The following is a 72,089-nucleotide window of genomic DNA, read 5'->3' as shown; positions in this document are numbered from 1 at the left end:
TATGAAATGAAGTCTCGATATTTTAATTTAATTTGATTTTATACTTCTTGGTAAAGTTAATTTAGTGCATTGAACATCTGTTATGTGCCCATCACAGTTCGTACTTCCTGGGATACCTCAGTGAACAAATTAAAGAAGGATGCTTGCTCCAGTGAGGCTGATATCTGGTGGGTGAAGGGGAGACAAAGAATAGGATGTCAATAATATATAAGTAAATTAGTGAGTACATAAGACCTTTTTTTTTTTAAGATTTTATTTATTTATTCATGAGAGACACACAGAGAGAGGCAGAGACATAGGCAGAGGGAGAAGCAGGCTCCATGCAGGGAGCCTGACATGGGGACTCAATCCCAAGTCTCCAGGTTCAGGCCCTGGGCTGAAGGCGGCACTAAATGGCTGAGCCACCCAGGCTGCCCTACATAAGACCTTAGAAGTACATTATACCTTTATTATATTCACAAAATGTGAAATATACTAATCAAAAATTAGCAAATGAAAGACTTAATCAGATATACTACTTGTTATCTTCTACCTGGAATGATTGAATTTTCCCCACCTAATCAATTGCTTCCATATCAGGCAAAACCACTTACATAGATGTGAAAAAATATTATATCATAACTTCAGTTGATCTTGATACTTTGAGATTATAGTCTTAGGTTAACTGTGATGAGCATTGTTTTTACTAGTGAATATATAATTGTTCCAGCCACTTATTGTTGCATAACAAACCACTCCAAAAGGGTAACTTAAACATTAGCAACAATCTATTTTGCTCACTAATTTGGAGGTTGACTGGACTCAACTAAGCAGTTCTTATTTGTGGTTTCCCTGTATATTGTAATGAGATAGCAGTTGAGGCTGTAGACTCCTTGAGGGTCTCACATGCCTGGTTTCTGGGCTAGAGAGACTCAAACAGCTGGACGCTGGATGAGCTGGGGCTTCCTGGACTTTTCCATCTATACAAGGGCTTTCTACCATTTTTCCAGGTGTCAGTCTCAAAGTAGCCGGACATCTTACATGTTGGCTCTGGGTCCCCGAAAATCCCTTTTTAAACTAGCTACGGAAGTCACTCCATGCCATTTTTTGGGATTATCTGTTCACTGAAGCAGTATTTTTTAAAACAAAAACTTCATTTCCATTTTCATGAGAGAAGCAGAGGGAGAAGCAGGCTCCCTGTAGGTGCCCTGTAGGGAACCCGACGTGGGACTCGATCCTGGGTCTCCAGGGTCACGCTCTGGGCTGAAGGCGGCGCTAAAGCGCTGAGCCACCTGGGCTACCCCTGAAGCAGTCTTAGAGATCCGTCACTGTACTGTTGGTGGGAATGTGAACTGGTGCAGCCACTCTGGAAAACTGTGTGGAGGTTCCTCAAAGAGTTAATCTTTGATCTGCCCTACGACCCAGCAATTGCACTGCTGAGGATTTACCCCAGTGATTCAGATGCACTGAAACGCAGGGACATCTGAACCTTGATGTTTCTAGCAGCAATGGCCACAATAGCCAAACTGTGGAAGGAGCCTCGGTGTCCATCGAAAGATGAATGGATAAAGAAGCTGTGGTCTATGTATACAATGGAATATTCCTCAGCCATTAGAAACGACAAATACCCACCATTTGCTTCGACGTGGATGGAACTGGAGGGTATTATGCTGAGCGAAGTAAGTCAATCGGAGAAGGACAAACAGTGTATGGTCTCATTCATTTGGGGAATATAAAAAATAGTGAAAGGGAATAAAGGCAAAGGAGAGAAAATGAGTGGGAAATATCAGAAAGGGAGACAGAACATGAGACTCCTAACTCTGGGAAAGGAGCAAGGGGTGGTGGAAAGGGAGGTGGGGGGGGGAATGGGGTGACTGGGTGACGGGCACTGAGGTGGGCACTTGATGGGATGAGCACTGGGTGTTATGCTATATGTTGGCTAATTGAACTCCAATAAAAAAAATTTAAAAAAAGAAGAAAAAGATCCGTCCAGGCTCTTGGAGACAGAATGTAGATTCTTTCTTTTGACAGCAAGTGTGTCAAATAATTTGCAAAACATAACAAACAAAAAAAACCCCACTATAGTAACAAATCATGATCAGATGTCAAAACAAACATATTTCTACTTAAGCTACTCATTTTAGAAAACACCTTTAAAAAAAAAAAAAAGAAAACTCAATCTACCAGCTATATATACAATGAAGGCAAATAATTTTGTTGAAACTCTATTTCTAAGAATGTTCTTAACAAAGAGAATGTGTCCATCCTAACATAATCACTTATGAAGAGCAATTTTTCCCCTGCAGAATCATTTCACCATCAGAGCTTTATCTCAATAGGATAAAAAGGGAAGAAATAGACTAGTATTACACAGACAGCTACAGACTGCATGGACAGATGTCAATGGGCAAAAGCCCTTGAAAAAATGTGGTGGGAATAAAATAACTTCAGAAAAGAGAAGAAATGTATCAAAAAAGTGACAAATATTTTACTAAAAAGATACTTCTCTTCCAGAATATAGTATCTTCCTTTTTTTTTCTTTTCAGAATATAGTATCTTCTGCTTGAAAGTTTTTTTACTACACAAATCTCCTAGAGCAAATGATAGCAACTGGGAATATAAATCAAATTTACTGAATGTCTTTAATCTTTAAGGCATTGTGGTAGATGCTAAGTATACAAAACCAAAACAAAAAACAAAAAACAAAAAACAAAAAAAATAAAAAACATAAAAAAATAAAAAACAAAAACAGAAACAAACCCCAAAACTTTAGTACAGGATAGTTGTCCTCAAAATTGTACACATTTGTGAAGTGACAATACATACTTTAAAAAAAAAATGATAATGAGGCTCCTGGGTGACTCAGTCAGTTAAAGTGTCGTATTTAGGTGCAGGTCATGGTCTCAGGGTCCTGGGATTGAGCCCTGAATCTGGCTTTGTGCTCAGCAGGGAGCCTGCTTCTCCTTCTCCCACTGCCCCTCCCCATGCTCATGCTCTCTCTTTCTCTCCAAATAAATAAAATCTTTAAAAAATAATAAAGAAAATAAATTTTTAAAAAAGCAATGATAGTAATTAAATAGTGACAATTGGAGTTACAACTTCTGGGATGTTGACAGTATGCCAGACAAGTTCTGAATAAACTGACTATATCTCTTTATTCCTGATTAGATTTATGATATGTGTATTTTTATTACTGTCTCAGTTAAGAAAAATTAAGGATGAGAGTTGTTATCACAAACCAAATGAATACAGAATGCTTTTAGCCATTGTAATAAACTCACAATCACACTCACTACCAGTATGTATATTAAGGGTGGTGCACAATGATTGGCAAGGACCCTAAATACCATCTCAGTTCAGAGGTGGGAAGTATGACCTTGCACTTGTGGTAGATAATATTAGATATTATTAGTATATTTCAATAAATGAACTTTACCAATCATTTGCTATAGGATAGTGTTTGAATGGATCCTTCCAAGATGACCAGATATGATTCAGATAAGCACGAGGGTAAAAAAATAATGGCTTTTGCAATAGGAACAATAGAGAAAAACATTAGGGAAGTGATTTCCTAAATAATATATTATCTGGCTGAAAGATAATTGGAGAAAGAAGTAATAAAAACAATTTGTTTACTGTTGCATATGAAGAATGCTTTAGAAAAGAGTGATCCATTACATGTCATTCAAATAAGAATGTCTAGATTCTTTATGGATTCTTTATGGATTTTTGAGTTTATTCATTATGTATTGAATGGAGATTGATAGTTTATGTGAAACAAAAACTTGGACATGCAGGTAGGGAAACATCCAACCTGTAAGAATCAGTGTAACTCTGAACTATGGCTGTGGAGACAGAAAAGAAACTTGTTCCTCCTCCACTTGATCAGAACCTGGAAATGTGTTCCCTGAAGCCTACAGGCAGCCACCTGGGGACCTGGAGAGTCTGACAGTGACTCAGATTAAAATGTGGAGAATAGCACGATAGAGGGAGAGGAAAGATGGAGAGAAAATAGATTAGTGTTAGTCTCAGAATAGGCACATTTCAGGCAGGCTTATGACTGAACTTCTCCTTAGAGGAGTCTTTTTGTGAAAACAATTTGAGTATTTTTTTCTTGTTTATTTATAACTACAAGATTCTTAAGTGATATACCATTTTGCGATGTGTTATCAGGTAATATCTAGAGTCAAACTCTAAACATAATCAAATTAACCAATAATATCCATTTTTTCCATTCATCAGTTATTTGCCAAATAGTTAATTTTATTTTACCTTATAAATGTATCTAGCACCTAGCTGAATATAGAGATGAAAATATTATTCCCCTTGCTTCAAAGCGTTTATAATCTAGTAAGAGGAAGTTCTTTATGCAATGGTTATAATACAGTGTGATCAATGTTATAAAGAACAAAAATATTAAGACAAATGTTACTTATACTTATCACATCTAGATCTGTTTTAAAAAATGAAGAAAGCTTCAGATTAAGGAAGTTACTTAAAATGAAACTTAAAGGGCAGCCCAGGTGGCTTAGCAGTTTAGCACCGCCTTCAGCCCAGGGTGTAATCCTGGTGTCCTGGGACCAAGTCCCACGTTGGGCTCCCTGTATGGAGCCTGCTTCTCCCTCTGCCTGTGTCTCTGCCTCTCTCTCTCTCTCTCTCTTTCTCTCTCTTTCTGTATCTCTCATGAATAAATAAATAAAATCTTAAAAAAAAAGAAACTTAAAGATTACTATTACATAATCCTCACTCTCTACTTTGCAATATTTGCATCAGGGAGAATTAATTGTTGAGGAGACATATAGTTATACTTTTCTTTTTAATAAAACACCAAAACTCCAGGTATCAAGTTCAAGGTATTGACTTAACTGCAGGGAGCACAATTGTTGCTGAACATTTTCATAAGGCAGGACTGGGCTAGCTTCAGTGGAGGTCACCAGCTGGTGCTCTGTGGTCTTGGAATGAGATTCACTACGTTGACATTTAAATGGAAATTTCTTGGATAACATATTTATTTGTATCTCAAAGACAAGGGAAAGAGTAATGTGCCTGTTTCTTGGTCAGATTATCTCTGAGCTCAAGTGATATTTTGAGAGCAGGGTAGGTCTATGGAAAGTCATCCTCAGACTGTGGCATGACCAGGAGCCATTTAAATCCAGGCAATGAGAACTCTGTAACTCTACTACACACTTGTTCTTTTAACTTAGCTTCTAAAGAACTCAAAGTTTAGAAGTTCAACTAGAACAATAATCACACATCAGACTGAAAGACTGAAAATGTGCAGTCTTTGGTTCTTTTATTTCTTTTCTACTCATTTTATTTGTTCCAACATATTATGAAAATTCCTAAACATGCAGAAAAATGGAATTTTACAGTGAACACCTCTCCATTCTGCCTTTATAATTTTACTATATTGTTTTATCACATCTTTCAATGAACTTATATCTCCATCTATTAATCCTTTTTGATGTAAAAGTAAATTAAATAAATTTGCATGAGTACTCTTCTCTGTATATCATTAACTAGAGTACAGTTTTGCTCATAGTGTTACCCTCCTTTGAGGTGACATCTACAATGGTGAACTACATATATCATATTTCCTTTCCCTAAGTTTTGACAAAAGCATACATTGGAGTAACCAAACTTCTACTAATATACTAAATTTTCCACCACCTCAATACATTTCTCTGTGATCTCTCCAGTCATTTGCTACTACCACTACCTCAAGCAATCACAGCATTGATTGTTTTTTCCCCAATAGGTTAGATTTATGTATTTTAGGAATTCATATAAAGAGAATCCTATGGTGTGGCGTTTCATGTAAGGTTTCATTTACTCAGCATAGTATTTTGAGATTCACTCATGTTGTATAGACTCCTTTTCTTTTTATTGCTTAATAATACATATTTTTGTCTAAATATACAACTTATCTATTTCTGTAGATGAGGGTGTTTCCATATTTTGCTTCATCATGCATAAAATTTTATGAATGTGTTCTTTAAGTACTTCTGTGGATATGTATTTTCATTTCTCTTGGGTAAGTATGTGATATTAGAATTGCTGGGAAGGTGTGTTTTTAGTGCCATTTTATTATATTCATACCAACAGAGTAATAGAATTAGTGTTCCATATACCTGTTAACATTTGTTTTTATTCATCTTTAATTTTGTCCTCCTAGTGGGGGACAGTTGGTATTTCACTGTGTTTTCCATAGTTTTATCTTTATTGTTTCATAATTTTGAGCAATTTTCATGTACTTATGGGCCATTTTTATATCTTCCTTTATGAAATGTCTGTTAAAATATTTTGCTCATTTTTAATAGAATTAATTGACTTTTTATTATTGAAATGTGGAATTTCTTTATAAATCCTGAATACTAGTCATTTACCAAATATAGGTTTTCTTTAAAAAAATACATTCACTGTGTGTTTTATCCATTTATTTTCTTAATGAGTGAGAGTTTCTAGTTTGACAAAAGTTTAACTTTTTTCATTTTTTCCATTATTCTGCTTTTTATTATTAATAGATGCTTATGTTGTGCTTAGTCTTGAAAGTGCCTTAATCCCTTTTGAAGAACGGACAAATTAACAGAAGGAGTTACAGTGGTGGGAGTAGATATCTGCTATGATATTGATAATCTAGTTATTCACTTTTTTTTCAAAAGTGAAATTCCTTTACAGTTACTTTGCAGGAATATAGTGGCAAACGAAACAAGATCTCTACACTCCTAGAGAAGTGAGAAGGGGGCCAGTATAGCAAAGAAGGAGGTTAATGAGTGATGAGGAATGCTATTTTAGGTAATATGGTCAGGAAATACTTCTCTGATGAATTAATAAAGACTATAGTAATAACAAAAGTGCCACATAACATTATGGAATTTTTACTACGAACCAGATAGTTTTGCTTCACATGCTTTACCGATTTGTTCTTCATACTACTTTATAAAACAGTCACTGTCTTTGGAAGTGTGCAAATGTCATCCTCTTTATAATAAGAAAATGAAGAAAGAAGAAGGAGGAAGAAGAGGAGAGGAAAGAGGAGGAAGGGAAGTAAGCAAGACCAAGGTGAAATAAATTACACTTTGGTCTACCAAAGTCTAAGGTCTGAGCTCTAAATCACTATTTCATGGAAAAAATAATAAATAATAATAAATATATGTGTGTGCAAGCATGTGTATGCCTGAGTTTGTGTGTTGGTTAATTTTTTCTGGATCTCAATGCCCAAATATTTATTTGGTCAATACAAATGCTTCTGTGGCTATTTCTGTGAGGGACTTTCTTAAATGAGATTAACATTTAAAATTGATGGACTGAGTAAAGTACACTATCCTGTGTAATGGGGGGAGTTCTCATCCAATTATTTGAAAGCTTCAATAGAACAAAAACTGACCTCCCTGAGCACGAAAGTATTCTGATAGTAGGCAGCCTTGGGACTTGAACTACAATACTGGCCCTGGATCTCTAGTCTGCAGGCTCACCCTTCAGATTTGGACTTACCATCCTTCATAATTGCCTAAGTTAATTCCTTAAAATAAATCATTTTCTTTCTATAGAACACATATAGATAAAGATATGCACACATGGATTCTGACTAGCCATGATTAACACAACATGTATATGTATATGTGTGTGTGCTGAACTCTTTTATGTATATTAGGAAACTTGATCACATGCATGTCTGAAAATGGACAAATCAAATTTGCCTGGGTGACCCATTTAGATTATTAACTGTATCTTGAACTAAGTGGAGTTTAAAATAAATGCTCAAATATAAGCTGTGGCGTATGGATAAATATGGCTGATTGACCACACACATCTAACATATCCCTCTTGAAAACTCGTTCAATAGTAGTACAAGACTCTTTGTTGTTGATGATAATAAACCTACATAAATGAAAGAATCATAGATTAATACAGTGACAGTATATTGAGACCTGCAAAGCTCCAGCAACAAGGGGTTATTTACTTAGTCCTGAGGAAGCTCAGTTGTGAGATATGGGTGGATAAGTTTGTGGGTGAATGTGAGAGGTGTGGACAGAAGAGCAGTTTGATTTATATTGCAGTTTTTCCAACAGGCTGGTGTCCCTTGAAATAGATGTAATGGGTCAGGAGATTAATAAAATAGAAGATGACTGTTTAGAAGCTGTTGGGAATTAGTTAGATCCCCAGATCTTTTCGCCCACTTTGTTTCCCTAAGCTGATGTCCCTCACCCCTCAATTCCAGAACACTCAAAGTTTTTCACTGAGGAAGATAAAATAAAAAAATAATAAAATAAAATAAAATAAAATATAAAATAAAGTAAAATAAAAAATAAAATAAAATAAAACAAAACATCTCTACACCAGGGGTAGCCAAGGTATTTGAGGGCAGAGATGCTATGCTGGAACCACAGCCATTAAGTGAATGCATGCTTATTGTAAGAAAGAAACTTGAACTCCAACTGCACTCAGCTTCCAGAATGCTGACAGTCAAGCAAGCCTTTGTCCTCTCGTCTGGAGAATAGAAATGATTTCTTGGGGACTCTGAACACCCCAACCGAATAGATTAATCCAGTTGCCATCAGGACAGTCCATAGTACATATACCCTAAGTTTACAAAATGTTTTAATCCACCCACTCAAATAATAGACAGTTTAAAATCATTAGGTAACTCAAGAAAGCCTCTAGCATAAGAGATAGAGATCAGATACAAAAAAAAAAAGCACATTTTGAACAGCCTTTTCAAGAAGAGCAAGACTTCAAATAAATATCAGTAAATATCCTTAGAGAAATAAGAAAAGACTTTGCAATTAAGACAGAAAAGGAAATTAGAAGGAAAAGAAATATTCATGGGACAGAAAACATTTAGAGATTACTCATAAAAGAACTTCAATAGAACTTTGGAAGATATAATTGAATCACCTCCTTCCTTGCAGAAGGGAAGGCAGAATTAAAAATGAAATGGGTAAAATGAAATGAAGACCAAAAATAATAGAGAAAAATTCAGAATTTATAATGTGTGCTTAAGATGTATTTTGCAATAATTGCAAAATGCACCATCAGCAAAAAATTTTTTTTACACCATCAGCAAAATTATTGAAATATTCAGACATCCAAGATATAAGTGTCCAGAATAAGAGAGATCAATTAAACAGTATGCTATTAGCTCAAAGGATGAAAACAGATCCATGGAAAGGTGTATCATTAGAAAATATCTGAATAATGAGAACAAAGAACAATGAGAAAAAAAATCATAAAACACAGAGGTTACTTTAAAAAAAAAAAAAACTGGGAGTTAATCAGAATGATTTGCAACTTGTCTATACCAAAAGAGAAAAAGATCTTCAATTTTTAAGGAAACACATATTTTTTATTTACAATTCCTTTCCAAGCTAAATTACCAAATAGCAGCATATAGTGAAGATTTTTATAAGATATGATGTCTCCAAAAACGTATTTTACTATGTTCTGTTTTCATCTAGTAACTATCAGAGTATGTGCCACCCCAAAAGAGAGACTAGTCTGAGAAGCAAAAATCCAGGGCCTCACAATCAGGAGATCCAAAGGAAATCACCACTGTAGTGGTGAAAGAAGCCCGATGGCAGCTTTGTATCAGAAAAAGAGATATTCAGTCCAGGTTTAAACCAGCCAGAAGTTTCAGGAAAGATTTCTCTAAGAAGATGGCATAGATACAATACCTGATATGTTAACGTCCTAAGATATTTTGGAGTAAAATTAGTAATAAGTCTACTAAAAAGCTAACAAATAAAACAAAAACAACCATAGCATAATAATTTTGCATTCCAGAACAAGATGTGATGGAAAGTAAAAATAATCAGTTTAGTACATGGTGACCTGTGTGTAGCATTTCAATTGTTAGAACGATGTAGATACTGACTACTCACTAACCCTAATTATAGCACCGTTTTGTTGGAAAAGTGACAAGAGAGAAGAAAGAGATGTTGAAGGGAGGAAATGGTGTGAGTTGGAGGAGAGGATCATGAATCAATGATGAATTGCCCTAGAAAATCACAAACTAATCTTTAAAAGTGAAAACCAAAGGTAACAATTATAGCATGTTGTTTGGAGATATTGAGGTAAATAAGAGAAGTCCGATTAAGAAGTTTGGTGGGTTGACATAAGTGGAAGACAGAGGCTGAAGGAGAATGAAATACCACTTTCCAGGAAAAATAATATAAAGAACAACTTTAGTCCTTATTACATTCAAATATTGAGTAAAATTAAAATTTTAAATAAACAAATAAAGACAAAAATTAACCTGGTGCCAGTCTGCTTTTCTAAGCAATCTCTCAAAGTTTTTAACTCTTAATTTTAAGAACAGTCTCAAGTTCAGTTACTATAGTGTCAAGGTTTTCTAATCGCTGGTTTTTTAATATATCTACCAAAGGAACACTGGGATTTAAATATTTTTTTCTTAAAGTTTTTAAAATTTATTTTTAGTAATCTGTATGTCCAATGTAAGGCTCAAACTCACCACCCTGAGATCAACAGCTGCATGCTGCCCTAACTGAGCCAGCCAGATGTCCCCACTTTGTTCATTTTTTATATATATATATGTACATATATATATATATATATATGGAATATATAAGGAATATATATATTCCTTCTTTCACTTGCATTTTATTTCCTCATGTGTCCTTTTTATTTGGGGACTTCATAAAAGCACCCATTTGAGTACAGATGGGCATTGCAATTTCTTTTTTCCACCTGGCAGCTGCAGCTCTTATTGGTGTTCAGAAGAAAGAGATTGCTACAGAATATTGAACATAAAGAGAAACAAATGATCAAGCTCCAAGGGATTCTATACAGGAACCCAGCAAAGCATCCATTTTACTTCACTCCAGTTGAAAATATTTGGGCTTTATTTATTTATTTAGGATTTCTTTATTTGAAAGAGAGAGAGAGAGTAAGAGGAGGGATAGGGGTGTAGGGAGACAGAAAAAGAGAATCTCCAGCAAACTCTTACTTAGCCTGGAGGCAGAAGAGAGGCTCCATTCCATGACCTTGAGATTGTGACCTGAACCAAAAACCTAGAGTCCGAAACTGAACTGACTGAGCCACCCAGGCACCCTGGGCACTATTGAATGATCTAGTCTGAGATGCTGAAGGATAGATTTGACCTTGACACCTCTTTCCCAGAGTAGAGTGCATTAGAACCCTTTGTAGGAGGCCCTCTTTCACTTTCTAGTCACAGTCAGTATTTTCTGGTCCTATGGGGGAACACAACAGCATCCACATCTTGATTGGAATGTAGTAATAATCTCCTTAAAAGTTTCTTGTTTCCCCCAAGTCTTCCAATATTAAATCCAACTTCCACACTGCCATCAGAAAGTCTTCTGAAACATTAATATAATTATGTTCCTCCCTAGTGTTTAAATTCTTCCTTCAGTGTCTACCCATCACTCTCACAACAAACTCCAAAGTCTTTAACAAGTATATCCCACATTTTCTGATTTCTTGGTACATCTCAGCCTCACATCTTCTACCCCTCCCACACTTTCTATTCTCAAACCACACCTAATCACTTGCTTTCTCCAGGCTGCTGAGTTTCTATTCTTCTGTGTCATGGTATACAAGTTACACCTCTCAGAATTCCAGTGCATCTATGATCAAATGTTAATCAAGCATTTATTTGTGCACACCAAAAAGGAAATATTATGGGCAGGAATTACATTGTATATGCATGCATAGATCAGGAGACAAAAGCATCTGTTTAGGAGGTCTGGAAGTATTATGTCTGATCTGGATATGGCTTTTACTAGGTGCATAGGTTTATTTGTCCCTCCTTTTCAGGCCACATGGTCCTCTAGTGTCTGAAATAATAAAAAAGCAAAAATTAAGATGACTTTGAAGCAGGAACTTAGGTGAAGAAGATGATTTCTTCCTAGCCCCAGGAAAGATAGTGTAGAGTCCAAAAGTCCCCATTATTCTCATTAATGGCCCTACTTTTGAAGAAAAGTAGATGAAGGAATATCCGCTTTCTTTGGACTGCATTGAGAATGGGCCTGGTATGGAGAGTAGAAAGAAAAGCTAGAGTTAGCAGCAATGGAGGAAGTGAACACAAAGGCTGATTTTTCTTACTTAGGAGCATGGGCTCCAAACTGACTACAGAACAAGGAAACCACATGAGAGTCTTTCCAAGAAAATAAACACCCACCCTACTAGTAGAATAAATGTAGTACAGAGTCTGGTTTTTTCAACAAAGTTCTAAACACAACTACAGCTGAATTTTTGCTTTCTCTTTCTTCCATTATAACACAGTACATCAAGCACAATGTGTTCTCAACCATTTTTGAAAGGGGAACACAGACAAGTGTGAGATAAAGAAAAGGGAATTTAGAAAAATTCCCCTAGAATCTCTCAAAGTAAATAGAATCAGAACAAGGTTGCTCATAGTAAATTTGACTACAAAGAGAGGAAGAGAATCACAACACATGTTGACTAGACAAATACAGAAGACATTATAATAAAAAAAGAAAGGGAAATTATAGCATGTAAAAGCCAAAAGACTCCATTTATAACAAAATAAAATGCAAGAGATAGAATAAAATATTCATTTGTGTTTTATATCCAAAATAATTTATTACTATTACATTCACAACATTTAGCCTGAAGATCAATAAGGAAGATGAGGACTTCAACAATACTATTAAGAAACAAAATAAAACTCAACCTAACACACATAGAATACTCTACCCACTAACAGCAGAAAGCACATTCATCTTAAGTGCACATAAAACATTTCCCAGACCATATGTTAGACCACAAAAGCATTCTCAATTAATTTTTAAAACATTGACATTGGACTATAGCATATTTTCTCACCACAATGGAATGAAGTCTAGAAATCAAAACAGAAGAAAAACTGGAAAATTCACAAATATGTGAAAATTAAATAAAATGTTCTTAAACAACCAATGGTCAAAGAAGAAATCATAAGGAAAATGATTATAAATGAATGAAAACAAAACTACAATATTCTAGACTTATGACATGCAGTAATGGCAGGCTCAAGTGAAATTTATAGCTGTAACTGCTTACATTAAGAAGGAAGAGATATCTCAGATAAATAACCTAACTTTACATATTGAGAAACTGGAAAAATATGAGAAAACTAAGCCCATAGGAACAAGAAATAAATAGATTAGAGCAGAGCAGAGATAAATAAAATAGAGAATAGAAAACCAATAAAATCAATGAACCCTAAAGTTAATTTTTTAAAAAGATCAACAAAGTTGACATACTTCTAGCTAGATTTATAAATAAAAGTAGCCAGAAGACACAAATAACTGAAATTTTAAATAAAAGGACAGCTCTACTAACTTTACAAAATAAGGAAGATTATAAAAGAATACTATGAACAATTGCACACCAACAAATTAGACAGCTTATATATCCTTGAAAAAGGCAAATTGCCCAAATTGACTCAAAATGAAACAGAAATTCTCAACAGACCTATAATAACTAAAGAGATTGAATCAGTAATTAAAACTCCCTACTTAAAGAAAAGCTCAGGGCCAGATGGCTTCACTATAAAATTCTATCAAACATTAAAAAAAAAAAAAAAAGAATTAACATCCACTTTTGGTAAAGTCTTCCCAAAAATAAAGGAAGGAACAATACCTGATACATTCTATTAGGCCAGTACTACCCTGCTATCAAACCTAGATAAACACATTATAAGATAATTACAAATGAATATACCTTATGAATATAGATACAAAAATCCTCAACACAGTACTAGCAAACTAAATTCAACAGCATTTTAAAAGGATTATACACACACACACGTACAGAGGATATACACAATCTGTCACAATTCACACAAGAAGAAATCAATAATCTGAAAAGACCTACAACTACTAAAGAAGATGAGTCACTAATAATAACCTTTCAAGTCAGAAAACACGAGGCCCAAACACCTGTGTCACAACAGCAAGCTAGAGAAGAAAAATCACATGGTCACATCAACAGATGTGGAAAAATCATTTGACAAAATCTAACACCTACTTATGATAAAAACTCAGAGCAATCTGGGAATAGAAGGAAACTTTTTCAACTCAGTTAAGAGCATCAATGGGACACCTATTGGCAACACACATACTAATGAGGAAGTAGAAGTTTCCCCCCTAAGTTCAGGAACAAGACAAGGATATGCCCTCTTACTGTTCATTTAACATCATATTGAAAGTCTTCACTAATGCAACAAGATGAAAAAAGGAAATGATAGCTATACAGATCAGAAAGAAAAAAAATAAAACTGTCTATCCAGATGACACAATTGTCTATGTAGAAATTTAGAAAGAATCAACGCTACCAACAAAATATCCTGAAACTAATATGTGATTATAGCAAAGATGCAGAGCACAAGGTTTATATACAAAGGTCAATCTTTTCTACAGGCAAAACTGAACAATGGGAGTTATTTTTTTTAAAGGTAATAGTTAAATCCGCATTTCTCCAAAATTAAATACTTAGGTATAAATCTAACAAAACAGGTGAAGGATCTATATGAGGAAAACTTACAAACCTCTAATGAAATAAGTTTTTAAAAGTTAAATAAATGGGTAGATATTCCACATTCACAAACTGAAGGATGCAATATGGTCAAAATGTTGGTTGTTCCCAGTATGATCTCTAGATTCGATGCAATCCCAACCAAGATCTTAGCAAGTTATTTTATTGACAAATCAATTTTATTTTTTTATTGGAGTTCAATTTGCCAACATATAACATAACACCCAGTGCTCATCCCATCAAGTGCCCCCTCAGTGCCCATCACCCAGTCACCCCACCCCCTGCCCACCTCCCTTTCCACCACCCCTTGTTCGTTTCCCAGAGTTAGGAGTCTCTCATGCTCTGTCTCCCTTTCTGATATTTCCCACTCATTTTCTCTCCTTTCCCCTTTATTCCCTTTCACTATTTTTTATATTCCCCAAATGAACGAGACCATATAATGTTTGTCCTTCTCCAGACAAATCAATTTTAAAATTTATTTGGAGATGCAAAAAAAACCAAAACAGCCAACATGATATTGAAGGAGAAGAATGAAGTTGGAGGAGTGACGATTCCTGACCTCAAGATTATAAAGTTAGAGTGATGGAGACAGTGTGGTATTAGAGAAAGAGCAACCACCACAACAAAATAACAGGTCAATAGTATCCAGTAAAAAGCACAGAAGGACACAAATATAGCCAATTGATCTTTGAGAAACAAAGTCAATACAATGGAGAAAAGATAGTCTTTTCAGCAAATGGTGCTGGGAAAACTGAGTATTCACATGCAAAAAAAAAAAAAAACTGACTTTAGACACATACCTTATAGCCTTAAAAAATTAAATCAAAATGGGTCATACATGGGTCATAGATCTAAATGTAAAACATAAAGCTTAAGATTCCTAGAAGATAACATTGCAGAAAATCTAGATGACCTTTAGTTTGATGAGGACTTTTTGGATACAACATCAAAGGCATGATTTATGAAAAAAATATACTAGTAACTTGGACCTCATTTAAAATCAAAAACTTCTGCCCCACAAAAACCACTTTCGGGGAAAACTAACAAACAATAAACAAAACAACATCCCACTGGCTAGGAGAAAATGTTTTCAAAAGACATCCCTGAGGGATCCCTGGGTGGCGCAGCGGTTTGGCGCCTGCCTTTGGCCCAGGGCGCGATCCTAGAGACCCGGAATCGAATCCCACATCGGGCTCCTGGTGCATGGAGCCTGCTTCTCCCTCTGCCTGTCTCTGCCTCTCTCTCTCTCTCTCTCTCTATCATAAATAAATTTAAAAAAAAGACATCCCTGATAAATAACTTACATCCAAAATATTTTTTAAAAGGACTTTAAAACTCAACAATAAGAAAAGCAACAACTAGATTTTAAAAATAGGTTAAGGATCTGAACAGACATCTCACAAAAGAAGATAGATGGCAAATAAACATATGGAAAGATGCTTAGCATATGGCATTAGGGAATTAAAAAAAATAAAAATTAAAATAAGAAAGCTATCTGTACCACTACACACCTATTAGAATGACAAAAATCCCAAATATTGATAACACTTAATGCTGGTGAGTATGTGGAGCCATAGATAAGTTTCATTAATTGCCAGTGGAAATACACAAATGATAGATTTTGGATACTAGCCCTTTATCTGATAAGATATTTGCAAGTATCTTCTTCCATTCTGTTGATTGTCTTGGTTTTGTCGACTATTTCTTTTGCTGTGCAAAAAGCTTTTTATCTTGATGAAGTCCCAAGAGTTCATTTTTGCCTTTTCTCCTCTTGCCTTTGGAGATGCGTCTAGCAAGAACTTCCTGTGGTCAGCAGTAACATCCTCGATATTTACCCAAATGAGTTGAAAGTTTATGTCTCTACAAAAACCTATACCTGGTTAATTATAGTAGCTTTATTCTTAATTGGCTACACTTGGAAGCAACCAAGATAACCTTCCCTAGGGAACGGACAAATTAACTATGGTACATTCATACAATGAATATTCCAGTAACCATAGAAAGTGGAACATAAAATACCTGTCCTTTTTTTAAAAAAAAATAAAAGATTTTATTTATTTATTCGAGAGGGGGGGGGGGGGGCAGAGACACAGGCAGAGGGAGAGGCAGGCTCCATGCACCGGGAGCCCGACGTGGGATTCAATCCCTGGACTCCAGGATCATGCCCTGGGCCAAAGGCAGGCGCTGAACCGCCCAGGGATTCCCATACCTGTCCTTTTTTAATTGGCTTATTTCACTTAACATAATCTCCCCAAGGTTCATCCACGTTGTAGTCTATGACAAATTTCTTGCCTTTTAAACCTGTGTGCATTGTTGGTGGGAATGTCAATTGATGTAGCCACTATGGAAAACAGTATGGAGGTTCCTCAAAAAATTAAAACAAGAACTATCATAATATCCAGCAATGCCATTTTGCCATTTTTGGTTATTTACCCAAATAAAATGAAAACACTAATTTGAAAAGATATATGCACTCCCATGTTTATTGCAGCACTTTTACAATAACCAAAACATGGAAAGAACATGAATGTCCACCAACAGATGAATAAAGAAAACATAATATATACATGCTAGTGTATATAATATATATAATAGTATATATATTATTATAAAAACTTCTACTTTCTCATTAGTATGTGTGTTACCAATAGGTGCTCCATTGATGCTCTTATATTATATATATGTATAATATATATATTATTCAGTAATAAAAGTATATTAAATCTTGGCATTTATGATAAAACAAAGAAGCTTGACAGCATTATTCTATCTGAAATATGTCGGACAGAACAAGATAAATACCATATGACTTCATTAATATATGATATCTAAAATAATGACAACAAACACTACAATAAAAACTGAGCTCATGGGGGCACCTGGGTGGCTCAGTGGTTGAGCATCTGCCTTTGGCTCAGGGCGTGATCCCGGGGTCCTGGGATCCAGTCCTGCATTGGGGTCCCCATAGGGAGACTGCTTCTCCCTCTGCCTATATCTCTGCCTCTCTCTCTCTCTCTCTGTCTCTCATAAATAAATAAATAAAATCACTGAAAAAAAAATGAGCTCAGGGAAGTATAGAAGAGCCTGATGATTGCCTGAGGCAGAGGATGAGAGTGAATAAAATGGGTGAAAGGAGTGAAAGATACAAATTTCCAGTTATAAAATAGTCACAGAGATGAAATGTATAGCATGGTGACTACAGTTACTAATACTGTATTGCATGTCTAAAAGTAGCTGGGAAAGTGGATCCAGAAAGCTCTCATCATAAGAAAAACAATTTGTAACTATTTAAGATGATGGATGTTAACTAGACTTACTGTGATGATCATTTTGTAATATATACAAATATCCTTATGTTGTATACCTGAAACTAATATAATATTATGTCAATCATACCTCAATAAAATAAATATATTATTTATCCTTATAAGGCCTAATAATTTTCATTTTATGTATATGCCACATTTTGTTTATTCGTCAATGGACCCTTGAGTATCTTCCAACTTTTGACTATTGTGAATAATGCAGTTATGAACATGGTTGTACCAATAAATTTTTTAGTCCCTGCTTTCAATTCTTGAAGTATATACTCAGAAGTGGATTTGTTTGATCATAATGGTAATTCTGTCTTCAATTTTTTAAAATAACCCTGAGTCTATTTTTTTTAAAGGGGGCTCATTTATTGTCACTGTCCCAAATGTACAAAAGAATTAGAAAATAACCCCTCAACTCAGTCTCCCCACCCCCACAACGTTCCCCCCAACACAAATAATTTTTCTCAAAACCACAAACATCAACTGGTCCTGATATTTCCATAAACAGTGCAGCTAAGAAACAGTTTAGAGAAAATTAAACGGGATTCAGATTATATCTGTTGTGTCCTCTCTGCCCTGAGAGTAGTAATCCCACATGGGTCCCAGTCCTCCCCAACGGTCTTCCAATCTCTGATGGAAGAGTCCTTTTACAAAGTGGCAGGTTTGGCTGCTGCTTTAGAGATCCTCCTGTGCCTTCTTCTTCTTGGCTTTTTCTTCTTGAATTACAGGGGGGTTAGTTGCCTCTCATGGTAGCTAGCTAATAAAGTCACTTAATTCACGGCCACCTTCATATTTCTTTGGATTTAGCTTCTTGTTGCCTGGAGAGAAGCAGATTGTAGGAAAACCACTGACTTCATATGCAGAAGGCACATCATTGGCTGTTGGATATTATACATCTTGGCTATGATAATATTTGGGTCCTTTCTGAGCTTCTCTCCCAGTTCTTTATGCTCAGGCTCCAGATTCTTACAGTGACCACACCAAGGAGCGTAAAATTCAATCAGCACATCTTTATTTTCGTTATTCACTATTTCATCAAAATTCTCTGCTACCACTACCTTGACTGGCCCATCATTGCTTTCTGGGATGGGCTCAGACTTCAGACATCTCTTCAGGCTGCCATCAAAGTAATCCTGCAGGAATCTTTCAAGAGCCTTGCCGTCACGCGAGAACTCCTCTTGCATGACAAACTTCTCTCCTTTTGCAGTTCTGATAGCAACAACAGGAATCTCTCCGGCAGTGCTTTCCAAGACAAAATCAGAAAGTTCATGGTTAAAAGTTTTGCCACCATCATCACTGTTTCTCCAGTAGTTGGAACCTTTAGCCTTCTTTGCACAGTCCACGTCATAGTAAGCCACACCTGTATCAAATCTTTATGGTCTTCTGTCATGTGAGGGAAGATCCCAAAAAATGTTCTCTTGGATAGCTTTTTTAATCTTGCCACTGGTCATCTTCTGTTCTCTCTATGCCACAGTCTCGTCCTCAAACTCGTTCCTCAGATGTGAAGGAGGAAACAAGGTGATACCCTCTCCCTCATCATCACATTTGTTCACCAGAGACTCCACATTAGTGTGTGCAAATAGGTAGTTATCTCGCAAGTTACTGGCTGCTTTTAGGAACTTAGAATGAGCTTCACTAAATAAATCTTGGAAAAGACCCACCACAGAAGCATCTTTATCACTAATGGACTTCTCAAATTCTTCCTCGGTCCTGGAGGAACTGGGGCCGGTCCTGCCTGCTTCTGCAGATGGCTGACAAGTCCATGGGCAGTCCTAGGCCCATCATGAGCACCAGCTCCTTCACCGTCTCTCAGCATCCTCAGGGGTGGATACACGGACTCCAGCAGCTATTACCGGTGCTGTGTTGGCAGCACAACCAACCTTTGCTAACGGGACTATTCCTTTTAATGTGGTTGCTGCGGCTGCGTACTCAGGGGCAAGCCTCTTGCAGTGTCCGCACCAGGGGGCCAGCAACTCGGGCCTGAGGCCCGCAGACCCGGGTCGGAGGTGGAGATGCGACTCTCCAGGTTCCCGCACGTCGGAGGCAGAGGACCCCCCCCCCCCCGGGGGGCAGGGGCGCGGCGGGCGGGGACTGCCCGGGGCCCGACCACCGCCCTGGGCCTGCGAGCAGCTGCGCGGTTAGATATTCCCGCAACAGCTCACACCACTGCTCCCCAACTGTGGTGTTTGTTTCTTTGTTTACTTTTGGCTACTTGATCTTTGCCAAATTCACCAGATACATCCCACGGAGAAAAGAACCGTCTCTTCAACAAAGGGTGCTGGGACACCTGGATTTCCACATGGAAAGAAAGTCACGCCTATCTCACACCGTATACAAAAATTAACTCAAAGTAGATTAACAGTCTGTATAGGAGAGCTAAAATCATAAAGCTCCTGGAAGAAAACATACAGAAAATAATGATGATTTTGGTATTGATAATGGATTCTTAGATATGACACTGTAAACATGAGCCATAACAGAAGAAATAATAAATTGGACTTCAGCTTAAAATCAAAGGACATCAAAACACTTAAAAGGCTCTATAGAATGAACGTATTTGCGAATTATATATGTCCTAAAGGCTTAATATCCATAATATAGAAACAAACTCTTACAACTAATTCTACATTAAGGCATGCAACCTAATTAAAATTGGGCATAGGGGTTGTATAGACATTTCTCCAAAGAAGATGTACGCATAAGAACAAATAAATACATGATAAGGTGTTCAGCATTAGCCATTAGGGAACTGCAAATGACAACCACAATGAGCTATCACTGCACATCTCTCAAAGTGGTGGAAGTGAAAAGTTGGGACAAGAATACAGTACTGTATGATGAGAAACTGGTCTCAGACTCTGTGGGGGAATGTGAAATGGTGCAGCCAGTATGGATAACAAATGGGAAGTCTCTTACCAACAAACCCAAACAACTTCCTCCTCAAAACAAACAAACATGCAGCTTCCATATGACCCAGTGTAATAGCTCGAGGCTTTGATCCCAGAAAAGTAGATTTATGTTCACTCAAAAACCTGTACACAAATGTTTCTAGCAGCTTTATTTGTAATGCCCAACAACTGGAAAAATCTAGATGCCCTTCAACGTTTGAACAGTTCAACACGCTGCAGGACATCTGTGCCATGGAATACTACTCAGCAATAGGAAGGAACAGATTATTGATACAAGGAGCAACCTGGGTGAATTTCCAGAGAATTATGCTGAATGAAAAAACCGATCCAAAAGATTGCATGCTTTATGAGTTCAACCGTAACATCTTTTCAATATCAAGATTTTAGAAATGGAGAATAGATTAGTAGTCATCAGAACTTATGTAAGTGGTGAATGGGACAGGGAAGTGAGCATAGCCTTTAAAGGGCAACATGAGAAATCTGCCTGCTGATGAACCATTCAGTGTGGTGACTGTATCAGTATCAACATCCTGCGTTTGATATTGTGCTATATTTTTCATGTTACTATTGGGGGAAACTGGTACACGATGTACAGGATCTCTCTGTCTTACAAGTGTGTGTAGATCTGTAGCTACCTTAAAAAATTAATCAAAAGTAAAAGATTAGCATATTTATGAATGCTTGATAACAAAGCACAGGTCATAAAGATAAAATAAATATGTGAAATGAGGACCTCAGAACTGTGGAAATTATACTATATGGAATGAATGAGAGTATTAATTACATCTGACTTTATGGGCCATTATGTTTCAGATGTTTATTTGGTAGGCAACTAACGAACTTAGTAACTAAATTAAAGAAAATAGTATGTTTTACATAGACTGTGGATTTTTGTCACTTAAAGGGTAAATATGACCTATTTATCACTTATTATAAATACTGATAAATGGCATTTGTTCCTCATATAACTGTTTTTTATTATACTGTGAATTTTATTTTTTAATTATTCTTTCAATCTTTCCATTAAACTTATCAGATTTGTTTTATTCCTTCATTCTCTCTTTTCCCTTGGCTCTGGAAACCATTCTGGTATTTGCATTATTTGTATAGTTTTCCCTAAAATATAACATATACCCACAAAAGATTTAGAGTTAATATCACCTCCTTACCAACAACAGAGAAAATACACAGTATTTTATTTGTTCAGTGTGTCCTCAAACTTCAATTCCACCTCCTTTAAAATCCAAAATTAGTCATTATTTTTGTTTTTCAGTAGAAGTCTAATTAGTTTTCCACTTAGGTTTATTTATCCATTTGTTCATGATTACATCTTCTATGCCTTTCTCTTTGTTCTAACATCCCTTTTTCTTGAACTTGTTTCCATGAGGATCTGTAAACTCCTTTTGACTGAAAATATCTTGAATTCATCATTCTGGAATGACAGTTTGCTGTGCAGGGAATTCTAGATTGACATTTATTTTCCATCAGCACAGTAAGAATAAAATTATTCCATTTTTATGTTGTTGGTGTTTTTTTTTAACTCTTATTCCAACAATATTTTATTATTTTACTAAGAACCTCTGAGTATGCCTTTAATTTTATTAATCCTGCCCAGCACTTGGCATGCTTCTACAATCCAAGGCTTCATGTAGTTCATTGAAACTCAAGTATTCTCAACCATTATCTTTTATACTGCATTGTTTCCTTCTCTTCATTTTCTTAATTTGCTTCTCTATCTCCTTCTGGGTATTTGATGGATCCTAGTATTTTATTAACCTGATATCCTTACTGGTCATTTATTTATTTACTTTTTTCATCTCCATCCCTCAGTACTCCATTTCAAAGACTTTTCTCATACAGATCAGCTGAGGCTACTGTGAAACTTACTAAGTTTTTTAATGGAAATGATTATATATTTTTTCTTAACAGTTCCTGTTAGCACGTTAGAAGTTGCTCTATTTTATTTTTATAGTACCTTTTTATTTTATTTTACTATTGATTTGCATTCCTACTTTCGGCCCTTAATAATTTCAAAGATATTTATAGTGTCTTTTCAATTGTCTTATCTCAGATTCTTGGAACTTTAATTCTTCTGACTCTTTTGTTTTACTTTCTACCATGACCTGCGTCATTTGCAGGTTTTCTTTGCTGACCCAATAAACTTGAGGATTACTTTTTCTGAAATATAACTTTATTCTGGGTTTATGTAAGGTGTCCTTAGAGAATTAGGTACAGTGCTCATAGACCAGTTTTGTGTTAAATTCTTAGTTTGGAGATTCATATTCCATATGTGGTGTGTAAATGCTGCCTCTCTATTCATGGGTGCGTAGACTTGTGTCTCTTTATCTCCCATGAGGTGTGAATTTTTACTTGGCATTTCCTCAGGCCTATGGATGATGTGTTTCAGTCCCTCTTTCAGCAAAAGGCAGCTATTCCAGAGTTTCTTTTAATTAGGGTCCTAGTCCCAAAGTTCTTTTCATACAGGCCATGAACCTTGCCCCAAAATGATATTACAGCCCTGTCCCATGACTCTTAGAACTCCTGTCTTCACTAAATATAATTCTGGCTACAGCAGATGCCTAATCAGTATAGTGTCCTGGAAACCTGGATTACCTCAAAACAATATCAGGACTACACTAAAAGAATGGTTAGCCTTGACTCTCATCCAAGGATGTTAGCTAATAAAATGTGAGAGACTTCTGAATAATATGTTCTCATCTGTCAATGAAGCTTTTTGCCTCAACATTAACACAAATGTTACAGGGAATAAGCCATTGCAAAGTATTTAATGGCAATTTTTGGCTGATGGATGCTGCTTTATGACTAGTTATCTTGGAAATTCACATTTGCTGCTCAGAAATTTCAAAAAATTATATGCACACAGGTTTCCAACAACAAACTTTTTCTCATTTCTGTGCAATTTTATTGTTGTTGTTGTTGTTCTGTTTGCATGTTCACCTGAGGACAATTAGGACTCATCTAGAGTAGCCTTTTTTTTTTGTTTTGTTTTTTAAGATTTTATTTATTTATTCATGAGAGACACAGAGAAAGAGAGAAAGAAGCAGAGACACAGGCAGAGGGAGAAACAAGCTCCATGCAGGGAGCCCAATGCGGGACTTGATTCCGGGTCCCCAGGATCATGCCCTGGGTGGAAGGCAGGCGCTAAACTGCTGAGCCACCCAGGGATCCCCCTAGCCTGTTTTTTTTAAATAAAGAAAACTAGTCAATCAAAGTGATATACTCCTTTATAACTTGGAGGTAAATAGGATAATGTTAACATAAGGTGATGGCATCAAACTTTTGAGCTTTATTCAACAACGCTGGAATAGGTAATCATGTATGCAGGATACTGTGCAGATTATATTAGATAAGGCATTGACTCTTCTTATACATTACTTAAAATTATTTTAAGTACATATTGTAACAAAGAATTACAGTATGATAATTAGCTGTGATTATCAATAGCCATACTAGGGTGAAAAATTGGAACCATTTTCGATTCACACTAGAATAAGAGGATATTTTTTCATCTTTCATTGGGTAAAAAGTAAACACATTACAGTTTTGATGAATAACATTAATCTGCATAGTACATTTCCCTCCAATCCTGCAAGTCATTTTATAATGCTCTGTGCTCAATTCTTAGAAAGAAATGTGGACTCTAAAATCTCTTTCTGGTATTTGTTGTGATGAGCACTGGGTGTTGTCTGTAGGCGATGAATCACTGAATTCTACTCCAGAAACTAATATTACACTAAAACATTAATTAACAAAATTTAAGTTAAAATAAAACAAAAAGTGAAAAAAAGAAGAAAAAAAAAAACAAAATCTCCTTCTATGACATGTGAGGAGACTGCATCCAGAGAAGACATGAGGTCCCCCAGATCTCACACAGACCATCATTGTGGTCAAGGTACTGCAAGAGGGCTGTCTAGGCAAGGGTTATACTTTAAATAGTGTCATTGGAGGAAGAACCAACAACCAACAGGTAAATCATTTTGTGTGATAGATCAGATTTCCAGATAATAGGCAAGACTTACAAAATCAGAAATAGAAGAGAAATTTCAAACTCAAGGTACTGGTGTTGTCAGCATTTGAGTTTCCTTTCTGTTTCAGAGGTCATCTGCCTCACAAAGAATGGTCATAAGACAAAATTAACAGTGAGGTAAGATAGTATTGTGATTCCTTTAATCCTTCCAGCAACTTCTCCAGGTCTGTAATAATGCTTCTTTATATGCAGAGAAGCAGAGGCTTACAGTTTAAATAGCTTTCTCAAGATCACAAAGTGAAAAGAAAAATGAACACAAATCTATCACTACACTTCTAGAGCACTTTGGTCAATTATCTATCTTGGTCTAAGGACATCAACTTGGTAGGAGATGGTTTTGTCTGAGGTTTTGTTTTTGTTTTTGTTTGTTATTATTATTGTTTTCAAGTAGGTATAACATAGACATTAGACAATTCATTATAGAGAAGCATGGAAATATTTCATATACTATGATAGGAATAATTCTTGCTAAAGTAGAAGTGAGTAATTGATACTGATTACTTGTTTTATCCACTCTGGGGAGTAGAACATTTACTCTGGTAATCAATCAGAAGTGACCTACCAAGTCCAAGTACCCATCTCTAACTGTGTTGGAAAACTCAGTACATTAAAAAAAATAGATTTTATTGGTAATCTCTGAATTCACATTTTAGAATAAATAATGCAAGGATGTCATCAATAAACATAGCTTATTAGGCATCAATAAACATAGGAACATCAATAAGCATGGTTTATTACTAAACACCAATAAACATAGGGACATAGTTCTGATATGAACTTTTAGTGCCTCCTCCTTAAGAAACAGCAGCAAGTGATCCCATTTAAGTGTTCCATGCTAGGGTCTTTTAATCCTCTTTTCTAATTTTTCATGTATTTACCTGGTTTCACTGTAGATTCAGAATTGATGGCAACACACGTCTTCACTCTTGTATTAAGCATCTTATGATTGCTTGATCAATCATTCTTGATTTTTGTGGTAACTTCTATGGTAAGTGGTTTCTGCCAATAAGATTCCACCGAACTTTGGTTTAGCCCAACCTGAGCATCCCTTTTATGTGATTATGTCTTTTCTGACTCATTGCAGCAAAAGAAGGGGATTTTTATAGTCTTTATGTGCAAGCATTTCCTACTCTGGTCAAGTCTGAAAACAAAACTCCATGTAGGGCTTGTGGAGACCACAGCAATTCCACAGTTCTTGCATGTTATCATCTCATGTCCCTGTAGCAACTCATGATTTTGACAGCAACTCTGTGACCAAAAGTCCCATTTCAAGATAAGAATCAGTTGCAGTTAAATGATGACTCCAAGTAAAGATCATCAGTCACCAAAGTTTTTTAATAGCTTGAAATCAAATACATTAAATAATTAAGGTGGGGGAGGGGTGTCAACAAATTTTCAGAAGCAGTGCATAAAGGTTTTACTCTTATTTGTGTAATGACTTACGGTCTGAAACAGGGTGGAATCTCTGCTTCATATACACAGGGCTTGTATAATCATGTACGCATGCATGTGTGTGTGTGTATGACTGAAGCCACTCTAAAGGAAGAGGGGTTTGATAACGACTCTCAGTCAATTAGTAGAGGATCGTTGGGTGGCAAACTTGTGCTCTCCATCAAGGTGCCAAGATTTTTATAGGATGTAGTATTGAAGCCTTTATCTTTCAACTTTGCCTCTCTTTATTGTACTGTCCCTGAATCAGACATAATTTCTCTGGAATTAGGGAGAAATGATCCTTTAAAACTAGCAATTTATCCCCCATCCATGGAATAATTTAAGATGGCTCTTTTGTGTCATCCTAAGTGTAAAATATTGCAGTTTACATTTTATTTATGGAAATATAAGTGTGCTGGCAATTTTCTTTGCATAAAACAGATGTGTTTTGAGGAAAATATATATTTCCCATGTACCCATTTATAGATATATGGCTTCTCTTGGGAGCTGAAAATATTTCCATTTTTTTTCCTCTCAAATCCCCTTAGTGTTAATTATCTGCTTACAGCTCTTATTTTCTTTTATAACAAACGTGATATAGGCTACTAAATCAATTAAGGCACTGGCTTCCAATTTGAATCTCTTGTTAGTAATAAGTAGGGTTTTCAGATTTAACTTTTTATCTTCTTATGAACTAGTGTCTCAGTAAATTTCAGCTTCTCTCATATTTCAGGATTGAAACTCTATGTGTCTATTTTTAATCCCAAGTATATGCAATCATTTATACATGTGTAATAAGATGAACTATATGTATGTGTAAAAATAGTTGGAAACGTCTTCCTTTCTCCTAAAAGTGTTCTATCCATGGTTTTAATTTCAAATATGTACACCTTATATGGACCTTTGTAAACAATTTTAGAGTCCTCAAATTCTTTGAGGACATGATGAGATATGAGTATATAAATCATATATGATATATTCCATTTTGGCTTGGTATTCATATTGAGGAGTCTGAAGAAGTTTGGTTTTCAATCCAATTAGAACTGGTTATGGCAGTGAACACAGAAGAGGAGTGTATCAACTCAGTGCATTGATGTTTTCCCCCTTTGGAATATTATACTCTTATCAGATACAGAATGTTGTGGGATTTCCATTAGGAGATGCACAAGGTAGCGTCCCTTCTTACTCAGCACTCAACACAGGGGGCCCTCACTTACTTCTGGCAGCTCGTTTTAAGAAAAAATTATGCTTGAGATAGGTATCTATGAGAAAATGAAGTACCTGGGGGCCTCTGGGATGTGATAGAAAGCTGTCCTTCAGTTATTCCAACCTAGCACTAATTGTCTTAACTTTTGACTGGGTTTGAACTCCGATTTCCCTTGTATAGTATCAGGTTGCTGAAATTCTTTGCTGTTTTTCCTTCCTCTCACTTTCTTTTGCTTTCTCCCTTCTCTTTCTTCTTCCTTTCTTCTCTACTCCTTCCCAAAATGCATGCATTGAGTCCTTCATGAATAACATGTGAGACATACTACCCATTCCCAGACTCTTTCCCTCTCCCCTCCAAGCACCCGAAATAAATGTAATCAGCCAGTCACTTCATATGTGCAAAGATTAAGAACAAAGTCTTAATTGTAGAAGAACAACATACTTTCTTTCATGATTTTAGAATGCAGTATCTGTTAACCCTTCTCAGAGAAAAGGGCTGCTATTATTCTCAGGATTCCCGTGGAAAGTAAAGTTAGATCATGTAAGAGCAAAAGAATGTAAAGACTAAGACCCTGTAGGGAAAATGGAATTGCAGTGCTTTTGTTTTTCTGTTCTTTATTTTAAGAAATCTTTATTTTATTCTACAGAAATCTTTAGAAATGTCAGTTCTTCCCAGACTTGAATTACCAAAAAGCTGGCATTTTATGAAGACAGATCCTAAATAATGTGCTTCAGGAAATCACTACCCAACCCTAACTTCTCTACGGAACACTCTGCCCTCCTGTCTATATTCATTGTAGGAGGAAGATAAAAGGCTTCATTTCTTTTTAGTGGTTGGTCTGTGGTAAATGGTATCTTATTGTTTTAAGGAGTGATCTACCAGCAATGAATGTATCATTTAAGTCAGTCCTGGGGAGCTGGATTAGTCTTGCTTTCTGCGCAGTACATAAAGCAAGCTTTACATGGCCTGCAGAATTCCAGAGACCCAGAGGGGGATTACAAATGTTGCCATTACCCTCTGATTCCAGCAGTATGGGACTGTCTCTACTAAATGAGATTGGACAAGAATAAAGTCAGTCTATTCTCAGCTTGCCAGCTGCAGCTCAGCTCAGCTTTTGGGTGAAATGAGGTGCTTATCTGCTCTCTTCTCTCTCTGCAGAAACTCCTTTCATACGAATCACGTGTGTGCATTTCCTTGTACCATTTTATATTCTTTCTCCCAGCTCCACTCTGTCTCCATCCAAGGAATCTTCTGAAAGATGAAGGATTGAATGGAAAGTAGAAGGTTCTAGAATTATACATGGACTCAGTATTGGATTTTGGGACAGGCTGTCTCAACTGATAACAACAAACTTGACTGAAAGGTAAACCCTCTCTTGTTCAGTCATTCATCCATGTAAGAACCCACATTTCAGTTCAAATAATATTTCTGCATGGGCAGATGAAGGGCCTACTTCTGGTAAAATTCCATAGTTATAGCAGTTTGTCTGCCCCCCCCCCACCCCCGCCGGAAGCCCCACGCATTGGAGCTTTTAAAAACACCAGTGCCCAGCAATTATATCAGAGTCTCTAAGAATAAAATCTGGGCATAAATATTTTTAAAGCTCCCTCAGTAAGTCTATTGAACAGGCAAATTTGAGAAATACTGAGTTAAGAAATTTCAGGCATTTGTAGTTACATGTGGATGTATTGCGAGGGACATGAGAAATTTGCTGAAAGAGTTGAACTCAATATTTCAATAAGTTTTTAGTTCATTTAGAATGAAACCAATATACCTGCCTTGACAGGAGCTAGCACCTTGTTAAATTATTTATAACTTAGAATCTTGCCCTTGTTCTTATTGACTGGAAACTGGGCTTCTTTTGTGTCTACTGAAAATAGGACGGAAGTGTCAAGTTATTAATATATCATCAGTGTGTCAATGTTTCTATTTATTGATGAAGGTGTATGTGGCTCCTGTGCAGGGCTCAGTGAATATGAAATTATACCATAGAGAGAGAGAGAGTTTTCTAAGAACTTTCTTCTAAGAAATGTTGGAGCTCAATATTCCAGTGCTGTCCTCTCTAAAACAAAATCCCTTATCAGGTCTAAGTTGCTTATGACAGCTCGTTTATCTCTTGCTCTTGAGATGTCAGAAACAATATTGCCAGTTTTGCCTATAGCAGGCATATCGGTTATCATCTCCTCACTTCCATAACTTCTCAGGGCCTCTTCCTTAAAATTTCCCTAAAGACATACACCCATGATCCATCACCACAACTTAATGGGTTTAGATGGTGAGCTGACTGGAGAGGAACTAATCAGATCACAATTTAAGAATCTGGAACTGGAGATCCCTGGGTGGCGCAGCGGTTTGGCACCTGCCTTTGGCCCAGGGCGCGATCCCGGAGACCCGGGATCGAATCCCACATCGGGCTCCCGCTGCATGGAGCCTGCTTCTGCCTCTCTCTCTCTGACTATCATAAATAAATAAAAAATTAAAAAAAAAAAGATTAAGAATCTGGAACTGGTACAATGACTTATGCATAACTGGTAATATAATGATGATCAAACAGTATGTGTGTGTGTGTGAGTATGTGTGTGTGTGTGAGTATGTGTGTGTGTGTGAGTATGTGTGTGTGTGTGTTTTGCAAGAGTCAGTGGCCATGGAAGGCAAGAGGCAGACCATACTGAAGTCACTGGCAGTAGACACATATGTAAGCAAAGAAAGCTGGTCTACAGAGAAAAGTGATGGAGTAAAGTCACTATACAGAGAAAAACAGATACACAATGCAATGTACTCCCATGAATGATGGGGGGTGTTATCTAAGTCCCTGAGTTTCCATTATATGATATTTAATTTATGTTGTTAGTATTCATGACTGTGTACTGTTAAATTTTAGCCATCTTCTTCTATGTTTCTTTTTTTAAGATTTTATTTATTTCTTTATACATGAGAGACATGGAGAGAGGCAGAGACACAGGCAGAGGGAGAAGCAGACTCCATGCAGAAAGCCTGATATGGTACTTGATCTCAGTACACTGGGATCATGCCCTGAGCCAAAGGCAGACGCTCAACCACTGAGCCACCCGGGGTCCCTTCTTCTATGTTTCTGTGCTATTTTGTCCCCTGAAATAAAAAGTTTTAACAAAAGTGGAGCATGGGTGGCTCAGTTGGTTAAGCATCAACTCTTGATTTCAGCTCAGGTCATGATCTCAGAGTTGTGAGGTTGAGCTCCATGCTCAGTGGGGAGTCTGCTTGAGATTATCTCTCTCCCTCTGCCCCTATCTCTCCTCCCAGTTGCATGTTCCTCTCTCTCTTTTTCTCAAAATAAATAAAATCCTTTAAAAATGTATTAGCAAAAGCATCACCACCCTTCAAAGCCTAGTTGTACATATATTACTCCCTCTCCTCCTACAGATAACTGCTAGTTTTCTGTGGCTACTCTAGCAAAGTACCATACACTTTATGGCTTAGAGGCGCAGTAACTAATTCTTTCACAATTCTGGAGGCTCAAAGTCCAAAATCATAATATTGACAGAGCTGTGCTTCCTCTGTAGGCTTTTGGAAAGAATCCTTCATTGTTTTTGCTAGCTTCTCTGGTTGTTTCTGCAATCTTTGCTTTTATTTAACTTGTAAACACATTAATCCAATCTCTATCTCCAACTCACATGGTATACTCCTCTAAGTTTATATGCCTCTGCTTTTCCTTCTTGTAAGTCATTGTATTAGGGCCCACTCTAATCCAGTATGACCTCACTTTAACTTAACTACATCTTCAAAGATTCCAAATAAGTTTACATTCTGAGATTCACAGTGGAAGTGATTTTTGGGGAAAACATTATCCAATCCAGCATAAAGTCTATGAAATGTATTTTCCTTGAACCTGGGCAACATATTGTTTTGAAGGTCCTTCACACAAGGTTCCCAAGTTGAAGAATCAAGTGCCTCCTAGACATGTTCATTCACATCACTGTACTAACATAGAGAGAAAGGAATTTGAGAATGAAAAAAAAATTGTAGCTAGTTTTTTCTTGAGGCCAAGAATATAAATTAGAACTACTAGATCCTGGATATTAAAGATCCCAGAAATAAGATAAGATTGGGAAGATCTCCTCAGAGGTTATGAAACAGTGAATCTATAGTCTAAAAGCATCTAGGAAACTGCAATAAATTTTCTTTGGCAGAATAGAATTTAATCAGATGATGGTAAACTGAGCAGAAATACCCTGTATTTCTCACTGTTTTCTCTTTCAGTATTTAAAATTCTTCACTTGAAGGTGCCACTATTCATAGATTGTCCTGACTATAGAAAACAAGGGTAAACCTTTACCCTCAATATTATACAAGGTATTCTTACTGTTATAAGCATGATGGCATATCCAATCCTAGGTGGACTCCAAACATGTTGGTGTGAATTATCTGTTATACCCAATTTCCTATATTTGAAGAATCACACAGTTACAGGAAAACCTAAACAGACTCAACTTTGCTTCTGGGGCACATTCCTCTGTTTGACACCTGTATTCTTAATCTGTATTGGTATCTGGTTACATTTTGATGATGATTTGTTATTTTCCAATAAGGATCTGTAAGATCACCATCAATGCCCCACTTTTTCAAGGATCTTACAGAACATTATTGCAAAATAGACTAGTCTATTTATCTAACTAGACTCTTTATATTTTCATTATCTTTCATTGTCTTGTCAAATCCTGAGAACTTAATAAACTTTCATTGACTTTCTGACTGACAGACAAGGAAAAGAAGGGAGACCTTGTGCTACGTGTATTTTCCCAAAATATCTCATTTAATCTTGACATTAATCCTTAGGTTAGGTGTTATTATCAATAATTTGAAGATGATAAAACTGGGATTCAGATAAGTTGAGCAGCTAGTCCAAAGTGATCAAGGCAGTTAGTAGCACATCAAGGATTCAGCTGTAGTCTGTGACTAAATTCTATTTTTCTTTAGCTTCAGTGCTGTCTTTATAGAGCTTGGGCTAGATGATCTCATGAAGTTCTTTCTAATCATAACATATATAATTTTCCAGTGTGATATTGGTACAGTGAAAATGGTGGAGTTTTGGCATATGCTGGGTTACAGTTTGCAATGGACACAGTTTATTTTTATTACCATTGTTTTCTCCAAGAAATCTGACTGCACAGCTTCTCTCCCTTGTCCATTGTCTTCCTGCCACTCCCTATAATATCAGGGTTTATTTTCCACCTTTTTCATCTGGATTCCCTTTACTCTTTACCATGTCCTCCAAAGTATAAAAATAGCAGTTCTTATTTAGCTGTTGGTTGGTTGTCTGTGTTGTCTAGAACAAGTCAGGAAAATGGTACATTTTATGTAATAAAGAAAATAATAACCATTAAGTGCCAACTCATCAGGTATTCTGTTAGAATGATTTTGTATATAATCATCTAATTTGCAACACCAAGGCACCAGCTGGCTTTGTGATAATACATCTTCTGAATTCAGTAGCAATCTATAAGCCTGTAGATACACAGAAGCCAGAAGAGAAGATTAGTCACAAACATTGCTCTGGTGATTCTATTCCCTTCTACAGGAGTTCCAGACCCCAGAAGCAAGTGATCTTTTCCCAGATGGAAGCCCTGAAGTCCAGAGAATTTAAATATTCTACTCAAGATCAAACAGCTATCATGTGAATTTGGATTCAAACTGAGGTTTTTCCACCCCCCAACTAATCACACTGTCTCTACTCTTCCCAACTACCTACTCTGGTTCACTCTTGGAAGGTAATTACTCCGTGTCAGGCCCTGTTCTAGGTGCTGGAAATAGAACTGCAAAGATGTCCCTGTCTCCATTCTCAGTGACCTGATATTTGAGTGGAAAGTAAATGACAATCAACAAGGAAACTAATATACAATGACAGGTAACTTTGTGTAGTGCTGTTAAGACGAGTATAACTTTAGGGTGTGTATTAAAGAATATTGGGTCTTAAAGTAAGAAATTTAAATTAGGTGGAAGAGAAGGCATTTACAAGGAGGCCTCTGTGCTAGAACGCAGCAACAGAATACAGCCTGGAGGGCAGTATTCTGGGGAGAGGAAGAGCTGGCACAGAGACCCTGGGTCACAAGAGTGAGCTGGTATATTCAAAGCATGTTCTCAGAGTGTGGTGAGCCTTCTTCTCTTGTCCATTTGTCACTATGAGAGCTGCTGTAGCTTAGCCAAGAAGGAAGCCAGTTCTCTGAAGTATGGAAGCAGAAGTATGGAAATCCCATCTGGGAGCCACCGTGGTATTCATCACTCCTGAAAGGGGGCTGCCTTCTCTTTGCTGAGCAAAGGTCAGTCCTGCAGGTCCACACCAGTTCAGGCTCTCTGTTCCAGAGGGATCTCTGTAACCCACAAAGCAATTTGGTTTTGTTTTTAAATTACAGAAGTGGCCTTTCATTGCATAGATTCTAAGCAAAAGTCATGAAACTGCACAAGGAATTGCCACAGCGACTTACAGAAAGTTCCAAAGGGGAAAGGAAATAAACAAAAGGGCTGGAGGAAAGGAACAAGGCATTTCAGTTGATGTTAAGCTGACTTTTCTTCGTTTCCCATAAGGTCACATTCAAAACTCTCTTTGCATTTGGATGGCTTGGAGTGGTTGAGTGTTTGCTGTAGGAAAATGATCACCTTTTTTGCTACTCCTCCAGTCAAGTCTGTATAGTTGATAACAAGAAGGAAGACTAATGCAAAACCATTTGAGACCTTGCTCCCTAGTAAAGCACAAGACCTGATAAATCACATTAAACAGAAAGCATAGAGGATGTTTTTAAATTCTGATGAAATGATCTGCTCCTTCCTTCTCCCCTAATCTCTACTATCTCTGCCTTTACAGGAGGGTGATGGCTAAAAAGAAAAAAAAAATGTGATGATGTTCAGGGCAACGGAATCCAAAGTATTTCAGGTAACACTTATCCCCGGGGGAGTCATACTTTTCCTGGTCTGAAAAAGTTGATCGGTCCTGAGGTGTTGCAGTTGACAGTGGTGTTTTGTTTTTGCTTATACTTCAACACACTTTCCCTCTTCAGAAGGTCATGCACACAAGATCTGGCTTACACAATAATATTAGGAATGCGAAAGAAAGAAGAAAGAAGAAAGAAAAAGAAGAAAGAAAGAAAGAAGAAAGAAAGAAAGAAAGAAAGAAGAGAGAAAGAAAGAAAGAAAGAAAGAAAGAAAGAAAGAAAGAAAGAAAAGAAGAAGAAAAAAGAAATGCCCCACCATCCATCCATCCATCCAAGTGATTGGGTAGCTCAATAACCAGTAGCAGTGATATGTTTACTGAGCACTCAGTATATAAAAAACACTATGTTTCTTGAAGGTGCTTTCACTCTTCAGCCCTAATGTTATGGACTGCTAGGGTCTGGAGCAATATATACATACAAGAAAGTGAAAATAGTATCTTAACTCATTTTTGCTGAAGAATTGCTCCTCCAAGGCAAAGTTGAGTCCAGCCAAGATGGTAGGGCTTAGAGGAAGGAATCACAATTAACTGTTCAATGCACACGGTCATCATATTCACCATGAAAAATTCCATGGTTTTGTCATTTGAGTGTACTCAGTCAATCAAATATTTTCCAATTTAACTTTCCAAATTATCTTGTGTCCCCACATGCCTTGGGACTGTCCTTACTGCCTTAATTCAGGGCTGGGACTAAAAAAGTAATGAGAACCCCATTTGTGACTTTTAGGGTCTTAGAGTATCCATTAATGAACAGAACAGGTCTGCATGGGTATAGAGTATGAGGTCTGCTCCTACTCGATGATCACTGAGATGCCCAGAGCAGATAGAGACCAGGAGTCAAATCAAATATGGCTACATAAGTACCTAAGCTGGGACAGTCACTTTCTATTACAAACTAGAAAGCATGATAAGAGAGAAGTGTACTAAAAGGCCTGATACCATGGAGAGCCCAGGAATATGAGCTAGGAGTAAGTGCAAAAGGTCTGATACCATGGAGAGCCCAGGAATAAGTGCAAGACTGGAAGAAAAGTGGGCACGTTCAGTGTGAATTCAGAACAGATATCCTGAGTGGTTGAGAAGGACGAGGCAGACATGCTCATCTGATACCTAAGCAGATGCTTAGTTGAATCACCATCAGCAGTTTCAACAGCTCCTGACGCTCAGGCTGACCTGGGCATTTAATTACATGAAGACCAATTAAAACACAGAATCTCATGGCTGAGGCTCCAGCATGAGGCCCTACAATGAATAGCCAAGGCTGAGAACCTGAAAAATAAGAGGTTGGAAGTGGTGGGCAAGCCCACACAGGGTAGTACCCAGCATCCAGCCAGCCTATTTTCTTCTGTTCTGGTCCCCAATCCCAGGGATTTGGCCACATTTCCTCTCCTTGAGGAAGTGCTTCTGCCCACTGTTATTTGGGAATTCCTAATCTCTTCCAAACTGGAATTCCTCTTTGGTTCTCCTAAATACAAGTCCATCAAAACTTCTTGATACAGACATAGATAACAGTAACTCCTGTTAACAAGTTAACAAGTGTGTGTATGCTACAAGGCTTTAGTGTCTGGAAACTTGGTTCCAGGTGCTGGACAAAATGTTTTCCATGCATGATTTCACTGGCTCCTCACAACCATTACATAAAAAAGAAAACTGTCGGTTCCTTTTTACAGATGGGAAAACAGTTGTTTAGAGAAGTTTAGTAACTTGGCAAAGTTCCTTTGGCATGTCTGTTTATCAAGACTGGGCATGAGCCCAGGTCTGTGTGATTGAAATCTTTGATCTTAACTAAAAGATGACACGGTTGTATGGCAATATCACAGAATAAGGTACTGGCCACTGCTGCTCACTATTCTCACTATGTTGAGATGCAAGCCCCAACTTGCCATGAACTTCTGACACCAACTCTAGGAAGGCCCGTGGTCTTCTCCATCATGGTGGCACATCCCACCTGGGTCTTGTCTCTGGGGCTAGGGATTGAATCTAGGCAGCACAGGGCTAGTGTAATCCAGTGTGGGCTTGGGACTCAGAGTCATCTAATTTAAAACTGTTTGACCTTGCAAGTTACTTCTTGATCTCTTTGAGATTTGGTGTTCATCTGTACACTTAGAATATTTTTAAAAGAAAAGCATTGATAATGAGGACCAAAGGAGAAAGCATATAAAATGCCTATTAAAATGCAAATGTGTAACATATTCCTAATAGATGATGGTGGATGGGGGAATGGTTTGTGTTTCTTAGATGCCATGAACCCAAGACCCTTCAGACACAGAGCTCTATTCTGCTTGCCTTATACTTTGAACATTTCTTTCCATGGGGTCTTTATAAACCTCAGTCCTGGTCCAAGGAAGGGACTAGTCCCACAGCCCTTGCTTCAGTTGGAAAGGCCAGCCTAGCCTTGTGCCATTTCTCATACTTGCCACTATGGCTGCTCTGGCCTGGCTTCTTCCTGCTTCCTCTACCTTCACTACTTCCTAGTTCGCTCTTAAAACTGTGTTACTAGGTCTGTAAGAATTGCTTTTAAAGAATAATCAATCCTGAGTAAACCTCTGGATTCACACCCAGGGTCAAGAGCAGAGCTTCAGTGCTGAGTCTCTGTAGCTGTCATTTTGATACTTCAAAGTCTTGTATGCTATGGAAGGGTGGAAAACGCTACCGTGCTTCATCAACCAAGGACAACTTATACCGGGCACCTCTCTGTCCACATGTCTTAGAAAGTATAAAGTAACAGGTGAATATGGCCTGCCTTCATATACTCAAAATTTAACAGGAAATTAATAATGTGATTCTTACCTAAAATAAACTTACACACACACACACACACACACACACACACACCTATATCCCCCTACATACACTTACACAGCTAACAGAATTTCATCAATATTTAAGACAAAACGAGACTTCAAATATATTTCCCATTTGGAGTGGGCTATCTGTGATTAGGACCCATGGTCAACCTGAGTTTATTTTCAATTGCCTCAGACTTTCAGGGTGCTTAGGTGGGAAAGCCTGAGGAGCTTTGGGAGAGGTATATAGAGGTGGAGGAGGCCTGGTGGGCACAGAAAGTCAATGTGTCATATTAGTTCAAAACCCAGCTCTGCCACCGGAGAGCTACATGATTTGCAAAAATCACTTTGAACTTGAGCTTCCTATATGTTACAAGGATTGCTATTCTGGTGGTTCTATATGCCCTGTCTCCCCACCTCCATCCATGTTCACACCTTCTCTGCTCCGCTTCAGGTACTGGAAGGCTGACCCTGTGGACTGCATGCTGGGGAGGCCATGGCAGGGCAGCCCAGAGAAGGAGAAGAGGGACATTGTAGAATGTCACCCACTCCCTTTCCTGCCTGTGGAGTCTTAGCAGTGACTGCATTTCTTTATGGCTTTAGTTCCTGCCTGAGAGTCCCCTTAACAGTGGTAAGCCCTTGCTCAGTCACAACAATGCTATTTTCCCCTTTGCCCCTTCATGCCAGGGATGAGGGCTTTTCCCCCTCAGCCAGTCCCAGAGCCTGCATGCTTCACCCTCACTCATGGGTTCCTTTAGCCTCACCCACACCATCTGTACATCACTGTTCACAAAGCTCTAGTAGGTTCCACAGGTCCTAGGCCATTACTTTCCTGCCCCACCTTGATGATATCAATATCAATATCTATAAGTGCCAGATTGCTGAGAGTATAGGCATATACGCATTGTGTGCACTTGATAAGCACTGAATAGGTGGTAACTATTGTTATACTTTTGTTTACTTCTGGGTAAGGGAAAGGCTGCAAGGACAGCCCGTGCTAGAAGTCATGGGTATTAGAATACCCACACTGTTCCCAGAGGTTTGGTGACCCAGGCTGCTACTCCTGCCCACACCACTGCGCAAGAAAACCATATGTGTGACATCATATATGTTTTCTTTGGGTTTTCCCTTACTTGAACTTCTTCACCTCAGGATTTGTGAGTCATCATTATAGAACCAGGCATATCCCCTCCCTGAGCCCTCTATCCCTACAGTCCCAATTATTGAGTCAGTGTCTGGCAGGCATCAGTCTGGGTCGTGAACATATGTCAGAAGAAGGAAAGCCATGTGAAAGAAGTTTCTGGGAACCCAGGACAAAGAGCCAAAGAATTGCATACCACAAAGGCATTTGTAGAGAGAACTGACCAACTGACTGACCTATGCCTCCCTGAAACTCTGTTAATGATGGATGCTAATTAGGCTCCCATGATCTTTTTTTCTTGCTAGTTAAAGATGTATATGTGTCATGAATTTCATGTTTGAATTAATGATTTAATGTTCTATATATTACCTCGGCTTATAAATTCAAATGGGCTCTTGGAGGTTCTTCAAGTAGGAAATGCATTCCATAAATGTAAGATTGTTATTAATCTTGATTATTAATATTTAATTTTAAAATGAATAATTAACCTCATCTTAATTCCACTTTTTTATGGTGTTTCTGGAATTCTTTCTTTCATGTCTAACCTCACTATTCTGGGGCTGTAATTGGCTTTGAAATGTCAAGATCCATATCATCTTTGCATTCAGGCTTTGTCTTAGGGAGAGCTCCTATTTGTAAGACACACTTTAGGACTGGTATAAGCAAAAGTGGAAATTAGTGAATGGATGTCAGACAGAATAGTAAAGGTGAAAAACCTGACTTGTAAATAAGTGAGAATCGAGATGCACCAACAGGTCAGACCACTACCCACAACCCAACTCACTGTGTGAGTGAGGGACACGACTGCCCTCATCACTGAAAGTAGATCATCATCAAAGGCACTGCTGAGCCTGCACTGGACGTGGGCACAGTCCTCACTCATGACCTTGACACCATCCTTAGTCACCAGAGAGGCTCCTCTATGGTAGCTGCTCCTCTATGTCACCAGCTCCTTGTCTGATGCAGTGGCACATGCATCTGTCTCATTGAACCCTGATCGCCTGCCTCCCTGTGCTCTCATGCAAGAGAGGCTGGAAGAAAAACTTCTGGAATACTCACATCTCCAGCAGAACTGCATTTCAGATAGACAGGAATTTCAGCTTTTGGGAATGCAAAAGAGAAAAAAAATGCACAGTGCAGTCTCCATTCTTGCTATCTTCACCAAGTGATGAAATAGTACAGCTCCACTGCCCACATGCCTATGTCTTCAAAATAGCACCATTATTCCTTGTGAAGGGAAAACTCTTTTTATTTGTTAAAGAGATTTTTCCCCCTTTTTCTTCCGCCACTTTGGCAACACTGTATATTTAGCAATTCCCCAAACTTCCCTTATTTTGCATGTGGTTAAGAATCTGGGCTTTAAAGCCAGACTGCCTGGTTTCAGATCTACCTATGTATCTACTTACCCGCTGTATTTATCTCAACCACCTTGTGCTTCACATTCTGCTGCTAAAAATGAAGATAATAATAGTAACTATCTCATAGATGTTTGTGAGAATCCAGTGTGTTCATACAGTTCTATTCAAAGTGTGTTTGGTGGACAGAACCAGATACATAGTTTGCAGTGCTCAGTGCAAATGAAAATGAGAGGCCCCTTGTTCAACAATTATTAAGAATTTCAAGCTAGGGATGACGGAACACTTAAATAAGTTTGTGGCCCTCAGAAACATGTGTTCTGTGCAACTGCACAGGTCACACATCCGTGAAGGGGCTTTGTGCGGTTTTGTAAGTTACTGCTCTAGAAAAGGTGAAGAAATTAAGAAGCATTTATTTTTATTTTTTTTATTTTTTTAATTTTTATTTTTTAATTTTAATTTTTATTTTTTTTAAGAAGCATTTAAAACTTTTTGTAGTAATTTGATATCATCCTGACATCTCAGTGTGTGTTCAATTGAAATGTGTTGTTGAATAGGGCAGATACTGGTTTGGGTGCTGTCAAACTTCAGCGTTGAGGGGTATGAACCTTGCATTAGTCATATCCAGTGTGATTATTATCCAATTGCAATTGATTAAAAATTAGAAAAAACGTTGTTTTTCTACCAATACAATTATGTGTTCAATAACTGTATGTTCAGTAAAGGTTAGTTAGGTGTTCTTATCTGTGATTATTTTTAACAAACACCATTTTGTTTATGGGATTGTGCATGTGTAGACATGCAATGTGCTCTTTCAGAATTTTTTTTTTTTTCTTTAAAAAAAAAAAAAAAAAAGGGATCCCTGGGTGGCGCAGCGGTTTGGCGCCTGCCTTTGGCCCAGGGCGCGATCCTGGAGACCCGGGATCGAATCCCATGTCGGGCTCCCGGTGCATGGAGCCTGCTTCTCCCTCTGCCTGTGTCTCCGCCTCTCTCTCTCTCTCTCTCTCTCTCTCTGACTATCATAAATAAATAAAAATTAAAAAAAAAAAAAAAAAAGAATTTTTTTTTTCAAGCTCTGTATCTATCTATCTACCTATCTAATCCTGACTAATTCTTTATGACTGTCCACTTTCTAGGTGAAGTCTTCTGGTCCCCTTACCTGTTAACTGGGCTAGTCACCCCTCATCTGTACCTCTTACTTCTCATGAGCATCTTTAGTGCTAATAATACCTCTTACTGTATTTATGTCTTTTCTCTGAGATGTTTTTCTTCTCAAAAACTTTCTTCTGTTTCCAGGAGGTCCTTGAGGATGAAGACAACATATTCTAATTATTTTGAACATATGCAAAGCAGCCTATTTTACTCTTCTGGTAACCGAATTAACATTGATTTATTTCTGTTGGTCAGAGTCACACACTAATTCCAGACTCTGTTCCATGTAAGTCTTTCTTTGTCTAATTTTGATTTGTATCCTTTTACTTTACTAAACAGAAACTGTGAGGGTTATAGCTTTCAGTAAGTTCTGTGGGATTTTTTTAGTGAATTATCAAGCATGAGGTTGTTTTGGTCTTCAGAGCTGCCAAATATCAAGCTTAGAGTATGCATAGTAGCCTCCTCCCACCGCCCAAAGATTGCCCACGCTTCCGACAAAAACTGCCTTTCCAGGCAACATGATGCTAAGCAGTTATCTGAATATTACCCACTATGGGGGACTCATAATTAACCTGATTGCTTTCCAAGGATCCTTTACATGGGAACATGCATCTGTATCAAAGGGAAACCCATGAAAATCATTTATATACCCTTAACATAGAGGCATTTTGTTTCCATTTTCTTTTTATTTTTGTTTTATGTTCCATGGAAATAAGTATGCAATACCTCAAAATGTAATATAAAATAACAAATATGTATTTTAAAAATTACTATGAAAATTGTTTATAACAGAAAATATCTTGAGGCAACTTAAATTCTCAACAATAAAAGGATTATTAAATACATTATGGTATAAATTTCTAACAGAATAATATGTAGCTATTAGAAATATTGTTTACTGAGAATTTTTAGATGCATGTGAAAATACAATATTAATTAGAAAAAGCAGAGAGCTCAATTTTATCAGCAATATGACCTTGACTCTGATTTTTACTTACTGCGCTTGCTAAACTGGAAGTAACTAGAATGTCGATTTTTGTAACAAAAACAAGTCAACTTTATTATCATAGGAGATATGGAATTGGAAAGCTATACTGAGCTGGGGGAACTAGGGATGGATCACTTCTGTGCCTCTCCAACTACTCTATGCATTACAATGGAAGGAGTCTCTGGATATAACTTAAAGAGGTCTGAGAAACATTTGAAACACTATGTTAAAGACTTTTTATTCTAGTATATGTGTAAAATATTCCTTTTATTCAATAATATATTTATGTCTGTTTTAATTAAAAAATAAAATTACTTACCTTCAGGAAAATAGTTATAACAGAAAAGACCACAACCTAAATTTTCCAATCATTTATTGCACATACAAGTTTTCTGCTCACCCAGCTTTTATAAAATCCATATGCACCAACATGAAATTTTTATCCAATTAGGTGATGCATGCATAGCACTAACTTTTTAAAATTAAAAATTAAAAAAAAAAGTCTTCACCCAGCATCTCATTCAATGAAAGCATTGCATTGGGAAGATTACTCATGTGGCTTTGGGTGCCCTATGCCATCTTGGGATGTGCCCCTGGTACAGAGATATGTACCCACTTTTGAGGAACCTGATTACTTTCAAGTCCACTTTTTGAAGATGACATATAGAAGAGTGAATGTATTCCTTATTTTAATTTCTGGCTTTTTATATTTTTCCGTAAAGTAGATAACAGAACTTGTCAGCTGGCTTGCAATAACTATATGAATATTTTGGGTTAGGGTTAGGAGATAAAATAACCAAACTCTCTAAAAGTTTTCCTTAAAAATTAAAGAACTGGACTTCCTATGCCATGGGGTGTTTAAACAGAAGGTGGGTTACATCTCTGAGACAGGTGGTTTGCATGGGATAGAGGGGCTAAGATGACTTCTAAGTCTCCTTCTGAACTTGAAATTGTGTAGAGGATGCACCCATAGCCATTGAATGATGCCTGACCTTACCAGGATGTGTATGCACCACCTCATTCATCCTCACATCTACAGCTTCTTCCTTACTTTTGTCTCCTTCAAATAGTTCCTCTTCCTCTGATGATGCAGCTTTTAATGCAGTGTTCAATTTCCCAATATACCCCGCACACACTCCCCCATACTACTTTCACTGAGACAATTAATTCAGGCACTACCTGGTAGGACCGCTGTTTGTTCTGCTCCAGATATTTACACACAGTGGCTCTCTCTGATACCACAGTTGAGCAGTACTTGTCTGGTTTCCATCATCCACAGCACCTTGACATGCCCTTTCCAATGCCTTTCTTCCCCCTACCTGAAACTCATTAAGATAATTGACTTTTTTAATTTTTATTTCAGCTATAGCATAAATTGCACTCGTTTAAAGAATACGATGGCCTGACTGGTTTTTAATGCTATTAAGGTGATTGTAATGACAAGTGCTCTCACTAGAAGATGACATGGGGTGAATGGTGGGAAGTACCAATTTCTACTTCAGTGAGCAAGATAAAATAGCCTTGCCTTGAAGGAATGACTTAGGAGAGGCACTCCGAGGTGCCTTCTTCAAGTAAAAGGTTGAGACACAGAAGAGAGAGGCAAAGAGAAGCCCCTGGAAAACAATCCCTGGGGAATGAGGCAACCCCAATAGCAAAATTCCCAGTAATTCGCAAGCAAGTGAAGGAAGTAATAATAAGGAGTCCTGGAGTCATCAGAACCAAGTTCGTGTCCAAGCTCTCTACACCTCATTTGCCATGTAACATTGAACAAGGTTGTAGACTGGAACTCAGATTTTGGTGGAGATAAATAGCCAGGGAGGCAGGGAGACAAGTGTGGAGGAGATGAGTCTGTAGACTTCATATACTTTTAGATTATAAGAGCTCTGTGAGTTAAAATACAATTTTGATTTCATTGATGACAAAAAAGTCACTTTGTTGGAGGTTCCAGAGAATGTGCACAACAGCAATAACAACAAAAACAGGGAGGGACAAATTAAAAGTTTAGCACAACAACCTAGAGGCTTGATAAGATAAGGGCAGTGGTAGTATAAAGAAACAGATGCAACAATTAGTAAGAGAGACCAACTAGATTCATTGTTTTGGACAAAGGTTACTCCTTGTTTTCTGGGTTAGCGACTGGAATTACCATAACATTGGAAGAAGATGAGACTATGACAAAAATAAATAAGCAATTCTTTTGAAGTCATTTTGACTCAAAGAGCTATGTACATCATGCAGATGGAAATGATCTGCAGGTGTTATTATTAAACTAATAGATTCCATGTCTTTCTGCCACCCTGAGCCCAGCTGCCTAACTATAAAAGGCAGCAGAAGACTAGAGTTAACCATCAGAACATCTGAACATCTGGGAAGTGAGAACATTCTTCGATGCTGTGAATTATGGTTCCATTCCTCTGTTCCTATTCATACTTGAGGTCATATAGTTATTGGCTTTCTTGATTTTGAGTTCCCCTTCCATTAAGAATATAATTTTATTGACCTTATTATCTTACAAATATTGAGTTTCTTACATCTGGCAAAAATTATTGCCATGACTTGGGGCTTAGGCAGAACTCATATCATCAGATTTCACCTAGATTCCTAAGCAAAGGATGGAAGAATCTAGTGTTCTTTCCCCTCAAAAAAAAAAAAAAATCCACTTTATTTGAAATGTTCTATATCAAACTCAAAAGAAATTCTAGTTACAACAGTGATTGGATCCTTCACCTAGGAGAGCCAATATATCACCATATCCCTATCTTGTGGATAAGAGGTGCAGAAGAAGGTTTCCTGACCAAGCCTTGATTGAACCAACCCCAGTCAGGTGTGGACTCATTGACCAGGGATCTGTGACTAGAATGGGCAGGATGACATTGAACAAGCATGATGACCAAGTTCTCTATCAATCTAACCAAAAGATGGGAGAGAAGGAAAAGAAGATAAACATGTTTTGTTATCCAGTTCTGAAAGTTAACCCTGATAATATATTGCTTCTATGGGCAAATGTGTTCAGAATGCCAAATGTAGACTCTATCTCCTTTGGGGAAAACGTTGGAAAACTTCTGCAACTGGAAATCTGTCCATGTCTGGAAATCATGGAGAATGATTACTAGTCCTCAGTGGCAGAGGCACCAATTTTTTCTCATTTATTTCAGGTTTTGTTCATGTACTACAAACTATCTTTCCAAATGCTCATATATGAATATATGCTCAAAGGACAAAATAAAAGATTAAAACTAATGTTGCCCAGCTATATTGTTTTTTATTATTTTTTTATTTTAAAGATTTTATTTATTTATTTATTTTTTTTGAGAGAGAGAGTGAATGAGACAGAGAGAGTACAAGCAAGAAGAGGGGCAGAGAGAGAAGCAGACTCCCTGCTAAGCAAGGAGCCCAATGTGGGGCTTGATCCCAGGACCCAGGATTATGACCTGCCCATATATATTCTAAGAAAATAAAAGGAACTCACAATCCATGAGGAATTAAGCTGGAGTATGTACTATGGTGACAAATGGAAAGTGTTTAAAGCTGGTTGACCCATCCCCGATTCATAAAGTCATTAATTTCTGGGCACAGAGGCTGCAGGTGATATAATTTCTTTTTTCAATTCACAGTTTATTAAACTTTCTCACATTTAAACCCCTGCAGTATTTATTGCTTGGACTTTGAATCTGTCACTTCTAGAACTGCAGGAATCTGTACACAAGTCTCTTTTCAATTGGCTGTAACCTTCTGGAAGGCAGAGCTCAACCTTAGACTGTATTTTCTCACCCATGGAGCCCAGTTCAGAGTCTAGCACATGTGTTCAGGAAATGAATGCAGCATGAATGAATACAGTTGCCAGAAGCTACTACATTTCTGGGATATTTCATTTGGTCTTCCAGCTATTTCAGGGGTAATTTCCAAATTCCACAACTTTTACTAAAATTGCATGCCTGATACAACTATCCAGTTGGTGAAAATTGCTATTACTGTGAATCAACCAACAGATGGGAAGCTTTTGTAGTTGGAAAAGCACAAATAAACTAGCTTCATATTAGAATAGACTCCACCTTGTTTTTGTTTTGTTTTGTTTTTTAATGGCCAAGAACTGCACCATAAAGAAATGAGTCTTTGAAAGACCAATAGGAAAATAGATTTCCAAAGAAGAGTGGGGGAGACATTTTGGGGAGATGTACAAAAGAGACTTACGAAGCTGAGGAGGAATTGATTGTCTTTTTATTCTTTAAGAACAAAATGAAGCTGAGATAAAGCTAAAGGCATCACCATTGGCTTTAGCTTCTTGATAAGCAGTGTGATTATAGTGGAGGCTTTCAGAAATGGAGAGTAGAGGTAGCATCCTTATTTTCAAGTGGAGTCATTCCCTTATGATGACAAAAATCAGAGCAGCAAAAAGAGGAAGAGGGACTTGCCAGCTTTGTGCCAGCCTCTGCAATATCATGAAATTGTATGTTGTATTGATTAAACATGTTAATTAAATCTGTGACAATACAATTGGAGAAGGACAAACATATGGTTTCATTCAGATGGGGAATATAAAAAGTAGTGAAAGGGAATAAAGGCAAAGGAGAGAAAATGAGTGGGAAATATCAGAGAGGGAGACAGAACATGAGAGACTCCTAACTCTGGGAAACCAACAAGGGATGGTGGAAAGGGAGGTGGGGGGGATGGGGTGACTGGATGATGGGCACTGAGGGGGACACTTGATGGGATGAGCACTGGGTGTTACACTATATGTTGGCAAATCAAACTTCAATAAAAAAATACACAAAAAAATCTGTGACAATAATACATAAAAGATATTTGCTTCATATATGACCACTAATTGGATCATAAAACTTGCATAACCTTGTATAGCACACACTAAACAATGCAGAATCAGTCTTTACCAATGGTTTGATACAACTAGGCATAAATGTTAATAAGGATTATGATTTTAGGGACACCTGTGTGGCTCAGTGGTTGAGCATCAGCTCAGGTCATGATCCCAGGGACCTGGGGTCGAGTCCTGCATCAGGTTCCCTGCTTCTCCCTCTGCCTGTGTCTCTGCCTCTCTCTGTGTGAGAGAGATTACTCCCATGATTATTCAAAAAAAAAAAAAAAAGATTTTTTGAAGATTTTTAAAAGATTTTTTTATTTATTCACTCAGTACCAGTTGTTCTCAACCAGTGAAGAAACACCCCTCCTCAAGGGAAATCAATATTACAGAGGTGATATGGCACCTCTGTAAGTGGTGTCTAATAAGAGAGTCAATATTTTGCTATAGCTTCATATGTAGATAAATATTTATTGTTTCATAGTAGAAATTTCTACATAATTGTGGAAATTATGTCAATTAAAATCTTGATTAGAGAAAAGGGGATAAGAGTAGTTGAGAATCACCTGGGGTCCTCGTGGCTCAGTTTAAGTGACCAACTTGTGATTTCAGCTCAGGTCATGATCTCAGGGCCATGAGGTCGAACCCTGTGTTGGGCTTCATGATCATCCAGGAGTCTGTGAGTCTCTCCCTCTGCACCCCACCCCCAATAAAGAAAATCTTAAAAAAAAAAAAAAAAAAAAAGAATAGTTGAGAAGCACTGAAATAGGCTGTGAGTTTCTTGCAAGCAGAAGGCCTGTCTCCTAGTTATTTTTATCACTCTTCCTTATTCTCCTTCTCTTGGTCCCTGCACAGTAAACTCTCTGTAGTTGTGATTTATTAAATGTGGGCTCCCCCTTGCTGCATTCCCAGGCTCTAGGCAAGACACTGAGGACACAAAGGTAACTAATGCAAAGCCTCTGGCCTCATGATATTCACACTCTAGTGAAGAAGATAGTTAAACACAGACAGTTGAAACAAAGTAGCAAGATTTTATCACGGGGTGTGGAGGGGGATAAGAAAACTCAACCCATGTTTGAGTTTGACAGAAACATAAAAAGCTGATAAAATGCCTTTATAGTATTCAGTGGGACAATTACTGCAGCAAACATATATCGATAAAGACTACCTTTCCTCAGAGATTATCTCACAAGGAAATTATGTTTATGTGGTTTGTCTCTTTCTCACTGGAAACAAACACTTTGCTCCCAATCCACATATTTGGCTTCTGTGGAATTTATTGCTGGAAATTCAGCAAAATAATTTATGAGTAAGATGTTTTCAAGTGTCTAATTGGAAATATCTCCCTTTCTACTTTTATTACATAGAATATAGGGGCATTATACAGAAAGCTTTCAAAGAAAAATATTTCTAAATCAAATTACTTCTAATATAGTGTGTGTGTGTTCCTGACGGTTTTTGTTTTCCACTTCAATAAATATCTCAGTTGAGATGTAGAAAACTAATTAGGTGTCTATCTCTGCTTTGCAACTGGGTACAAGCATGAGGCTAAGTACCACAGGGTGTGTGTGTGTGTGTGTGTGTGTGTGTGTGTGTGTGTGATGGGGTTCCCTCTCACAATAAGGAGACAAAGGCATCAGTTTCATTTCCTGTCCCCAGCAGAATGGCCAAAAGTCCCAGGAGTCAGTGAATTGCTTTATGATGAAAAACAATAGTGTTTCATCTAAAAGTGATTTCTAAGAATGAGTCATTTTCTTTTGCTTCCTTTTGTTTATTTAAGCTCACTGATCAAACAGGACGGCAGGGAACGCTGGCTGTCTGTCCCAGACTCAGGCTGCTTCACTATTATGAACTGAGGGGCTGTGTATAAATTACTCGGCTTCTCTGAACTGTCATCCCCATCTCTGAGATATTGGTTAACCATAATATACCTCCCGCCTAAGGTACATGACCTGTGGTCTTTGAGCAAGTTGTCAGCTCTCGCACATACCAATAGCTGTAAGATGAAGATAATGATGGTGCTTTGAAAGTGTGGGACCCAGGAAATTTAACAAAAATCCCCTACCCCTGGACAAGACTAACTCCATTTTGTGCTGCACCCACCACCTCCTGTATGACCCCCACACGACCTGCTTATTGCTTAGGGCGCTGCCCCACCCTAGTCAAGCAGCTGGGCACACCCTAATTGGGAATGGGCTCATAACGATGTAACCCCGCCTTGTGCCCGCCAAAACTGCGCACCAATTATGACCAAAATAATAGGCCAGCTCAAGTGGATACTATAGGGTAAGATGTAATTCAATCAGCCACCTGCCTGTGGACCGACATGAGGGTGCAACTTTCTGCGTATGTTACAATCCCATGGGCCACTGGCCCCTATAAATGCTAGGTCTCTTAGCCTCAGGGTCCAAGTCCCTGCTCTGCTGTGTCGAGTACACTTGGACCCCAGCTCGAGCTTGTAAATAAACCCTCGTGTGTTTGCATCAGTGTCGGCTCCTTGGTTGTTTCTCGGATTCACAATCTTGGGCACAACAAGAGGACATGGCAATTGAATATGTTCATGTATATGAAGAGGTCAGGGCAATACATAGTATCACAGGCATTAGGTAAGTGCTTTGTTGTTTTTTTTAATGTTACACTATTACAGTTATTAAATTTCTTGAATTACTAGTATGAGTCAAATAGTACACACTGGTTATCTTCCTTTAATTTTATTTTCACAATGACCTTATGAAGTATTAACATTCATTTTACAGATGACAAAACTGAGGCTGAAGCTCAGTGGAATCATAGCATCATTCCGCAAATGGCTGAGACAGAATTTACCTGCGGTTGACTGACATCTGACTGAGGTTGTGTTTTATTTTGAACACCAACTGGAATAATTGCAGGAAATTTCATTTTCAGTAGTAAAAAATAAATAAAACTCTTAACCATTGCAAAGAAATCCTTCCTTTACATTAAACAAGTCCAATCAAGTACTTCTTTCACTTGAAGATGATATAGCCAATGGAGGCCATATGCATGAGTCAGCACTTTGACCAGGTCCTAAGACTATCAACGTGGGTGTCTCATAGCCAACAGGAGCATTCCTTATCCAAGAGAGTTGGCTTGAGTGTTTTCCCAGAATAATTAACATTCTTTGAAGATTTGGGTCCACCTATTACATTTAAAAATGATCTTTATTTGTGCAGAAATGCTTATGTGTACATGTGAGAAAATGTGTGTGGTTTTATTTTTTTTATTTTTTATTTTTTTTAATTTTTATTTATTTATGATAGTCACAGAGAGAGAGAGAGAGAGAGAGGCAGAGACACAGGCAGAGGGAGAAGCAGGCTCCATGCACCGGGAGCCTGACGTGGGATTCGATCCCGGGTCTCCAGGATCGCGCCCTGGGCCAAAGGCAGGCGCTAAACCACTGCGCCACCCAGGGATCCCTGTGTGTGGTTTTAATGTGCCATTTATAAACAGGACCTTGAGGCTAAGCCATGGTGGATGCATTTAGTGAGTAATGAATAATAAACGAGGAAGGTAACGTTGAAAGGAAAAAAATCTGTGAATTCGTACAGCCCCAATTACATTAAATAGAATAAGTCTCTCTCAATTTAAGTAAACTCATCATACAGAATTTAATACTTATCAAATAGATAAAAAAGTAGATAAAATACTTATCAAATAACAAAAAAGATAAAAGTTACTTTTATAACTTTTATAGTTATATTGATAACTATAATCAATATATATTAATAGTATATATACTATATACTATATATATATATATATATATATATATACACTACTAGTATACTATTAGTCACCTCCACATACTATCTCACAGACCCCCTACAACAATCATATGGGACGGATAATTCATTAGGCAGACATCAAATTAGAAAATCACACAGAGTGATTAAACAAAGCCATAGAGCAAGTAATAGTAACAAAGACTACAATTTTTTGAGCTCTGAGCACATGTCAGATACTGTTTTAAGTGGGTTTTAGGTATTACTCATCATCAATTTATTAAATATTTATGGAATGTCTACTATGTACCAGAAACTTTCCTAAGCCCAAAGGCTATAGCAGGATGCAAAACATGAAGATCTTGTTGAGCTCATGTTCTAGTGGTGGGCATGGGGGCCGTAAACAAATGACTACATTTTATGACATAACATTATAGTATATAAAAGCTATAGAGAGTTGTGTATCAGGAGAGTTGAAGAGGAAGGGCTAGGAAGTTGGGAATCAAAATAGGATGGAAGAGTTCCCTAGGAAAGTGAGGAGAAAGTTCATTCATTTTAGTAGTTCATTCATTTATGTGTAGAGGGAACACAGGTTGATGTGTTTGGAATTACTGAAATACACAGAGAGGTAAGGTGACAATGAGAGTGTCTTATCCCCTGGGATCCGTGGTGATGGTCAATAGATTATGGCATGCAATGAGACACTAGGTCAACACCCCATTGAAAGGAAGCTACTCCTAGAAGGCACATGATAGCTCTCATGGAAAACTGTGGCCCTCAGTGGAAGACAGACCCAGAGCTATCCACTGAAGTGGCGACCAGATGAAGGATTTGACAATGCCACCAAAAGTGTTGTACTAAATACTACCCAAATTATTTCTGAAAGAAACCTGTGATAATATATCTGTCTAAAGCTGTACTAGAGAAAAAAGGATGTCAATACTTTTTTTTTTTTTTTTTTTTAAGAATTTTTGCTATAGGTTCCGGTATATCATTGGTACCAGAGAAACAAATTGCCATCAGACTCCTCCAGCTAGTAAGAGCCCTACTGAGGCCACTTATAAGTGGAATTCTAGGCCAAGTCAATTCCCAAGAGATTTGGGCTTTCTTTAGACCCTTCCTGTTATCATTTCCCTGTTCTCCATGTATATAATTGGGGAAATATATTTAGTAGCTGGCAGAACTTCATTTTAGTTCCATGATAATATGGAATAAGAGCCATGATGATAGTAAGGATCAAGTCCCTGAAATAGCCCTTTGTGACACCCTCCTCCCTCAGCAATGGTAGTAAATCAGAAATCATAATGTATGCTATAAGAATTGGGGATATTAAAGCCACTACTAAAGATTTAAAACTTTAAGGGATGCTACAGTAGTATTCTCCAATATAATCACATTCAATTAGTTTGTATGGCTTCTGCAAACAAAGATCACTTTTGGAAAATGACAGTGGTCTACCATAAACTTAGCCAAATGATAACCACAATTGTACCTGTATGTATGATGTGATATTTCTACCAAGCATATTAACACAGCCTCCAGTATATAGTATGTAGCTATTAATCAAGTGAACGGACTCACCTCAAAACACATCAGTAAGGAGGAGCTGAAGAAGCTTCCCAGACGGCTTTATTGAGATATAATTGAGGAATGACACTGTGTAAGTTTTAGATGTACAATGTGAAGATTTGATACATGTATATATTGCTGAAAGTTTGCCACACTAAGGATAATTAACACATACTTCTGCTCACATGATTACCATCTACTTGTTGTTATGTTGAAAATATTAAAACTCTACTACCATAGCAACTTTTGAGTACAAAATATAGCATTGTTAACTATAGTGGCCATGATGTACCATAAATCCCTGGAATTTAAATTCATCTTCGAAAGTTTCTATTCTTTCACCAATGTCTTGCCATTTTCCCACCCCCCTCAGCTTTTGATAATCACCATACTACACTCTGTTTCTGTGAGTTAAATGTCTTTATATCCCACATGTAAGTGAGAATATACAGTATTTGTCTTTGTCTGACTTACTTCATTTAGCATAATGCCTTCAAGGTTCAGTCATTTGTCTCAAATGATAGGATTCCTTTCTTTTTATGGCTGAATAATATTCCATTGTGTATATAGAGCAGATTTTCATTATCCATTCATCCATAGATAGAGATAGTTTCCATGGTCTTGTTTATTGTGAATAACGGGGCAATAAACATGGGAGTGTAGATATTTCTTTGAGATCATGATTTTATATTCTTTTATATATCTACAAGTAAAGTGGCCAGATTGTGTGGTAGTTCTAATGAGATGACATGAAGTGTTATACTATATTGGCAAATTGAATTTTAATTAATTAATTGATTTGATTTATTCATGAGAGACACAGAAAGAGACAGAGACATGGGCAGAGGGAGAGGCAGGCTTCCCACAGGGAGCTCAATGTGAGACTCAATTAGGACCCTGGAATCACATCCTGAGCTGAGGGCAGATGCTCAACCACTGAGCCACCCAGGTATCCTGTCAAATTGAATTTAAATAAAATATTTAAAAAACACATAGTGGCTGTACTAATTCTCAGAGAGTGCACCAGTTTACCCTTTGCTTCCTATCTTCACCAATATTTGTTGTATCTTGTCTTTGATGATACTTATTCTAACAGTATGAGGGGATATCTTACTGTGGTTTTGATTTGTGTTTACCTGATGTTGAGCACTTTTTCCACAAATAAAGTGGCCATTTGTATGTCTTCTATGAGAAAATATCTATTTAGAACATCCAGAGATGAGGTGGGGTGGGATACCTTGCCTATCAAGGAAAGCACCTGCCAGAAAGGAGCAGAGGGAGACACAGCCCACAGCCATCTTGCACTGGGCAAAATGGCTAGGAGGAAGAATCCACCACAAAAGAAGGAACCAGAAGTAATACTCTCTGCTGCAGATCTACTTGATATGGATTTAAGTAGCATGTCAGAGATATAATTCAGAAGTACAATTATAAAATTACTGGTGGCTCTGGAAAAAAGCATAAGGACACTAGATATTCTCTTACTGCAGAACTGAGATCTAATCAGGCCAAAATAAAAATACTTTAACTTAGATGCAGTCTAAACTGCCTGTTCCAACAGCTAGGGTTAATGAGGTGGAAAAGAGAGTGAGTGACATAGAAGACAAGTTGATGAAAAGGAAGGAAGCTGAGGAAAAAAGAGAAAAGCAAGAATACATGAGGAAAGGCTTAGGAAAATAAGTGATAGCTTGAGAAGGAATAATATTCATATTATGGGGTTCTCAGAAGAGAGAGAGAGAGAGAGAGAGAGAGAGAACCACAAAGTATATTTAAACAAATCATAACTGAGACCTTCTCTAATTTGGGGAAGGAACCAGGCATTCAGATCCAAGAGTTAGAGAGGATCCCATCCAAAAATCAACAAATATCGATCAACACCCCAACTTACAATAGTGAAGCTCACAAATTTCAAAAATAAAGAGAAAATTTTTTAAGTAGCTCAAGATAAGAAATTCTTAACTTATATGGGGAGAAATATCAGATTAACAGCCGATCTATTCACAGAGATCTGGAAATCCAGTAAGGGCTGCATAATATATTCAGGATACTAAACAAGAAAAATATGCAGCCAAGAATACTTTATCCAGCAAGGCTCTCATTCAGAATAGAAGGAGAGATAAAGAGCTTCCAGGATAGACAGAAACTGAAAGAATATGTAACCACCAAACAAGGTCTGCAAGAAACATTAAGGGAGACCCTGTAAGACAAGGCAGGAGCCTAAAGAAACAATCCACAGAAACAGGAACTCAATAGGTACTACAATGGTACTAAATTAATATCTTTCAATAGTTACTCTGAATGTAAATCATTAGTTACTCTAAATGATCTCATCAAAAGACGCAGGGGTATTGGACTGGATAAAAAAGGCTATAGAGACTCATTTTAGACCTAAGGACATCTCCAATCTGAAAATGAGAGAGTGGAGAACATTGACCATTCAAATGTTCTTCAAAAGAAAGCTGGGGTAGCAATCCTAATATCAGATAAATTCAAGTTTATACCAATGACTGCAGTAAGAGATGAAGAGGGACACAGTATCATACTTAAAGGGTCTATCCAACAAGAAGAACTAACAATCATGAATATTTATGCCTCTGATGTGGGAGCTGCCAAGTTTATCAATCAATTAACCAAAATAAAGAGATACATAGATAATAGTACATTAATAGTAGGAGACTTCAACACAGCACTCTCAGAAAAAAAAAAAAAAAAAAAAAAAGATCTTCTAAGCAGAACATGACCAAAGAAACAAGGGCATTGAATGATACACAAGACTGGATGCATTTCAAAGATATTTACAGAACTTTACACCTGAACGCAACTGAATACACATACTTCTTAAGTGCACATGGAACTTTCTCCAGAATAGACCACATATTGGGTCACAAATCAGGTCTCAGCCAATACCAAAAGATCGGGATTGTCACCTGTATATTTTCAGACCACAATGCTTTGAAACTAGAATTCAATCACAAGAAGAAATTTGGAAGATACTCAAATATTTGGAGGATAAAGAGCATCTACTAAAAGATGAATGGGTCAACCAGGAAATTAGAGAAGAATTAAAAAGATTCATAGAAACTAATGAAAATGAAAGTACAACCATTAAAATTCTTTGGGATACAGCAAAAGCAGTCCTAAGAGGGAAATATATCGCAAAACAATTCTACCTCAAAAAAAATTGGAAAAAAAAAACTAAAATACATAAGCTGCCCTTTCACCTAAAGGAACTGGATATAGAACAGCAAATAAAGCCTAAACCAGCAGAGGAAGAGAAAGAATAAAGATTAGAGCAGAACTCAATGAAATAGAGACCAGAAGAACTACTGAACAGATCAACAAAACCAGGAGTTGGTGCTTCGAAAGAATTAAGAAAATAGATAAACCTCAAGCAAGTCTTATTAATTAGAAAAGAGAAAAGACTCAAATTAATAAAATCACAAACTACAGAGGAGAGATCACAACCAATATCAAGGAAATACAAACGATTTTAAAAACGTATTATGAGCAACTATATGCCAAAAATATTAGGCAATCTGGAAGAAATGGATGTATTTCTGGAAACCTACAAATTATCAAAACTGGAACAGGAAGAAATAGAAAACATGAACAGGGACACCTGTGTGACTCAGCAGTTGAACATCTGACTTCAGCTCAGGGAGTTATCCTGTGGTCTGGGGATTGAATCCCACATTGGGCTCCTTGCATGGAGCCTGATTCTCCCTCTGCCATCGTCTCTGTGTCTCTCATAAATAAATAAATAAAATCTTAAAAAGAAGAAAACCGAAACAGGCCAATAACCAGCGAGGAAATTGAAGCAATCATCAATAACCTCCCAAGACACAAACGTACAGCACCAGGCTTCCCAAAGGAATTCTACCAAACATTTAAACAGAAATAATACCTATTCCATTAAAGTTATTTCAAAGGCTAGAAATGGAGGGAATACTTCCAAACTCATTCTATGAGGCCAGCATTACCTCAATCCCAAAACCAAAGACCCCGTCAAAAAGGAGAATTACAAACCAGTACCCCTGATGAACATGAATGCAAAAATTCTCACCAAGACACTAGCCAATAGGATCCAAGAGGATTACTCACCATGACCAAGTGAGATTTATCCCCAGAATACCAGGGTGGTTCAACATTTGTAAAACAATCAACGTGATAGATCACATCAGTAAGAGAAAAAGCAAGAACCATATGATCCTCTTAAAAGATGCAGGGAAAGCATTTGACAAAATACAGCATATTTTCTGATTAAAAGACTTCAATGTAAAAAAAAAAAAAGACTTCAATGTGTAGGGATAGAAGGAACATTCCTCAATATCATAAAAGCCATTTATGAAAAGCCCACAGCAAATATCATTCTCAATGGGGAAAACCTAAGAGTCTTTCCCCTAAGATCAGGAACATGATAGGGATGTCCACTCTCACCTCTATTATTCAACATAGTAATAGAAGTCCTAGCCTCAGCAATCAGAGAAAAAAAAGGAATAAAAGGCATTCAAATTGGTAAAGAAGAAGTCAAACTCTCCATCTTTGCAAATGATATGATACTATATATAGAAAACTCAAAAAAGCTCCACCCCAATATTGCTAGAACTCATACAGGAATTTGGCAATGTGGCAGGCTACAAAATCAATGCCCAGGAATCAGGAACATTTCTATACACTCACAATGAGACTGAAGAAAGAGAAATTAAGGAATCAATCCCATTTACAATTGCACCCAAAAGCATAAGATACCTAGGAATAAACCTAACCAAAGAGGTAAAGGATCTATACCCTAAAAACTACAGAACACTTCTGAAAGAAATTGAGGAAGACAAAAAGAGGTGGAAAAACATTCCATGCTCATGGATTGGAAGAACAAATATTGTGAAAATGTCAATGCTACTCAGAGCAATTTACACGTTCAATGCAACCTCTATCAAAATACCATGGACTTTCTTCCCAGAGTTCAAACAAATAGTCTTAAGATTTGTGTGGAATCAGAAAAGACTCCAAATATTCCAGAGGAATATTGAAAAAGAAAACCAAAGCTGGGGGCATTACAATGCTGGATTTCAGGTTGTACTACAAAGCTGTGATCATCAAGACAGTGTGGTACTGGCACAAAAACAGACACATAGATCAATGGAACAGAATAGAGAACCCAGAAATGGACCCTCAACTCTATGGTCAACTGATCTTTGACAAAGCAGGAATGACTATCCACTGGAAAAGGGACAGTCTCTTCAGTAAATGGTGCTGGGAAAATTGGACAGCAACGTGCAGAAGAATGAAATTAGACCATTCTCTTACACCATTTACAAAGATAAACTCAAAATAGATGAAAGATCTAAATGTGAGACAAGAATCCATCAAAACCCTAAAGGAGAACACAGGCAACACCCTTTTGTACTTGGCCACAGCAACTTCTTGCAAGAGCCATCTATAAAGGCAAGGGAAACAAAAGCAAAAATGAGCTATTGGGACTTAATCAAGATAAAAAGCCTCTGTACAGTGAAGGAAACAATCAACAACACTAAAAGACAACCTACAGATTGGGAGAAGATATTGGCAAATGACATATCAGGTAAAGGGTTAGTATCCAAGATCTATAAAGAACTTATTAAACTCAACACCAGAAACAAACAATCCAGTTATGAATTGGGCAGAAGACATGAACAGAAATTTCACCAAAGAAGACATAGACATGGCCAACAAGCACATGAGAAAATGCTCCGCATCACTCGCCATCAGGGAAATAGAAATCAAAACCACAATGAGATACCACCTCATACCAGGGAGAATGGGGAAAATTAACAAGGCAGGAAACAACAAATGTTGGAGAGGATGTGGATAAGGGGGAAGGAACCCTCTTGCCCTGTTGGTGAGAATGTGAACTGTTACAGCCACTCTGGAAAACTGTGTGGAGGTTCCTCAAGAAGTTAAAAATAGACCTGCCCTACGACCCAGCAATTGCACTACTGGGGATTTACTCAAAAGATACAGATGCAGTGAAATGCCAGGACACCTGCGCCCAAGTGTTCATAGCAGCAATGTCCACAATAGCCAAACTGTGGAAGGAGCCTTGGTGTCCGACAGATGAATGGATAAAGAAGATGTGGTACATATATTACTCAGCCATCAGAAAGGATGAATACCTATCATTTGCTTCTGTGTTGATGGAACTGGAGGGTATTATGCTGAGTGAAATAAATTAATCAGAGGACAATCATCACATGATTTCACTTATATGCAGAATATAAGGAATAGTGAAAGGGACTATAAGGGACAGGAGGGAAACTGAGTGGGGAAAAATTAGAGAGGAAGCCAAACCATGTGAGACTCCTAACTCTGGGAGGCAAACAAAGGGTTACAGAAGGGGAGGAGAGTGGGGGAATGGAGTGACTGGGCGATGGGCACTAAAGAGGGCACTTGACCTGATGAGCACTGAATGTTGTGCTATATGTTGATGAATTGAATTTAAATTAAAAAATTAATTAAAAAAATATAATGACTATTGGACCTTAAAAAAAAAAGAAAATGTCTTTTTAAATTCCTCTGCCTATGTTTAAATAAGATGGTGTATTTTGCTATTAATAAGTTCCTTATATATTTTGAATACTAAACCATCATCAGATATATAGCTTGCAAGTATTTTCTCCATTCAACGGGTAACCTTTTCATTTTGTTGATTATTTATTCTATTTTACAGAAACTTTTTAGTTTGATCAAGTCCTATATATTTACTCTTGCTTTCATTAATATGTTTTGATGTCATATCAAAAAAATCATTGACAAGACCAATGTCAAGGACCATTTTTTCTCTGTTTTTCATGTAGAATTTTTGTGATTTCATGTCTTATATTTAGGTCCATTTCAATTTAATTCTTATGAGTGGTCAAGATAAGAAAAAGTTCCTTATAATTTTTCAGATTTTTTCCTACTTCTGTAAAAAAAGTCATTAGAATTTTGATAGAGATTACATTTGAATCTGTAGATAATTTTAGATAGTAAGGACATTTTAAAAATTTTAACTATACTAATTCATGACAACTTAATATTTTCCCATTGGTTTTTGTTTCCATTAATTTCTTTCATTGGTGTCTTATAGTTTTCAATATATATATCTTTCACTTCCTCAGTTAAATTTACTCAAGTATTTTGTTGTTTCGATGCCATTGTAAAGGTAATTGTTTTATTTCTTTTTCAGATATTTTTCTATCATATAGCAATGCAACTAATTTTTGCATATTGACTTTTGTACCCAACAACTTTATGAAATTTGTTTATTAGCTCATGTTTTGAGGGAGTCTTTAGTAAGATGTAAATACATAAATTCATGTCAACACCAACAAGAGATAATTTTGTTACTTCCTCTTAGATTTGTATGTTTTTTCTTTCTTTTTCTTGCATAATTGCTCTGGCTAGGAATTCCAGTGTTATGTTAAATAGGAGTAGTAAGAGTTGGTACAGTTGTCTTGTTTCCAAACTTAGAGGGAAAGCTTTCCAGCTTTCACCATTGAGTATGTTAACTGTAGGTTTGTCATATATGACCTTCATTATGTTGAGGTATATTCCTTCTACCCTCAATATTTGTTGTGAGTTCTTATCATAAAAAGATTTTGAATTTTGTGAAATGCTATTTCTGCATCTATGGAGATGATTATTAGATTTTGCCTTCCATTCTATTACTGTGATGTATGAGATTTATTGACCTGCTTATGTTGAAGCATCCTTGAATTCCAAGGATAAAGTCCACTTGATCATGGTGTATGATCCTTTTAAAGCGCTATTGAATTCTGTTTGCTAGTCTTTTGTTGAGAATTTTTGCATCTATGTTCATCAATGATATTGGGTTTTAGTTTTCTTTTTTTGTTGTATCCTTACCTGGCTTTGGAATCAGGATAATGCTGCCTCATAAAATGGGTTTAGGAGTGTCCCCTCCTCTTCAATTTTTTGAAAGGTTTTGAAAAGAATCAACATTAATTCTAACCCTGGATGTTTGTAAGATTCACCTATAAAATCATCTGGTCCTAGGTTTTCTTTGTTGGGGGTTTTCTGAAAATGATTCAATCTTACTCTTTTTTTGGCTTGTTTGGATTTCTATTTCTTCATGATTCAGACATGGTAAGTTGTGTGTTTTAAATAATTTAGCCATTTTTTATGGATTATTCAATTCATTGGCCATTCAATAGAATCAATTCAATAGAATGATTCACATTTGTCTCTTAAGATCCTTTGTATTTGTGTAGTATCAGATATAATATTTTTTCTTTAAAATTTTATTTATTTGAGTTATCTGTCTCTATCTCTGTCTCTCTGTTTCTCTGTCTCTTTGCAGGGGTGTTAAGTAAATACTAATAGGTCTAGACAAGTAACAGACAACACAACAATAATAGAAGACTTCAAGACCTCACTTGCAACAGTGAATAGAGCCATCCCCCTGCATGGCTTATACTGCATTCTCTAAGTTTTGGAATGCTGTGCTTCCAGTTTTGTTTATTTTGAGATACTTTTTTATTGCTCATTTGATTTCATCTTTGACCCATTGGTTATTCAGAAGTTTATTGTTTAATGTCCATGTATTTGTGAAATTTTCAGTTTTCTTCCTGTTATTAATATGTAGTTTCATGCCACTGGGGTCAAAACAGATACCTGATATTATTTCAATATTTTAAAAAAATTAAGCTGTTGTTTGTGATCTAAATCATGGATAACATTCTATATGCAGCTGAGAATGTGTATTCTACTGTTGAATGAATATTCTGGAGCTGTCTATCAGACACGCTGGTCTAAAGTATAGTTCAAGTAAAATATTTCTTTATTGATTTCCTGTCTAGTAAAAGATGAACAAGTCCAAAGTGAGTAGAAGGAAGAAGATAACAAATATCAGAGCAGAAATCAATGAAATAAAGAAGGGAAAAACAGAAAAAAAGCAAACATTGAAGAGTTACTTTTTTGATATTATAAATACAATTGACAAAAAGAAGCTTCAATTTATATAGAAAGGACATGGATGTTAACTTCCCCTGACATGGTTAATTTCTTTCACAATACAGGGCAGCCCGGGTGGCTCAGTGGTTTAGCGCCGCCTTCCGCCCGTGTTGTGATCCTGGAGACCCATGATCGAGTCCCATGTCGGGCTCCCTGCGTGGAGGCTGCTTCTCCCTCTGCCTGTGTCTCTGCCTCTCTCTCTCTCTCTCTCTCTCTCATTAATAAATAAATAAAATCTTAAAAAAAAAAAGAAGAAGAAAAAGCTTAAGAACTCAAAAGCAAATTATCATGTGAAATAGTTTAGGGAATGGTTTGAAGAAGTCTTATTAACACCTGACAGTAAATCAGATGGCAGGAAATAAAGAAAATAAAGAATAGAAAGGAACACTGGGAGCTGAAGTATTCTTGCTAAGCCAGGTTGGGAGCCTGCTGAGCTCTGCATCAGTGACTTCCTCCTTAATGGGAAAGGGCCAGAGCTTCACTAGTGAAAGAATGGAGGAGTTAGTGTCTGGAAGCATCAAACATCATCTTTAGCAACCAAGTCCTTCTCTATTTTGTGACTTCCTGATGAATGATGATATTCAGGGATAAGCAGTTCCCAGTATATATGATGCTTATCTCTCTTCCTCCTGCCAAAGTTGTCTTCAATAATCAGTTGTGACACCTTTTCTAAGAGTTTAGATTTGGCTTCCAAATCATTCTTCCCACTATGATCTGGGAAGTCACAGCAAATGAAGAAAGATAAAATCCTGTATGAGCTTGGAAAATCATCACAATGTTGGGTTTAAGAAGGTAACATATACTCTGGCAGTATTTCTGGTTTATACTGAAGCACCTAAAGAAAAATACAATACCTAGTCTAGCTCTATTGTTTTTAATTTATAGATACTATTAAAAATGGGATGAAAAGAGACTCAAGAAAATAAAGTTTTAAAGGCTACCTATATATCACAAGTTTGGGTTTGTAAGTAGATGCCATTAGAATTTTAGGGGAAAAAAATGATGATGAGGATGTTATTATAAAATCTGTGCCAGACATTGTGCTAAATGGCTTAATATGTCAATCATCAAACAACTTTGAATGGAAATAATTTTCCTATGAATTGTAAATCACTATGTCTAATTAAAAAGTAAGAAAAATGAAATATAAAGGGATTAAATAACTTTTTAAAGTTGCACATTCAGATTAAGGAAAACCTTGAACTCAGTCACAATGCAGGATACTTTGCCTATAAGGAGAAGTTAAAAGGAAGATGTGGAAATGTATAACAGGGGATTTATTATATATTTCTTCAATTATGTTTGTGATTCAATTTTCTTTCACAATGTGAATACAATTTATTTATTAAACAACTATTAATAATCCTATCTAACCATGGAGATATGGACATGAGTATCTTGACTTTTCCCTCTAGGAAATATGGGAGAACAGACAGGTATAACAACTATTATAATACAATAATTAATATGGTTTGAACATTTTTATAATATTAGATACTTTAGATATCAAGAGATATTGAGGGGCCATTCTCCAATGGAGTGAGGTTATGGAAGGTTGCTTTAATGGAATGGCAAAGGAAACAAAACAGAAAAGTAACTGGAAGTGCTGTATAGAAAAAAATATGGTGTTCTGGAAACAGGAGGACTTTGGAATTGGACCATGTGGGTTTTAATCCCTTTCTCCACTTACTAGCTATGTAATTACTGACATATTACTGAATGTCTCTGAGCCTCACATTTCTAATTATAAAATGGATATAGTAATTACTAAGAGAATCTTTTTAATTTTTTTAGTTGAGTTTTTTAAAAATTTTACTTATTTATTTATTCATGAGAGACACACACACACAGAGAGAGAGAGGCAGAGATACAGGCAGAGGGAGAAGCAGGCAGAGGGAGAGGCAGGCTCCATGCAGGGAGCCTGATGTGGAACTCGATCCCGGGTATCCAGGATCATGCCCTGGGCTGAAGGCAGGTGCTAAACTGCTGAGCCACTGGGCTGCCCTTAAGAGAATCTTTTTTAAAGGCTTTTTATATTCTGGAAATATTGTTAAAGTATTCAAATACATCATCTGATATAATCTCAATTCTTTTACAGTTAAGGAAACAGGCTCAAAAGGTTTAACAAGTTGCCCAGATCAAAGAAATATTAATTAGTAGAATCAAGATTTGAACCCACAATCATCTGATCTCCAAGTTCGTTTTTCCCTCTATACCACTCCCTGCTTCTAACTGCAAAGTTTTCTTTGGAGATGCCAATACATAATACATAAAAAAAGAATGAACAAACCAGTTGTCAACTTAGCTGAGTAACTGACATAAAGCAGGTACCAAATGCTGACCATCAAACCGACATTATTCCTAGTCTCCTCAGACCAACTCAAGAATTTGCATGAGTATACTGGGGTGAGAATTACTATTTAGCATGGCAACAACATAGGAACAGGAATATGTAATCCATTTTGTGTCCCCACCCCCCAAAGAGTTCCTTTCAAATGACAAAGAAAATAACTGGAGAAAAAATAATCACATTCACACACACTACCTTAGGTTAATATGTACCATGATGATATAAAGAAAGATTATTTCCAGTTTTGTTTCAAAAGTTCTTTCCTGATGACAAATGACTTTCAATTGTTGAGTGTCAGGTACACTGGATATGTCTTCAGGGAGCCAAGGCTGGCACTTGATGATGGTTTCTAGGGTTAGAAACCAAGTACCTATAACTAATAAGCCTGGGTTTCTTTCTGACAGGAAAACTAAATAGACTAAATTGATTTATGTTTGACCAAATTCTTTGCTGTGACCTGATTGACTGAAAAGCTTAACAGCAACAAATATTGGAGGGTAAGCCAAGTAAATTTCACAAGAAACATGTGACTTTAAGTCATGCCTTTTCAGTGATATTTTAAATCTCTGAATTTGTGCTTTTGTAAACCATTATGTTTTAAAGACACCTTTAATTTCAGAGTTGGAATCTGGCAAAGACAGCTAAAACTTTGTTGCCCCATACCATAATTAACCAATATAGTTCAAAATGCCAATCTCATTACTTTCATTGAACAGACTTTGGCCTTTCTAGATCATTTGGAATTTGGATCAGAGTCCTCTTTATCCAGAGAAATTATAGTGTTTACCTCTTGCCGCAATGGTAGCCTGAAATGACAGGGATTTCTTAAGAGGATAGGAAAATATGTACCGCACTGACTCTGGGAAGAGGAGCCCTGAGTTTCACCCATGGCATTATGAATAATGAGAGAAAATCTTTGGTTTCTGGGACTACTTAGGAAAGAATTTGTGGGGAAGGAATTCTGAATGAATTCAGGTCTTTCCAAAAAATCAGGAGTGTATCCAAAAGGGAAAACAAAACACTTTCATAGTGATCTCATATTTTATATCCATTCTGGGGAGGAAGAGAAAAAGCTTATGGCATGTCTCAAGCACCAGGTCTTTAGGATGTCACAGCAGATCCCATGAGCAAGATGTATGACTTTGGATTCCAAGCACTGTTGAGGAATCACCTAGACCCTGAGAGATGTTTATGATTCTGAAATTATTCACTGCCCCTGTCATTTTTATCAAATTCTCCATATTTGGGCCAACTCACATCTTAAACATCAAAAGCTACTGGCAATTACTTCTATTCTCCAAATCTTTCCAATTAAACTATTACTGTTTCCAATAAAAAAATTGTGTAATTACATTTTTTTTCTTTTTGGGTACACTGAAAAAGTACTGTAAGTTAGAAGATCCAGATCCAGATGTGAGCACTACTCAGTTACTAGCTGTCTGATTTTAGGCAAGCCAACTTGTAAGCATCAATTGATTGCTCCCCCTTTCTCTTCTCTTCTCCCCTCCTCACCTCCTTTTCTTCTTCACTTTCCCCTCTTACTCCTTTTCCATATCTTCCTTTTCCTTCTTTTTCCCCATGTGTCCAAAATCAAGTGTGAGGATCACTATACCTATCTTATCTAACTAGAAAACAAAGATCAAATTAAATATTATAAATAAAATGGAATAGGGAACTTTCTTTGGGCTGCTATAACAAGATCTCATGGACTGGTTGGCTTAAACAGCACACATTTATTTCTCACTGTTCTGGAGTCTGAGAAGTCCGAGATCAAGGTGATGGTGGATTTGGTTCCTAGTGAGAACCCTCTCCCTGGCTTGCAGATGGTCATCTTCTCATTGTGTCTTCACATGGCAGAGAAAGAGAGGGATGGAGAGATCATTGGTTTCTTCTTCTAAGGACATAAATCTCATTATGATGGCTCCACTTTCATGACCTACTTATATCCCAAAGACTCCACCTCCAAATATCATCACATTAGGGATTAAGGTTTGACATATGACTTTTTGGGGGGGACAAATATTCAGTCCATAAGAGGCAATGGGAACGTTCTCCACGAAAACAGCACAAACACTAGCAAAAAAAAAAAAATCAAAATCTAGTCATTGAGGATATTAATTAATTAATTAAGAGCTTGCAATAATATGAGGAGTATTTATTTACAAAAAAAGGCTGAATCTTGGTGAGAATAGGAAGCTGTGTGCCTTTTGACTTGTTCCAGTCCGATGTTCCTCTTAGCTTTGCAACCTCTTTGAAAACCAGCAGCCTGGCAGACACTGGAGGAATAGGAGTTTAGGAGACTGGATTCAGTTCTGTTCTGTTCATTTATGAAACACTTCCTATGTGCATTTACCTTCTAAGGCATGGCATATATAAGTAAAATGCCCCAGCAAGAGGTAAGCTGAGCAGGGGACTATTTTTATGTAAAAAAATACCTATTAAGAATGCCTCTTTGCTCTAAGGAATTTAAAAATGTTCTCAGACAATTCAGAAGTGGTATGTGCACATTTTGAAAATAGGAGTCTTGAAAAGACTTCTCAAGAAGTGAAGGTCCTAGGTAGTGATAGCATCTTGGCTGTGTAGATATATAAGCCAAGGCATAGAAGAGAGAAATGGAGAGATAATGTTTCGTGACTAATAAATAGTCCAGTTGGGTTCATGATCTCCTTGTGGATTTTTCTTCTTAAATTATATTCAAAGTTTTCATCACATTTTGGTGCTAAAAGCCAATTCCATTAACTGTATCACAATTATCACCTTTCTACACACTTTTGAGCAATTTCTCAGTCAGTATGGATGTTTGCCGCAGTTCTGGAGATGTAAGTTTAATTAGTCTTATATTTATTCTCTTTACTATGCCATGGAAATTTTTACATCTCATGCAATGTAGCACAATCTATTGTCTGCTCATTTAACTTAGTTTTCTTTGAGGACTGTGTCTGGCATAAGAATCTAACTCAATCCTTCCTCACAAATTCTGATCCATCCAATAGGGAACAGGCTCTGCAGGAAACTCAGTTGTTAATCCCCATATTACTCCCAGGGCCACTCAATCTGCTACTCAATGCCAGCCTCACTTGACCCTCCCTGTATGTAATCTTTTATGTCATACTCTTCCATTCACCTTCGACTCTTCATTTTTTTCTCAGTGTGAATTCTGGATACAACTCTGGACTCATGCCCAGTCTCACATTTTCTTTTCCTGCTCTTATGTACACAAAAGTAGATTCAGCTATGAGTGCGGGGGCGAGGTGGGGGAAGGGGGGGTGTCACCTTTCACCCAGTGCTATTCTTGTCCTTCACCTTCATGGATGTTTACATAGGGGTTCTCTAAACTTCTCTAAACCAATAAAAAGCATAGTCAAAAGCACTCTGTTTACCTACTTTGTATCTTTTATCTAAGTTTATAGGAAGAAAGACACAAAAATACTCTTGCAGAAGACATACTATTTTTCCCCAATAGCTCTCTCATTCCAAAGTACCCTTTACATTCTCACCTTTTATTAATAAAGACCCAATATGCCTGCATATTTCCCAACTTTAATGATATGACCAGTTTTCTCCTCACTCATTGATTTGCTGATGGTACTTGATGCGATTGACTTTACCATGGTCATGGTCATCACTGGCATTGTTAATCACATTGTGTATTTTTGTTATTGTTGGTAGCAATATTCTCCTAATTGGGCCCGGAGGCCATATTTCACAGAGGTAGAAACTCTTGCAGATAGTGTTGCCTCTCTCCAGAAAAACTTGACTAGCAAGTATTATATTTCATTTATGAGGATCACAGTTTAAATGGAACTTGCTGAAAACCTATTTAAAGCACAGAGGGAGGGGATCCCTGGGTGGCGCAGCGGTTTAGCGCCTGCCTTTGGCCCAGGGCATGATCCTGGAGACCTGGGATCGAATCCCACATCGGGCTCCCGGTGCATGGAGCCTGCTTCTCCCTCTGCCTGTGTCTCTGTCTCTCTCTCTCTCTCTCTCTCTCTCTGTGACTATCATAAATAAATAAATAAAAATTTAAAAAAAAAAAGCACAGAGGGAGCAGTGTGACAAAAGTATGTCTTGGGAATTCCCACTGATCGCCCCCCCGCCGCAACCTTGGTTCAGATTTCTTTGCCAAAGAGCATTGCCAAAGTCAACCACTTGGTTTACCTATGTCTTATCTAATCCACTCTGATCTATCTTCCCAATTATGGCAAAATAGATTAGTTATTAAAGTATTTTTTCTGATGGTATTTTCTTACAGAATAAGTAACTGATGAATTTTCTAAAAATATTCCATGTGAGAAAGCATAATTTGTATTACACTCATAATTTTTAGAGTGTTGTTTTATGGCCTAGAACATGACTTACCCTTGAAAATGTTCCAGGTGCACTTCAGAAATACATATTTTTTGTTGTTTTGAGTGGAATATTCTATAGGTGTCTGTTAGGACAAGGGGTTTATAGTCTTGTTCAAGTTTTCTACCCTCAATAATTTTCTTTCTAGTTGTTCTAGTCATTTTTAAAAGTAGGGTATCAAATGCTTCAATTATTATTGTCAAATTGTCTATTTCTGCCTTTATTTATATTAGTTTTATTTTGTGTAAAATTTTGGTGCTCTGTTTTAGGTGCATATATGTTTATAAATAGTATTTATTCCTAATGTATATGGCTTCTCTTTGTCATTATAAGAATGTTGTGCCCAAGATTGCGAATCTGAGAAACCACCAAGGAGCTGACACCTATGCAAGTCACGAGGGTTTATTTACAAGCTCGAGCTTGGTCCAAGTATACTCCACACAGTAGAGCAGGGACTCGAACCCCGAAGTGGGTTACAGCTGGGTTTTTTATGGGCTGGTCTAGGGGATTTTCAGAAGGGGTGGAGGAATCTTTTCCCTTCCAATATGGGGGACAGGGTGGGGGAGTTTCTTAAGATCTGAAATGGGATTCTCTGCTGAGGGCATTCTGAGCTCTGTTGTCTTTCTGATATGGGATTCCCTGCTGAGGACATTCTACAGTTTTACCTGTAAAGTTCGGCTCTTATTCACAGGGGCCTAAGATGGCTGTGCTTGCGCTAATGCTAAACTTTAGGTGGAATGGCCTTAATTTTCTTGGCCTCCACAAAGAGGTATCTTTTTATAATATTTTAAAACAAACTCTGTTTTAAATTCTATTTTTTTTTTAATTTTTAAACTCCATTGCATTCCATATCAGTGTAGCTACTCCAGCTTCCCAGTTGTTTCTGTTTGCATGTCATAGGATTTTTCATTCTGTTATTCTCAAGCTATGTATTTGAGTCTGATCCTGCCTTCCATAGACACCATATAGCTGGATCTTGTTTTTTGTCTGCTTTAGGCTCTCTTATTCTCTGGTTCTCTCTCTCCTACAAACCAGTTAACTTACAACCTAGGCCATAGCCTCATTGATCCACAGATCTCTTCCCAAATGCCCTCATCACAACCTCCTCTTTCTTGAGAGTGTTCTCAGAGTTAAACTTCTCTACACTTTATTATAAATAAAGTTAGTTCTTTTAGCAAGAAATTAGGAACTCTGTGATTTATGGCTCTCCTCTCCTTCAAGGTAAAATCTGTGAGCCAAGGCCTTGAGCTGGAAGTGTAGACAATGGAAGTCTTCTCTGACACTCCTGTTTCTAGGAGCTGAGTGCTCTGGGGGAGGGGAGAAGGCAGCTTCTTGCTTGCATTTCCTGAGAAGCTCAGCCTCACAAGCTAGAGGAAGTGCTCTCAGGGACTCAGTATTCTCAGTATACTATGCCTCAGGCAAAACTTCTTTGCATCAGTGTAGGCTGGGCAGAAAAGTTGGCTTAAGTCACTTCTAAGCTGTACTCACCCAAACTGACCTCAACTGTCAGCTGGCAGTGGGATAAGACATGTTGAAGTCCTGTTGTTTCCAGGAAGAAATCCCTCTGGCCAGGTCTTGAGTAGGGAAGGAGGCTTGTGTTCTTGGCTGCAGCATCTTGGGGTAGAGTCTCATCTCCCTGAGCTTAAAGCCTGGAGGCACGAAGCAGTCCTGCTTCAAATATCAGACTCTTGCCTATCTTAACAAACTTCCATAGATTTGCTTGAAAGGATCTTTCTTAATTTTCTGTTGCCTTTAAGACCATTTCTAGAAGCTCTAAATGTTTTTTTATTTTTTGTTTGATTTTTGTTTCTGTTTTTCAATAATTTTAACCAATTTCACTTGGACTGACTCACCAGAGTTCCTCATGTTCTCATGCCTGAAGTTGATATCCTGATGAATTTTGACACCTTTAATATTTGTGTAATCTTCTTTATCCCCAATCTATCTACATGCATACACATGCAGGTATACAAACTTATATACAGAGTACTGTTTTTCTATATCTGAACTAGATTTCCATCTGAATCCTTTATTCTGTTAGAGATCAGAAAACTCAATCTAGTCAGTTCTAACGAACTCAAGAGTTTCAGAGTTATTTTAACTTAAATGGTCCATTCAAAATACTAGTTTATTTTCCTTCTTTCCTTCACTCTGGGGATTACTTTGACTCCCAGGTGGGGAGGACAAGTAGGGAAAGGGCATAGCCCATGGACATCTTGTGGAATACTCTGAGATGTTTAGTCTTGTCTGATCTCAGGTATAGCAAATTTCCCCATCTGACTTTTTCTGATACTATTCTGTCCACTGTTTATCCCTCCAGTATCTGAGTGCTCTGATGCTGTTATATAGGAATGTTCAACATTCTCCTCCAGAAGTAATCAGAATTTACTAAGAGAGTAGGAAAACCAACCCTTCCCCTATCCTTTTCTGGGACAATAAGAGACATGGAACACTATTTTGGGCCCTTTATTCCCCAGCAGGGATCTTAATTTTTCTGTTAAGAGAAATCTCTTAAATGTTGATATGTTCTTTTTCTCAGAGATCCCACCAATTGTTCTATTTTGCCTTCTCTTTAACTTTTCTTCAATCCCGTAGCCTAATGATTTCATATCCTTTCTGAGGTTTCAGACAATTCAGACAATTCGACAATAATAATTGAAGCATTTGGTACCTGTTGGGCTGGTGAGACTGGGGACCTCAAAACGGCAGACCCCAGACCAGCAACCTCCCAATAAGGTCGCCTCGCCCTACCCTAACTTAGCACACAATGACCCGTAACCCTTGCCCTAACTGGAGTGCTGCCCTGCCCCCATCTTCCACCAACACCACTTTGCTGCCCTACCTTAGCACACAAAGACCAGTAACCCCTGCCCTAACTGGAATGCTGCCCTGCCCCCATCTTCCCACAGAAAACTTTTTATAGACCCCCTGCAGTTTGCTTGGGCTGGACTTCCGGGCTCTCTCCCTCCCCTGCGCCCCGGAACCTTGCCGGAGAGCACGTCCCATTAGAAGCCTGTTTCTACCAACTTTTGCCTGGCCTCTCTATTCCATTTCACTACCGATCGGATTAAACCCAATACCCTACTTTTAAAAATGGCTAGAACAACTAGAAAGAAAGTTATTGAGTGTAGAAAACCTGAACAAGACTATAAACCCCGTATCCTAACAGACATCTATAGAATATTCCACTCAAAACAACAAAAAATTACATCTGGAGGTATTTTTTTTTTTCAAAATCTTTCAAGTGTTAGGTATGTATGTGTGTGTGTATGTATGTATGCATGTATTTTTAATGTAAAAGCAAAGTGTTTGAGGTTACTGTTCACTGATTCCTTAGTGATGATACTACTTGGTTTTAGCAGCCTGGGTTGCAAGACAAAAAGGTAAAAAGGTAGTAGTATTTTAGGAATGAGTTTGCCCATTGGCTAAACTTTTGAAAAACCATTTGGATATGTGTACATGTTATTTCTTCTTCCTGGATTACATTCCCTAATCTATTGGTAAACTCCTAATGATCCTATAGGATTCCAAATCTTGTAAAAATGTTATTGCCTACCACACACAGAAAATCAGATTACTTCCTTCATGTCCCTCATGTTTGTTTATATCCATTATAAAGTTTTCTTTTATGTTGTGTGATATCATATTGTTTTATTTTGACCTGCCTTTCGTTTTAGGCTATGCATACTCTGAGTGCTAGTTTTGAGGTTTCGTATAATACATGTTTTATGAGTGAGTCACAGAGTGGAAACATGAAGGAAAACGAAGGACACACCAAGAGAGTAGAATTCATGAGGGAGGTGTTGGAGATACCATAGTGAAGATTCCCATAGTGATAACATGCCAGAATACCTGATTTCTAGGAGATGAAAATGATTTTAGAGAAGCGTAGTACTATTCTTGGTAACAAAAGTTTATTCAAGTCAGAAAGGAGTAGATTTAAGTATTTTGGAAATCAGGAAGCAAGATTCTAATTCTCATCTTACCAATATGCTTTGTACAGAGACTTATGGTTCTCATCCTTTAAGTAGAGGAATAAGGCTTTGTTTTGTGATAAAAGTTGTGATTAGCCTAAGATATTCAGTGACACAATTTATACAGATTCAGTAATCTAAAGTATACATTGAGGCATGGTTCTCCAGCATGTTACCTAATACCTGAAGAGAGGGAGGCAATTTTGTCCTTGTCACCTATTTAATAAGGACATCAGAAGCAAGTAATTCACATTGAAGGATTGGTTCTATGGATCCTTTGCAGTAGCCAAATTGTTATTTGTATCTTTAGAATGCTTTTTTTGTGCATACGAAGAAATCTGAGAAGTCAAGAGCGGTTATAAATGAGTGTCACGGACCATGTTAAATAGTTTGGATGATTTTCATTACAGCTGTTTATGCACATCTCTTGTTAACATAGTGTCTAGTGATATCATTTTGGTAGTTTAATATTGTTCATGGTGAACACATTTATGAATACTTTCATCAGGAATTCAAC

The 72,089-nt window shown here is 37.3% G+C and overlaps 1 pseudogene; it reads right to left on the bottom strand.

Moving 5' to 3' along the window:
• Positions 1–18,263: 18,263 nt before the first annotated feature.
• Positions 18,264–37,681, bottom strand: LOC144291386 (protein disulfide-isomerase A3 pseudogene; annotated as a pseudogene).
• Positions 37,682–72,089: the final 34,408 nt, after the last annotated feature.

Source organism: Canis aureus, chromosome 20 (assembly GCF_053574225.1).
Source record: "Canis aureus isolate CA01 chromosome 20, VMU_Caureus_v.1.0, whole genome shotgun sequence".
Lineage (NCBI taxonomy): Eukaryota > Metazoa > Chordata > Mammalia > Carnivora > Canidae > Canis > Canis aureus.
The sequence above is the reverse complement of the archived record's forward strand: the minus strand, read 5'-3'. Positions and strand labels throughout refer to the sequence as shown.